Source organism: Pagrus pagrus (assembly GCF_965226575.1).
Source record: "Pagrus pagrus genome assembly, chromosome: 5".
Classification (NCBI taxonomy): domain Eukaryota; kingdom Metazoa; phylum Chordata; class Actinopteri; order Spariformes; family Sparidae; genus Pagrus; species Pagrus pagrus.
The window spans coordinates 8316774-8388276 of NC_140189.1; the positions used below are offsets into that span (position 1 = coordinate 8316774).

General features: G+C 42.2%; 5 protein-coding genes across 7 annotated transcripts; 4 read left to right on the forward strand and 1 right to left on the reverse strand.

Moving 5' to 3' along the window:
• Positions 1-4115: 4115 nt before the first annotated feature.
• rnf130 (ring finger protein 130) lies at positions 4116-32036 on the forward strand. Its single transcript, XM_084353566.1, has 9 exons — positions 4116-4359; positions 6063-6366; positions 15352-15543; positions 23230-23480; positions 24426-24497; positions 25407-25489; positions 25597-25693; positions 25983-26169; positions 28996-32036. The coding sequence occupies exons 2-9, from the start codon at positions 6093-6095 to the stop codon at positions 29106-29108; spliced, it is 1269 nt and encodes a 422-aa protein (XP_084209692.1). The 5' UTR covers positions 4116-4359; positions 6063-6092; the 3' UTR covers positions 29109-32036.
• Positions 32037-32940: 904 nt separating this feature from the next.
• Positions 32941-48552, forward strand: tbc1d9b (TBC1 domain family member 9b). Of its 2 annotated transcripts, XM_084352437.1 has the most exons (23): positions 32941-33202; positions 34749-34859; positions 34939-35057; positions 35137-35368; positions 35645-35903; positions 36279-36486; positions 36877-37074; positions 37320-37457; positions 38617-38767; positions 38848-39062; positions 39181-39298; positions 39474-39676; positions 40966-41048; positions 41352-41481; positions 41570-41668; positions 41758-41826; positions 42281-42521; positions 42914-42979; positions 43101-43169; positions 43587-43640; positions 45280-45324; positions 45878-45975; positions 46552-48552. In XM_084352437.1, exons 1-23 carry the CDS (start codon positions 33085-33087, stop codon positions 47155-47157), a joined length of 3630 nt encoding a protein of 1209 aa, XP_084208563.1. In that variant the 5' UTR covers positions 32941-33084; the 3' UTR covers positions 47158-48552. The 2 variants fall into 2 exon arrangements, with proteins under 2 accessions (XP_084208563.1, XP_084208564.1); XM_084352438.1 differs by lacking the exon at positions 43587-43640.
• Positions 48553-49263: 711 nt separating this feature from the next.
• Positions 49264-56232, forward strand: LOC311256885 (uncharacterized protein). 2 transcript variants are annotated; one of them, XM_084352288.1, is made up of 7 exons: positions 49264-49393; positions 52704-52763; positions 53800-53999; positions 54462-54504; positions 54635-54765; positions 55020-55083; positions 55421-56232. In XM_084352288.1, the coding sequence occupies exons 1-7, from the start codon at positions 49334-49336 to the stop codon at positions 55928-55930; spliced, it is 1068 nt and encodes a 355-aa protein (XP_084208414.1). In that variant the 5' UTR covers positions 49264-49333; the 3' UTR covers positions 55931-56232. The 2 variants fall into 2 exon arrangements, with proteins under 2 accessions (XP_084208414.1, XP_084208415.1); XM_084352289.1 differs by having other exon boundaries at positions 53869-53999.
• sqstm1 (sequestosome 1) lies at positions 56155-59931 on the reverse strand. Its single transcript, XM_084352287.1, has 8 exons — positions 59592-59931; positions 58518-58613; positions 57988-58268; positions 57719-57875; positions 57506-57574; positions 57199-57335; positions 56637-56898; positions 56155-56559 (listed from the first exon to the last, which is right to left on the reverse strand). The coding sequence occupies exons 1-8, from the start codon at positions 59758-59760 to the stop codon at positions 56396-56398; spliced, it is 1335 nt and encodes a 444-aa protein (XP_084208413.1). The 5' UTR covers positions 59761-59931; the 3' UTR covers positions 56155-56395.
• Positions 59932-62646: 2715 nt separating this feature from the next.
• On the forward strand, positions 62647-65929 carry rnf4 (ring finger protein 4). The gene is made up of 8 exons (XM_084352938.1): positions 62647-62854; positions 63594-63618; positions 64439-64652; positions 64733-64812; positions 64958-64970; positions 65061-65184; positions 65290-65341; positions 65438-65929. The coding sequence occupies exons 2-8, from the start codon at positions 63607-63609 to the stop codon at positions 65585-65587; spliced, it is 645 nt and encodes a 214-aa protein (XP_084209064.1). The 5' UTR covers positions 62647-62854; positions 63594-63606; the 3' UTR covers positions 65588-65929.
• The last annotated feature ends 5574 nt before the right edge of the window (positions 65930-71503 follow it).

The following is a 71503-nucleotide window of genomic DNA, read 5'->3' on the forward strand; positions in this document are numbered from 1 at the left end:
GTCTCGACTGCTAATGGAATCCAGATGTGTGTGTGTGTGTGTGTGTGTGTGTGTGTGTGTGTGTGTGTGCGCGCGCGACCGTTCTATGTCTATCTTTGCGAGGACCAGTGTTAGAGAGTTAAATGTGCATGTGTGGTGTTTGTGTGTTTAATGTGCATGTGTGGTGTTTGTGTGTTAAATGTGTATGTGTGGTGTTTGTGTGTTAAATGTGCGTGTGTGGTGTTTGTGTGTTTAATGTGCATGTGTGGTGTTTGTGTGTCAAATGTTCACAGTGTGGGTCACTGGCTGCGTCATGTCCTCACAAACAGAGACATACCAGCATCAGTGTGAGTGTGAGTGTGACTCAGTCTTCATGGAAATGTTAAAAATGTTTAGCTTCCTTCATTAAACAGGAAGTGTGTCTGACCCGCCTGTCCTGCCCCTGACCCGTCTCTGGACCTGTCCCTGACCAGTGTCTGGACCTGCCCCTGACCCGTCTCTGGACCTGCCCCTGACCAGTCTGTCCTGCCCCTGACCCGTCTCTGGACCTGTCCCTGACCAGTGTCTGGACCTGCCCCTGACCCGTCTCTGGACCTGCCCCTGACCAGTCTGTCCTGTCCCTGACCAGTCTCTGGACCTGTCCCTGACCAGTGTCTGGACCTGCCCCTGACCCGTCTCTGGACCTGCCCCTGACCAGTCTGTCCTGCACCTGACCCGTCTCTGGACCTGTCCCTGACCAGTGTCTGGACCTGCCCCTGACCAGTCTCTGGACCTGTCCCCAGACTGTGTTCAATCACAGCTTAGCAACAGTCCCTGCTGACAGACCTTCTTATGTTTGTTCTGCGCATGTTGAGGTGGCGTGTTGACAAAGATGGATCATAATGTCCATACGTCCACTACAGTGGAGCAAGACACAAAACAACCACAAAGAGACACAACACGACTACATAGAGACACAGCACGACCACAAAGAGACACAACACAGCTACACAGAGACACAACACAGCTACACACAGACACAACACAACCACAAAGAGACACAACATGACCACAATGAGGCACAACATGACCACAATGAGACACAACACAGCTACAGAGACACAAAACAACCACAAAGAGACACAGCACAGCTACACAGAGACACAACACAGCTACATAGAGACACAACACAGCTACACAGAGACACAACAAAACCACAAAGAGACACAACACGACCACAATGAGACACAACACAGCTACACAGACACAAACCAACCACAAAGAGACACAACACGACCACAAAGAGACACAACACAACCACACAGAGACACAACACAGCTACACAGAGACACAACACAGCTACATAGAGACACAACTGGACTACATAGAGACACAACACAGCTACACAGAGACACAACACAGCCACAAAGAGACACAATGCAGCTACACAGAGACATAACACAGCTACTGCACATAGAGACACAGCACAGCTACACAGAGACAGAACACCACCACAATGAGACACAACACAGCTATACAGAGACACAGTGCGACCACAAAGAGACACAACACAACCACAGATACACAACACGACCACAAAGAGACACAAAGAGAGTTTGTAGTATTTAGTTGTAACATTGTGTTTTTAGTATTTAGTTGTAACGTTGTGTTTGTAGTATTGTGTTTGTAGTATTTAGTTGTAACATTGTGTTTGTAGTATTGTTTGTAACATTGAGTTTGTAACATTGTGTTTGTAGTATTGTGTTTGTAACATTGTGTTTGTAGTATTGTGTTTGTAACATTGCGTTGTAGTATTGTGTTTGTAACATTGTGTTTGTAGTATTGTGTTCGTAGTATTTAGTTGTAACATTGTGTTTGTAGTATTGTGTTTGTAATATTGTGTTTGTAGTATTGTGTTTGTAGTATTTAGTTGTAACATTGTGTTTGTAGTATTGTGTTTGTAACATTGTTTTTATAGTATTGTGTTTGTTGTATTTAGTTGTAACATTGTGTTTGTATTATTGTGTTTGTAACATTGTGTTTGTAATATTGTGTTTGTAGTATTGTGTTTGTAGTATTTAGTTGTAACATTGTGTTTGTAGTATTGTGTTTGTAGTATTTAGTTGTAACATTGTGTTGTAGTATTGTGTTTGTAACATTGTGTTTGTAGTATTGTGTTTGTAACATTGTGTTTGTAGTTTTGTGTTTGTAGTATTTAGCTGTAACATTGTGTTTGTAGTATTGTGTTTGTAACATTGTGTTAGTAGTATTGTGTTTGTAGTATTGTGTTTGTAGTATTTAGTTGTAACATTGTGTTTGTAGTACTGTGTTTGTAACATTGTGTTTGTAATATTGTGTTTGTAGTATTGTTTTTGTAGTATTTAGTTGTAACATTGTGTTTGTACTATTGTGTTTGTAGTATTTAGTTGTAACATTGTGTTTGTAATATTGTGTTTGTAGTATTTAGTTGTAGTATATGAAAACATTCTTGTGTGTGTGTGTGCGTGTGTGTCTTCCTGTCTCTCCAGCAGCTGATAAGCAGGTTTCCTGTCTGTTGAACTCGGCTCTTATTGTTCTGCAGCAGCAGACTGCTGTTGCCATGACGACAGAGACATGCTCAAGTAACAACATGAAACTACACAATACAATTAAACATTAAACATCATCATCATCATCATCACCATCATCATCATCATCTTCACCATCATCATCATCATCATCATCTTCATCATCACCATCATCATCGTCATCATCATCATCACCTTCACATCATCATTATCTTCATCATCACCATCTTCATCTTCATCATCATCATCACCATCATCAATATCGTCATCATCATCATCACCATCATCATCATCATCAATGAAAGAAATGGACTGACAGACAAACTGAGGTCACAGCCTCACTGAAATATTTCACACTATTTCACACTTCTTAGAATTTCAGCAGTGGAATGAAGAAACTAAGTACATTTACTGAAGTACGGTTTTAACGACTGAGTCTGAGGACAGTATAATAGTCTGCAGGGACATTTTACTGACACCAGTACTTTGACTGTGAGTACTGCATTTATTGATATTAAATGAGTAATCATGGAGTGTGTCAGAACTGACGATGGTTCACAGTATCAATGAATGCTACAATAAGAACAGTAGAATATTACTCAGGAAACTGAAGCATAAAAAGATAAAAACTGTCCTCATATTCTGTGAACAGAAAGAGAAGACAAGTCCAGGCCGGTGTGTTCACTCAGAGACACTGAGACGACGAGTCAAACAGGCTGAATGACTTCCTGTGGTGCTGCGTTGTCTTTTTCTGAATGTGTTGGACCAGCTCACCATGGAGCGGGCTGGAGACATTGTCCAAGAAGACATGGAGCTGTTATAGCATAAAAAGCATATCAGAGTATTTTCAGTGTTGGTAGCCTACTTGATGAACTGATGAAGTACAGTCAACAACTCACACATGAGGGGAAGCTCCAGAAGTGATGCTAGCTCTGGACTTCTTCTATTGTTTAATAAAGTTCAGACAAATATTACTGATCATCATCATCAGCAGGTAGATTAGATTCATGTTATCACTGATAGTTGTTGATAAAACACAAACTATATTGTTCTACATATCTCAGGGATATACTTATTTATATTTATAATATATATATATCCCTCAAATCTGCACTCTGTAACGATCTTGCCTGCTTCCTGTGCAATTTAATGTCTTTATATACTGTTGAGTGTATTAGTGCACACTGTGTGTATTACATTCATGGGTGCAGTTGTATGTAGACAGTTTATAGAGTTTATATGGTCTTTATTTTTTTATTTGATCCTATTTTCATTCAGTAGCCTATTTTATTATTTTATGTTATTTATTATTTTATTGGGTATGCTTCTGCCCTGTTTCAGCCGCTGCTGTAACAGCTGACTTTCCCCAGTGAGGATCAATAAAATTAAATAAAGCATTCATTAATGATCAGACTATTAGTATTACTATCATGATTATTGATAGTCATTATCACACAGACAGGTTGACAGACAGACAAACGGCGGACGGTATCTCGGCAGCTCTCGCGACAGCTGATCCAAGTCTCAGGTATCCAAACATGAAGGTAACGCACACGCGCCCCGTCTGCCGCCCCCCCCTTGCCGAGGCTCTGCGCCTGCGCAATGCGCCCCAAACGGATAGACGGAGAGACGGGGCTGGAGCCTCCGCACCGTGCAACCGCCACCGGACCAAAAACGGATCAAAACAACGACCAACAGCAGGATCCACCGGCCGTAAACCCACCGAGCCCCGCCGGACATTCACCGGGAAATAGCGGGACTGAAGGCGGGAGGAGAGAGGAGGCAGGCGGGTGTCGGTAGACCGGGAGCCTGCCTGTCCGTCCGCCTGCAGACGGTAAGACAAAGCGGCGTGAAGCAGCGGCCAGCGGCGCTTTAAACGGCGTTTTAACACTGAGTCATGGTGCTGGATCCACTGCTGCGTCTTAAAATGAGCATTTATCAAACAGACTTCTGAATGTAAAGTGAGTTTAACCTCTGACGACATGGCGCTGTGAAGGTCCAGATGTTGGCCTGCTGATGATGCTCCATGTTCTGACAGGCAGCAGACACACTGACAACACTGTCCTCATGTCCTCACACTGTCCCTGACAGTCTCAACCCAGGGCTTAATTTACTGTCAGGGCGACAGGAGACACATGCTGGGACATAAAGAATATCAGTGGAGGACATATAGAGACGCAAACAACATCAATGGATTACATATAGAGACACAAACAACATCAGGGGAGGACATATAGAGACGTAAAGAACATCAGTGGAGGACATATAGAGACATAAAGAATATCAGTGGAGGACATAAAGAGACACAAACAACATCAGGGGAGGACATATAGAGATATAAAGAACATCAGTGGAGGACATATAGAGACATTAAGAACATCAGTGGAGGACATATATAGACACAAACAACATCAGGGGAGGACATAGAGACACAAAGAACATCAGTGGAGGACATATAGACTTAAAGAACATCAGTGGAGGACATATAGAGACACACACAACATCAGGGGAGGACAGAGAGACACAAAGAACATCCGTGGAGGACATATAGTGACTTAAAGAACATCAGTGGAGGACATATAAAGACACAAAGAACATCAGTGGAGGACAAATAGAGACACAAAGAATATCAGTAGAGTCCATATAGAGACATAAAGAACATCAGTGGAGTACATATTGAGACACAAAGAACATCAGTGGAGGACATATAGAGACAAAGAACATCAGTGGAGGACATATAGAGACGTAAAGAACATCAGTGGAGGACATATAGAGACATAAAGAACGGCAGTGGAGGACATATAGAGACGCAAAGAACATCTGTGGAGGACATATAGAGACACAAAGAACATCAGTGGAGGGCATATAGAGACAAAGAACATCAATGGAGGACATATAGAGACAAAGAACATCAGTGGAGGACATATAGAGACAAAGAACATCAGTGGAGGACATATAGAGACATAAAGAATGGCAGTTGAGGACATATAGAGACAAAGAACATCAGTGGAGGACATATAGAGACAAAGAACATCAGTGGAGGACATATAGAGACATAAAGAATGGCAGTTGAGGACATATAAAGACACAAAGAACATCAGTGGAGGACATATAGAGACACAAAGAACATCAGTGGAGGACATATAGAGACAAAGAACGGCAGTGGAGGACATAAAGAGACAAAGAGGTCTTTTAGAGACTGAACATTTAGAGGTAGGAGATAGGAAGACATTCCTCTTTGAGGAAATAAAGATATTAAAGACATTGGTGCCAGGGACTGATAATTGAAGGACATTAAAATGTTATTAACTGTTATGATAAAGTGTGCTCATCTTAGTAAAGTTCTGTAAACATCTTGTGGAAGGTGAGTCAGTCGAGTCACTTTAGTCTTGTTAACACTGAATAGTGTTCATAACCATCTTATAAGAACCTTGTAGGACATTATTATTAAATGTTACAGGGGACAGGATGCTGCTGTCCTCAGGATTACGCCATGTTCGACTCAGTCTAAAGGACTTTCTGTTTGTCTCCTGACAGTTTGAATGTAACGAGGAGTCAAAGGACAACATGATGTCCATGAAGTGGACCCGTCTCCCCGTCCCGTCAGTCCTGATCCTGGTTCTGGTCCAGGTCCTGGTCCTTGCACGTGCGGTGTCAGCGGCTCGCTCTGACAGGAATATGGTGTCGGAGGAGAACGTGGGTGCTACGGTGAACGCCACGGTGCTGGATGGACGAGGAAACACCATCCACGTGATGAGCAGCGATGATGGGACGTACGGACAGAACTCGCCGAAGGTCGACACCCGGGGAGTTGTCATCGCTCCAGCACCACATCATGGAGGTACTGACATCACAGCACACCAGATGACACAACACACCTGAGGACACACACCTAAGGTCACAACACACCTGAGGACACAGACCTGAAGTCACAACACACCTGAGGTCACAACACACCTGAGGTCACTACACACCTGAGGTCACAACAAAATTGAGATCACAACTGCCAGGCTGGTGCGATGTAATCGACATAATCGATTTCATAAACATGTCAATTTACGTAACTTGCGACAACACAGAGGATGTAAGCAGTACTACTGCCACGCCTGAGCACTTGAAGCAGAAGCATGCCAGGGCGATTTCTCAAGACGGCAGCAGGAGCAAGACGGAACTGTTAGGGGTGGCAGTGTAACTCCGTGGTCTGTGTGTGTGACGTGTTGGGAACCCCCACTGATCAGTTTGCCAAAAGACGAAGCTGCTATTTTGTTCTACTAATAGCATGCTGGTCCTACTAGTGATCATTTCTCCTCATTGACGGATTAAAAAAACAGTAAACAACCAGGATGAGCAGATTATTACTGTGTTTTAAACTGGGACACAAGACTGAACCAAAGTGAAACTTAACACTACACAGAGAAATGTCTGTTGTGTTCCCTCTGTAGTATTTATCCCTGCTGAATAACATGCCCTCCTGATCTAATCTAACCTCCAGCTAATGTGATTGTCCACTGCAGTGTGTAAAAAGTCCTGTTTACTTTTTGTCCCCACCCAAACATTATATATACAGCTCTGGAAAAAATTGAGACCACTGCAAATTTTTCTGAAATCAGCATCTCTACATGTATGACAGCCATTCCATTCCAGTGTCTGTTGAATTCCAACACAAGCACACCTCATTCTACTTAATGAGGTACTGATTAGGTGATCACCTGAACCAAATCTTATTTAACGAGGAAAAGTATAAAAACCACTGCTGTGGTCATCACTATCCTCTTGCAATAGGACCAGCTGGATGGCAAAAACAGTGCTAGTAGTACCTCAAAAGTAATTGGAATCAAAAAATAACTATTTACAATGCCAAAAGAGTTGAACAGAAAAGTTTTGAGTGAGGAAAAGAAGGGTTCAATTCTGGCTTGACTGGCAGAGGGATACAGTGAGCGTCAGGTTGCTTCCATCCTTAAAATTAAAAAGACTGCGGTTCATAAGAACAAGGTCAAGCAGCAGACATTGGGGACAACAAAGCTACAGACCGACAGGGCGAAAACGACTCTCCACTGACCGGGATGACCGTCAACTCATTCGAATGTCACTCAGCAACCGTAGGATGACATCAAGAGACCTACAAAAAGAATGGCAAATGGCAGCTGGGGTGAAGTGCATGGCGAGAACGGTTCAAAACAGGCTCCTAGGGGCAGGGCTCAAGTCATGTAAAGCTAGAAATAAGCCCTTCATCATTGAGAAGCAAAGAAGAGCCAGGCTGAGGTTTGCAGAAGACCATAAGGATTGGACCATAGAGGACTGGAGTAAGGTCATCTTCTCTGATGAGTCCAATTTTCAGCTTTTCCCAACACTTGGTCGTCTAATGGTTAGACAGAGACCTGGAGAGGCCTACAAGCCACAGTGTCTCAAACCCACTGTGAAATTTGGTGGAGGATCGGTGATGATCTGGGGTGCTTCAGCTTCAGCAAGGCTGGAGTCATGCAGATTTGTGTTTGCGAAGGATGCATGAATCAAGCCACATACAAGATTGTCCTGGATGAAAACTTGCTTCCCTCTGCTCTTACAATGTTCCCCCACTCTGAGGATTGTTTTTTCCAGCGGGAAAATCCTCCATGCCACACAGCTAAGTCAATCAAGATGCGGGACAATGCTCCATGCCACACAGCTAAGTCAATCAAGATGTGGATGAAGGACCACCAGATCAAGACCCTGCCATGGCCAGCCCAATCTCCAGACCCCCATTGAAAACCTCTGGAATGTGATCAAGAGGAAGATGGATGGTCACAAGCCATCAAACAAAGCTGAGCTGCTTGAATTTTTGCGCCAAGAGTGGCATAAAGTCACCCAACAGCTGAATGAACAACTGGTGGAGAGCATGCCAAGACGCATGAAAGCTGTGATTGACAATCAGGGTTATTCCACCAAATATTGATTTCTGAACTCTTCCTAAGTTAAAAAATTAATATTCTGTTGTTTATGAAGGAATATGAACTTGTTTTCTTTGTTTCATTTGGGGTCTGAAAACTGACCAGTGCAAGGCCCTTTTGTATTTGACTTTGGACTTTAGACTTTTATTCATCCCACATCGGGGAAATTCACTTGTGACAGTAGCAGGTAGACAGGCATACAATAAGTACAAGGGACATTAAACAAGTAGACTTAAAAATACTAAAAGGGATTTAGATAAGAGAAAGAAAATAAATGTAAAAAAAATAAAAATGGTATTATTGCACAGGATAATTGCGCAAGATGGCGGAGGTAGAAGTGGTAAGTAGTGCAAGATAAGTAGGTGCTTATGGTGCTACGTTAAGGGTATTGGTGTTGAACAGTCTGACAGCAGTTGGAACAAATGACCTGCGGTAGCGTGCGTTTTTACACTGTGGGTGAAGCAGTCCGTTGATGAAGGAGCTGCTTAAGGCCCCCACAGTCTCATGTAGGGGGTGAGAGGGGCTGTCCATAAATGATGTCAGCTTGGCTAACATCCTCCTCTTACCCACCTCCTCAATGGAGTCCAGAGGACAGTCCAAGACTGAGCCAGCCCTTTTGACCAGCTTATTGAGTCTCTTCCTGTCCCTCTCTGAGCTTCCACAACCCCAGCAGACCACAGCGTAGAAGATAGCCGATGCTACCACAGAGTCATAAAAAGTTTTTAACAGTGTCCTGCACACACCAAAGGACCTCAGTCTCCTCAGCAGATGGAGACGACTTTGGCCCTTCTTGTACAGGACATCTGTGCTGTGTGTCCAGTCCAGTTTGTTGTTTATGTGAACAACCAGGTATTTGTACTCCTCCACGATCTCAATGTCCAAACCCTGGATGTTCGCCGGTGCAAAGGAGGAAACCGCACAAACCGTGCGGTTGCTCGGATTCTTCTTCTTCTTCTTCTTCTTCTTCCTTCCATTCGACTGCATATTTGGCGGCCTGAACATACCCCAAAACTCACCAAACCAAACGCCGCTATCAGAATTCAACATGCTTGGGGGTGGGTGTGGCCAGGGGACTCCGTAGCGCCATCTAATGTCCGAAAATACCCATGAAAATAATTTTTGATCGTCATGACATTTACAGGACTCATAGGTCTCATCGATTTGGCCAGGAATTCGTTTTGTTGGTATTTTTGCCACAACAGGAAGTCGGCCATCTTGAATGGCGTGCGGCGATTTTAATTTTTCCGACACTGTTTAGAGCACTTTAGGATGTTCGCAGACTCACCAAATTTTACACTTAGGTTCAAACTCATGAGTACTTTCATTTGATGCCACAACTGCCTTCAGGTGTGGCACAACAGCTCAGTAGTGCCCCCCATTGGTTTTCCCATTTGGTAAGTACAGACAAACTCCTACAAACACCAAATTTTGCACATACGCACCAACATTGATATGTGATATGGGTCTGGACCTTTTAAGTTAAAAAATGGCTCCATAGCGCCCCCTGGAATATTTTAAACTTGAAGCCTCGCCTCCTACATGCACATACATGAACGAAATTCGGTATGCATATGTATCATGACCAAACGCACAAAACAAGAATCAACACCCAAACCCTCAGACCAACAGAAAGTCCGCCATTTTGATTTGAAGTTCAGTACTTTAACAAACTTGTCCTACAGATTTAACACCACAGACTTCACATTTTACAGGACTCATAGTTTTCAGCCGTTTAGACAGGAATTAATTTTGTTGAATTTCTCGCCCCAACAGGAAGTCGCGATCTTGGATTGTGTGCGCCCATTTTCATTTTTCCGACATACAATTTCACATCTACAACAAATTTGTCACACATGTAGAGGGTTTCGCCCTGAATACTTCTATGCATCAATACTGCATCATATCCATAGGGCCACCCACTGGACACAGGAAGTCACTGAAAATGTCACTGTTGTGTTTCGGGTCACATGTATCCCATTTAGGTAGGAACCTTTCGACAGGCAACAAGCGAGCACACATCTGGCTGCGCGCCCTCCCTTCGACGACGTGGGTCGAGGGCCCGTTCATCACTGCTTGCAGTTTTAATTTTATTTGGAATTTGGGAGAAATGTTTTCAGCAGTTTATAGAATAAAACACAACTGTTCATTTTACTCAAACACATACCTATAAATAGCAACATCAGAGAAACTGATAATTTTGCAGTGGTCTCTTAATTTTTTACAGAGTTGTATATTAGGATTACACAGATTACCAGTTAAGACTGGGCTATTTTTTATTGGGGAATAATGCCCTGCAGGGCATACTTTGTCATATTTGTTTGTTGATGATTGAAGATGATTGAATAAAATATTGAAATTTTTAAAAAGTTTTAAAAAAAATTTTTGGGTACAGTTGTTATATGAATTGAGAAATTTTAAAAAAATGATAGATTAATCCAAATGATAATCGATAGATTTATCGATTAACACACCTGAGGTCCCAACACAACACACCTGAGGTCACTACACACCTGAGGACACACACCTGAGGTCTGTTGGTCAGCAGCAGCGCTGTGTTCTGCTTGTCACATTCTTTTGATTGGCTCTGGTTGTGTTGATAATTATGTTTCTACCCAGAGAATTAAATTGTGTCTTTATGTATTTTATGTATGAGCCTCTACAGCAGGGTTGGGCAAACTTTTTGGCTCAGGGGCCACATTGACTTTTAAAATTTGACAGACGGGCCAGGCCAGCACCAGATGCATACATATCAAACATAAACATATAAAAGGCATTACAGTGTTAATACTTACATTCACTTTTAGTGGGAACAGCGTTGTTGATCACCCTTTTTTGCCAGTGCATCGAAGTCTGGTGTTAGTTTTGTTGTGGCAATTCTCAGAACAGATCTGAGGTGTTCATCACTCAACTGGGATCTGTGGGGTGCTTTGTTGGTGTTAATCACACTAAAAGTCTGTTAACACACATACGTAGAGCCAAACAACACCAGCATCCTCTGTGCCATCTTCTGGATGTTTGGAAATTTGGCTGCGCTTAATGAAGCATAAAACTCATCCAGTTTAAGAGAGTTGAACTTCTCCTTTAAGACGGTGTCACATTGGAGATCAATCAGTTCCAACTGCAACTCCTGTGGTGCTGTTTCAGGGTCTTGTGTGAAGGGACATGACACCAGCTGAAGTGACTTTTTCCAAAATCGGAGAACCGACAGCAGAATTCTCCATGCAGGTCGTCCAGTGATTTCCTGTATATTTTCACATGTCGAGGTGCCTCTTTCAGCGTAGCCAGTGTGGGGAAATGGGCGAATGACTTGTTTGACATTTGCTTTGAGAATAAAGCTAGCTTGGTTTTGAAGGCTCTGACGTTTGTGTACATTTCATGTACAAACTGGTCTTTCCCTTGTAGCTTCACGTTCAACTCATTCTTGTGTGTCAGTATGTCCACAGCAAAAGCTAAATCACAAAGCCAATCTGTGTCACTCAGCTCAGGAAAATCGTCAGCTTTCTCAAGTAGCTCCAAAAATGAGATAATTTCCTGTTTGAGCTCCCACACTTGTTGGCAAACTTAACCAGCGGACATTAGAGTGTTAAAGCAAGTCCTGGTGATCAGCGTCAGTTTCTTCAAGAAACTTAATAAACTGACGATGCTGAAGTCCCCTCAAATAGAGTTAACGAGTTTTACAACTGGCTTCACTACATGGTCAAGCTGCAATACGGATTTACACAGTGCTTCCTGGTGGATTATGCAGTGTAGGAAAATTACCTCCTGCTCAGGGTTGTCCTCTTTCACCCTCTCCTGGATTCTTTTGAGCAGCCCGACGTTTTTTCCAGTCAGATTTGGCGATCCATCTGTGGTAATGTTGGCGAGCGTACTCCAAGGTAGCTTGTGCCTCTTGATGACCCCTGACACGCTGTCATACAAGTCCTCTCCCCGCGTTTTCCTCTTTAGGGATTCCATGGCCAAAAACTCCTCCGTTATCTCAAAATTGTCATTAATCCCTCTGATAAAAATTAAAAGCTGAGCGGTGTCCTTTATGTCATTACTTTCGTCCAGTGCCAAGGAATATAATGTAAATGACACCGCTTTTTTGTTTAGCTTGCTAGCTAAGTCTTCGTCAATTAGCCCAACATTGCAAGTCACTGTCCTGCGTGATAAGCTAATTTTTTCAAATGTGTTCTTGCTCTCAGGACACAAGATACCTGCTGTTTCTACCATGCACTCTTTGAGAAACTCCCCTTCGGAGAAAGGCTTGCTGGTCTTTGCTAATTTGAATGCCAGCAAATAACTTGATTCTTGGATGGCAGTTTGTCAGATAAAAGTGTTTTGCTGAGCCTGCAAACTAACTGCCAACCTCTGAGCGGTAGCAGTCCATTCTTGCGTTGACTGGTTGTTAGCGTAATTAGCATGCTTGGTGGAAAAGTGACGGCTGATGTTGTATTCCTTTAAAACCGCAACGGTTTCTTGGCAAATAAGACATAAAGCCTTTGACTGGACTTCAGTGAAAAAGTATTTAGTTGTCCCTTCCTTATTAAACACTCGGCACTCACTGTTGACTTTTCTTTTCTTTGGCCTACTCATTGTTGCAGATGGGTTCAGAGCAGTAGCAGAGTAATAACAGAGAGTAGCCTGGGCTCCGCAAAATCAAGTCAATGTATCACTGCGCCTAATGCGCCACCTGGTGGAATGCCAGGCATTACAGGACAAGGTCAAATGAATGCAGTCATAATTATGATATGATTTGATTTGAGCAATTCTGTACCAATCTTCGGCGGGCCAGATTAAAAGGACCATGGGCCGGATGTGGCCCACGGGCTGTAGTTTGCCCACCCCTGCTCTACAGGGTGTTTTATTTTGAAACTTGACCTGCTGCTCTATGACCTTCCTGTGTCTGACCTCCGGCCTGGTTCTGCTCTGTGCAGCTTCAGTCAAAAATAAAGCATCCTGGTACTTTAAGCGCAGTAGAGCAGAGAGACCTTTGTGAATCACTGCGCTGTGTCTAAAACCACCACCATCAGCTCCTCCTGCTGCCTCATAGGCGGTGGTTGGGTAGGTGGGTGGGTGGTTGGTTGGTTTGTTTGTTTGTTGCTTGGTTTGATGATTGGTTGTTTTGTGGTTGGTTGTTTCGTTGCTTGTTGGCTGGTTAGTTCTTAAAACTTAAAATAGAAATAATTGTATTTATTGCAATTATTTCTGGGACATTATATTGTAGAACAGTAGTTACGGTGGCTGGCCTACAGTTAATGTTATTTTCCGGCTCTGACATAAATAAATAATTCACCTGTCACCCAACCAAACAAATTATTTTCACAGATTTACAATCCCACGCCCACATGAACACAACACTGCAGCTCAGTCATCCCTGGAGACGGTATTAACATTGGAATAATGGTGAGCAGTGTGTTGTACTGATGTATGAGCTTAGAGAAGCTGCTATTGTGGTCTTTTTACATGTTTCCATACGTGCAGCAACAAAACTGAAAACTGTAATTGTAAACTTGACAGGACAGATTCTGAAATATCTTAAGACAGCAGTGATGAATGGATGATAGTACACGGTGGGTGTGGCAGGTGTAGCGTACAGTGGGTGTAGCAGGTGTAGCATACAGTGGGTGTAGCAGGTGTAGCGTACAGTGGGTGTAGCATACAGTGGGTGTATCGGGTCTAGCGTACAGTGGGTGTAGCAGGTGTAGTGAACAGTGGGTGTAGCAGGTCTAGTGAATAGTAGGTAAAACAGGTGTAGTGTACAGTGGGTGTAGCAGGTGTAGTGTACAGTAGGTGTAGTAAGTGTAGCGTACAGTCGGTGTAGCAGGTGTAGTGTACAGTGGGTGTAGCAGGTCTAGTGTACAGTTGGTGTAGCGGGTCTAGTGTACAGTGGGTATAGCAGGTGTAGTGTGCAGTGGGTATAGCAGGTGTATTTTACAGTAGGTGTAGCAGGTGTAGCGTATAGCGGGTGTAGCAGATGTAGCTTACAGTGGGTATAGCAGGTGTAGTGTACAGTGGGTATAGCAGGTGTAGTCTACAGTGGGTGTAGCAGGTGTAGCGTACAGTGGGTGTAGCAGGTGTAGTGTACAGTGGGTGTAGCAGGTGTAGTACACAGTGAGTGTAGCTGGTCTAGTGTACAGTGGGTGTAGCTGGCATAGTGTACAGTGGGTGCAGTAGGTGTAGCAGGTGTAGCATATAGTGGGTATAGCAGGTGTAGTGTACAGTGGGTATAGCAGGTGTAGTGTACAGTGGGTGTAGCAGGTGTAGTGTACAGTGGGGGTAGCAGGTATAGTACACCGTGGGTGTAGCTGTGAGGCTCTGCAGAGGTTTCCTAACTGCGCTGAAGGTCGGAGCGTCTCTGCTCTGAGGTGATGTAGTGGATGATGCAGTGGGTATAGCGGGTGGAGCGTCTCTGCTCTGAGGTGTCAGATTACAGTCAGACGGTCCAAGGACACTGCAGCTGCTGGACAGAGCTCCAACTGTCGGCAGCAGCAGGAGCTACAGATCCACTGTAACTGTTACTTTAACTGTTTCTGTAACTGTAACTAACTGTTACTGTAACTAACTGTAACTGTTACTGTAACTGTAACTAACTGTTACTGTAACTAACTCTTACTGTAACTGTAAGCAGTCAGATTTTAACAGCGGTCGAGGAGATGAGGAGAAGAGAGGAGAGGAGGAGGTGGAGGAGAGGAGGGGAGAGGAGAGAAGAGGAGGAGATAGAGGAGAGAGGAGGGGAGAGAGGAGGTGAAGAGAGGAGAGAAGGAAGTGGAGAAGAGGAGAGGAGGTCTGGATCAGATCCTGGATCAGTTTCTGTCTGCTCTCTGCTGGTTGGAAGTTGATCTGTCATGAAATGAAAATGTCTGTTTGAAACTATGTGAAGAATGATGTCCAGTAACCATGGTAACATGTCTCCTCAGTGGTGGACCGGCAGGGCTGTGACCCCGGCACTCGTTTCCTGGTTCCTCATCGGAGCGTCCACTGGGTGGCGCTGCTGCAGAGAGGAAACTGCACCTTTAAAGAGAAGATCCTGAAGGCGGCGGCCTACAACGCCACGGCCGTCCTCATCTACAACAACTCCACCGACCAGACCGTCAAGATGGGACACGAAGGTCAGAGTCCGCATGCTTCACCATCCCACAAAACTTTCTGAGCTTCATGTTGGTGAATTTCTGTGTTTTAGGACTACAGACTACACCACACCTTAGTTACAATACAACATCATCAGGATTTCTGGTTTAGTTGAAGTGAGGAACATCCATCTTAAAACCCTACAAGAGCAGTTATCAGACATCAGGTCATGTGTCACGTCATGTCTTCTGTGTGATGTGGCCCAGTGGGAGCAGAGACAATAAAACTGGTCCCAGTATCGACCCCTGGGGGACTCCACAGTTTACTAAGGAGTGAGGGGATCGTAGTCACCATAGAGACAAACAAACAACTTGTCAAGTGAGAGCAAAACCTCCTCAGAATCTTCTCATCGACCAGCAAGACATGGTGAGAACGCTGAGGGTGGAATGGATCAGGAGAAACAGAGAGCTGAGGCTCACCATAAAGATCCATAAAGCCCAGGAGAGCTGCACATTCTGACGCATATCTATATATACACATACATATATCTATATAAACATACATACATATATCTACATAAACTTACATATCTATATACACATACACACATCTGTATAAACATACACACATATATCTTGTGAAGACCTGCCCGTCATGCCACACATAGACACCCACTCCTCTAGATAGATAGATAGATAGATAGATAGATAACTTTATTAATCCCCGAGGGCAAATTTGGTTATCATAGCAGCAGGTACATTCAAATACAAGTACAATCAAAATACAAGGGCAAATATAGAAACAATAAAATACTATATACAATAAAATGGTTAAGTAGCTATAAGAATAAAATAAAATACTGAGGTATAAAAGGTAAGAGGAACATAAGGTGCGGGAGGATAAGGTGCAGTATTTACAGTAATACCAATTCAAAGCGCATTATTTGAATGTTTTGGAGTGAGCGTTCAAAAGTCTACAATCCATTCACAAAACTGTAGTTCTGAGACTCACAAGACGCCCCTCTTCATCTCTAAAAATGGATCTTACCAAAATGGCGGAGGCGTTCGGAGTTGGCAGAGTCCGCCTGAGAGTTGCCGTTGGCAGAGTTGTTTCCTAACCTGCATAGTCGAAGTTAGCTACTGACCGCCCTGGGTGCACTGTATACAGAGCTCTGATCGCTGCATACTTCTGTGGATCACTGGCATTTCCTGGCCGGGATCACAGACAGGACCGTTGGTGTGGGAAATCCTGGCCCGGACTTCTTACATTGACCTAACTTGACTGACAAGGTAACACTGGTATGATGATCCAGGAGTAATTGGATTAAACTATTTTTCACTTGTGGGGAATTTTATTGTGTTTGGAAGTTATATTTTGATGTGGAACTGAACTGACCCAGAAACTGTGAATAATTGACTGCGTTAACGTGGATGGGATTTCTTCCAGAGTGTACGAGGAAAATGGACTTATTGTGGACTGTTTGCCTTGTGGAGCTGTTCTACACATTCACCCACTGCTGATTTGATGACTACTCCACGTTCAGTATATTTCTTGTTGCATTTAAAGAGAAGTGGTTGCGCGATTTGTTTAAAAGTGTCGGAATCGACCTGGTTTAATGGAGGCACAGGTGACAACAACACATTTCCTCAATACTGTACTGTACATTACATTAAAGTCCATCAAAAACAAGCAGCAATTAATGAAACTTCACCTCCGTGCAGTTTTCCCCAGACATACGCTCCTCTTCCACATGAAAACAGCATTTCAGTGAAATTATGTCAAATTCCGCGATATTCCACGTTAAAAAATAGATTCCATTTTAATCGGCCAATTCCGCGATTCCGTCCGTGATCGTGGAAATCATAGGGCCCTAACCTTGCAATGTTTTAACAGTGTTCATGAGAATTGTACTAAGTTTTCTATACAGGCACCCTTTGTAGGGTTTGACCACACTATTAAGCAGCAGCTTCAAGCCAAACCGCTACAGTCTGTTTAAACATACATATAAACATATATACATATATCTATATACACATATATATCTATATAAACATATATACACACATATATATATATAAACAAATATACATATATCTATATACAAATATATATTAACATACATCTATCTATATACAAGTATATGTATATAAACATATATACATATATCTATATACACATATATATTAACATACATCTATCTATATACACATATATCTACTATATGGGTCTAGTTATCAGTTAATGAGTTCATCATGACAAGAGACACACATTTCAAACATCAAACTAACTTTATAGACACTTCATTCAACTGTGAGTGAAAACATCTTCCTCTCAGAGTCACATGTTCACATTGATTCCACTCTCAGCTCTGTAAGCTACATATGCAGCTACTTACCTTAGCTTAGCATCAAGACTGGAAACGGGGACATGCTGTGATTGAGAGGAGGAGGAGGAGGATGTAGGTGTGTGTGTGAGGAGTGACTTCCTGGGGATCGATGTTGAGTTCTAAATATAGACACCAATGTGTCATTAATTGATGAGGTCACTGTGACCTCATACTGTGTGTGTGTGTGTGTGTGTGTGTGTGTGTGTGTGTGTGTGTGTTTAAGGTGCTGGTGCTGAATGTGAGATGAGAGCTGAAACAATAAATAATAATAATAATAATAATAACAATAATAATAGTCATGAACTTTATTCCTGTTTCATCATCATTGTCATCGTCTCATGGGTTCTCTAGTTCCTATACTGCAGTACTGACAGTATCAGAGTCAGCGTGGTGAAGTACTGCATACTTAATTCTACAGTGCAGTGTTATAATGTTATACTACAATACAGTGTAGTAGTGTTATACTACAGTACAGTGTAATACTCTTACACTACAGAACAGTATAATTCTGTTATACCACAGTACAATATAATTCTGTTATACTACAGTACAGCATAGTAGTGTTATACTCCAGTACATTGAAATACTGTTATACTCCAGTACAGTGTAGTAGTGTTATACTACACTACAGTGTAATACTGTTATACTACAGTACAGCATAGTAGTGTTATACTCCAGTACAGTGTAATACTGTTATAGTACAGTACAGTGTAGAAGTGCTGTATTCCAGTACAGTGTAATACTGGTATACTACAGTACATTGAGATACTGTTATACTCCAGTACAATGTAGTAGTGTTATACTCCAGTACAGCGTAGTAGTGTTATACTCCAGTACGGTGTAGTATTCTTATACTACAGTACAGCATAGTAGTGTTATAGTCCAGTACAGTGTAATACTGTTATACTACAGTACAGCATAGTAGTGTTATACTCCAGTACAGTGTAATACTGTTTATAGTACAGTACAGTGTAGAAGTGCTGTATTCCAGTACATTGTAATACTGTTATACTCCAGTACATTGAAATACTGTTATACTCCAGTACAGTGTAGAAGTGTTAAACTACAGTACAGTGTCGTACGGTTATACTACACTACAGTGTAATTCTGTTATACGGCAGTACAGTGTAGTAGTGTTATACTCCAGTACAGTGTAATACTGTTATACTACAGTACATTGAAATACTTTTATACTCCAGAACAGTGTAATACTGTTATACTACAGTACATTGAGATACTGTTATACTCCAGTACAGTGTAGTAGTGTTATACTACAGTACACTGTAGTAGTGTTATACTCCAGTACAGTGTAATACTGTTATACTACAGAACAGCGTAGTACTGTTATACTACAGTACATTGAAATACTGTTATACTCCAGTAAAGTGTAATACTGTTATACTACAGTACATTGAAATACCGTTAAACTGCAGAATTGTAGAATTAGACACCAATGTGTAACACTGTTACAGTACAGTACAGTGTAATTCTGTTAAACTACAGTACAGTGTAATACTGTTATACTACAGTACAGCATAGTAGTGTTATACTCCTGTACAGTGTAATACTGTTATACTACAGTACAGCATAGTAGTATTATACTCCAGTACAGTGTAATACTGTTATACTACAGTACAGCATAGTAGTGTTACACTCCAGTACAATGTAATACTGTTCAAGGTTCAAGGTTCAAGGTTTTTATTCATGTCCCTGTAGGGCAATTATTGTTGCGGCAAGTAGAAAACAACACAGATACAAGACACACAATTAAAAGTCTGGGGGAGGGGTGGTAAAATACAGTGTGTTGAAAAAACAACAGTGGCTCGACTAAAAAAAAGAGCCCATAAATGACAGGGAAAGTGCAATCAGTGCGTATCCTCCGTCTCTGCCATCATTATCAACATCACATAGGAACAAGACTGTTATAGTACAGTACAGTGTATAAGTGCTGTATTCCAATACATTGTAATACTGTTATACTACAGTACATTGAAATACTGTTATACTCCAGTACAGTGTAATACTGTTATAGTACAGTACAGTGTAGAAGTGCTGTATTCTAGTACATTGTAATACTGTTATACTACACTACAGTGTAATACTTTTATACTGCAGTACAGTGTAGTAGTGTTATACTCCAGTACAGTGTAATACTGTTATACTACACTACAGCGTAATACTTTTATACTGCAGTACAGCATAGTAGTGTTATACTTCAGTACAGTGTAATACTGTTATACTACACTACAGCATAATACTTTTATACTGCAGTACAGCATAGTAGTGTTATACTCCAGTACAGTGTAATACTGTTATACTACAGTACAGCATAGTAGTGTTATACTCCAGTACAGTGTAGTACTGTTATACTACACTACAGTGTAATACTTTTATACTGCAGTACAGTGTAGTAGTGTTATACTCCAGTACAGTGTAATACTGTTATACTACAGTAAATTGAAATACTTTTATACTCCAGTACAGTGTAATACTGTTATACTACACTACAGCGTAATACTTTTATACTGCAGTACAGCATAGTAGTGTTATACTCCAGTACAGTGTAATACTGTTATACTACAGTACAGCATAGTAGTGTTATACTCCCGTACAGTGTAATACTGTTATAGTACAGTACAGTGTAGAAGTGCTGTATTCCAGTACATTGTAATACTGTTATACTACTAATACTAATAATAGTCATGAACTTTATTCCTGTTTCATCATCATTGTCATTACGGACATAGACTGATGCCTCATGGGTACTCTAGTTCCTATACTGCAGTACTGACAGTATCAGAGTCAGCGTGGTGAAGTACTGCATACTTAATTCTACAGTGCAGTGTTATAATGTTACACTACAGTACACTGTAATTCTGTTATACCACAGTACAATATAATTCTGTTATACTACAGTACAGCATAGTAGTGTTATACTCCAGTACATTGTAATACTGTTATACTCCAGTACATTGAAATACTGTTATACTCCAGTACAGTGTAGTAGTGTTATACTACACTACAGTGTAATACTGTTATACTACAGTACAGCATAGTAGTGTTATACTCCAGTACAGTGTAATACTGTTATACTACAGTACAGCATAGTAGTGTTATACTCCAGTACAGTGTAGTAATGTTATACTACAGTACAGTGTAGTACTGTTATACTACACTACAGTGTAATACTTTTATACTGCAGTACAGTGTAGTAGTGTTATACTCCAGTACAGTGTAATACTGTTATGCTACAGTACATTGAAATACTTTTATACTCCAGTACAGTGTAATACTGTTATACTACACTACAGCGTAATACTTTTATACTGCAGTACAGCATAGTAGTGTTATACTCCAGTACAGTGTAATACTGTTATACTACAGTACAGCATAGTAGTGTTATACTCCAGTACAGTGTAATACTGTTATAGTACAGTACAGTGTAGAAGTGCTGTATTCCAGTACATTGTAATACTGTTATACTACAGTACATTGAAATACTGTTATACTCCAGTACAGTGTAATACTGTTATAGTACAGTACAGTGTAGAAGTGCTGTATTCCAGTACATTGTAATACTGTTATACTACAGTCCATTGAAATACTGTTATACTCCAGTACAGTGTAATACTGTTATACTACAGTACAGTGTAATACTGTTATACTGCAGTCAGCGCCGTCGTATAGGGGGGAAAGGTGATGACAATTCTAAGGGCCCACAGCCCGCTGGGGCCCACACACAGCCCCCAGTAGCCTCTATGACAAAATTATTATGCATACACTGAACTAATATATATTCATACGAATTAATCCGAATTAAAACAAAGCCACAAGTCATACAATATTCTAATTTTAATTTCAATAACCCCCTTGGCCCCTTCTTAAAAAATGGTTTGGTCCACCTCATCGGAATTAAGTGAGCGCGAGCTAACTCCAGCAGGGTTAGGATGGCCCCCAAAAAGCACAAGTCCGGACACCAGAAAAGAGTTGAGAAGGAGGCCAGGAGTAGGAGCAGCAGAGCAGGGCCCAGGACATCAAAAGCTTTTTTTCTAAGAATGGTGAGAGTAAAACTACCGAGGGCGGCTGAAACAATTAGCCTACTTGTTCATTCATTTAACGTCTGTAACGTTACCTTTGACGGGGCGCAGGCTGGAGCCTGCGTTAGCTGTCATCTGGCCGCGCTACACTCTGGACAAGTCGGCAGTTACTTTAAAAAAAAAAAAAAAAAAAGTCGCCAGTTCATTGTAGAGCAACGGTTCCTAGAGTAGCTATAACTGAACGTTACTAATTTAGGGGCTACTACAGTGACTGTGTGTTTCACACATATCACTGTCGGACAGTGCTCCAGTATGCGCCCACTCAGAGGCTGCATTGAATTGTATTATGACGCATTCAAGTTCTACTCAGTAATTATGAGCATCAGACGAAGGTCAGTTATGTTATCATGATGTGTTCAATGTGGTCTTGTAAAATGTGTTATTAGTGGGACATTTGAATAGCCTAAATACAAAAAAGTTAAATGTTCAAAGATTTGTTGTTGTTGTTGTTTGATTTTGTCCAAGAATAGGTTAGTTCTGCATCAGTTTTTCCATGAAACATAATATTTACAACAACGCATTCCATGTGCTCTTTATTTTACTTGCACATTTAAGTTAAATGCTACATATTTACCTAAAGCTCCACCCTGTGGACTATCTTGAGCCAGGACACTTTGTTTTTTTGCATATCAGTGCTTGATTGTTAAATACAATAAAATACCCATTACCTATTTATTGAGTGGTTAATTGAAAATGTATTTGCAATCAGAGGTGTAATAACGTGTTGCAAATCAGTGAAACGAGAATAAGACAACTAATAATACATAATTTACATAATAATACTCTGACTTGTTGAGTCCTTAATCGTAAAAAAGGAAAAAAATTGGGTGTATTACACCAGGCACCGTCAAGAACACTGAAAAACAAGAAAATTGAAGGTGGCAATGAATGGGGTAGAGGGGCCCACACCGATATTCTTTCAGGGGGCCCAGAATTCCTAGCAACTGCCCTGACTGCAGTACAGCGTAATACTGTTATACTGCAGTACAGTGTAATACTGTTTTACTACAGTACAGTGTAATACTGTTACACTACAGTACAGTCTAGTAGTGTTATACTACAGTGTAATACTGTTACACTACAGTACAGTCAAGTAGTGTTACACTACAGTACAGCGTAGCAGTCTTGGTCTTGGCTGTCGCTCTGGTCCTTGTACTGATCCTGGTCTCGGTCTTTGTCTTGGCTTTGGTTCTGGTCTTTGCTATGGTTCTGGTCCTGGATTTCAGTCCGGTCTCTGTCTGCAGGTACTGGTGACACGGTGGCGGTGATGATCACAGAGGCGTATGGTAAAGAGATCCTTGCTCACCTGGAGAGAAACTTGACAGTCTTGGTGTCTGTGGTTGTGGGTCAACGTGGTCCCACCAAGAACATCAACCGAGGCTCGCTGGTCTTCGTCTCCATTTCCTTCATCGTCCTGATGATCATCTCGTCGGCCTGGCTCATCTTCTACTTCATCCAGAAGATCCGCTACACCAGCGCCCGCGACCGCAGTCAGGTAACATGCTAACACACACTAACCAGCTAACACACAGCTAACATGCCAGTACACTGACAGACTGACTCATCGTTGTCATAGTCAATGACCTCTTCCTCGTCCTCATCTTGTTGTTCAGATGAATCATTAATATTTAATGAGGTGAATCTCTGCTGAAAGTTTAATGGAGAGTGGGTGGTCACCCCCCCTCTTCCACCCTCAGTGTAATATAACTCTCCTCTCAGGACTCTGTCTCCCCTCCTCCCCCTCGCCATCTGCTGCAGATCAACCTTCAGTTCATCTCCTGCAGTCAAACTTCAGTTTGTCACAGAATCAGCAGGAAACACAGAACAGCAGAGGATGATGGGAAATCTGATTATAAAGCACCGACCATCACTGACCTGCCTTATACACACAGTAGTAGTACTCAGAGTACTGTAAACTCTTGGTGCTAAACGAGGCTAGCAGGTCCCCCCTGCTTCAAGTCTTTGTGCTAAGCTAGTCTAACATTTTCCCCCTGCTTCAAGTCTTTGTGCTAAGATAGATTTACTTGTTCTTCCAAGTTAACAAGTATGTGTCTATGTCTCTTTGTGTCTCTTTTTCTTTGTGTCAATGTTTCTTTGTGTTTGTGACTCTTTGTGTCTCTGTTTCTTTGTCTGTCTCTTCGTGCCTATGTCTCTTTGTGTCTCATTTTTTGTGTATCTGTCTCTTTGTGTCTCTGTCTCTTTGTCTCTGTCTCTTTGCCTCTGTCTCTTTGTGTCTCTGTCTCTTTGTGTTGCTTTCTCTTTGTGTCTTTCTCTCTTTATATCTGTTTCTCTTTGTGTGTCTTTCTCCTCAGTATTCTGCAGTACACTGGAACATTATATTAATGTTTCCTGGTCTCTTATTCACAATTAAGACATATCTGTTCAGTTGTCCATTTACTTTTGGGTATGTAATAATCTGTCCTCGCTTTCTGTCTCTCAGCGTCGTCTTGGTGATGCAGCAAAGAAAGCCATTGGGAAGTTGACAACGAGGACGGTGAAGAAAGGAGACAAGGTAACATCTTTCTTAATCCTCTTCCTCATTTCTGTTTCCTGCTTTTCACAATGACCCTCACTGAATCAACCTTTAACAAGAGTTCATCAGACTGAATCAACCTTTAACAAGAGTTCATCAGACTGAATCAACCTTTAACACACATTCATCACACTGAATCAACCTATAACACGAGTTAATCACACTGAATCGACCTATAACACAAGTTATTCACACTGAAACTACATATAACACGAGTTAATCACACTGAATCAACCTATAACACGAGTTAATCACACTGAATCAACCTATAACACAAGTTAATCACATTGAATCAACCTATAACACGAGTTAATCACACTGAATTAGCCTGTAACAGGACTGGACAGGACTGAGATACTTGGTGGGCAGTAGGACCCAGAGGTTTCAGTCTTTTTTTTGTTGACCTTCAGGCTGCAGATGAAACAGTGATGGATGTCCACTCACAGAGCGGTCAGAGGTCACCGCACACAAACATCAGATCGCTGCGAAGAAACAGCTGAGAGGAATATCAAAAGATTTACTGCAAATGATCTATCGACTAGGACCAGTTAGGACACTGACCAGTTATTGATCAGACCAGTTAATGATCGGACCAGTTACTGAACAGACCAGTTATTGATCAGACCGATTACTGATCAGACCAGTTAGACTAAATAATCAGTTAGTGAGGAAACGGATTCACAATAGTTTTTCTGTTTCAAACAACACAGCTGCAAAATGACCATAGAGACTCAAAACGTTGGCGTCTTTTTCTTGCCCCCATGTGTACAGGTGTTTAATGTGTTTACAGGTGTTTACAGGTATTTAATGTGCTTACAGGTGTTAACATGTGATCACATGTGTTTACAGGTGTTCACATGTCCTTACAAGTGTTTCCATGTGTTTCAGGAAACTGATCCAGACTTTAACCACTGTGCGGTGTGTATTGAAGCGTACCAGTTGAACGATGTGGTGCGCATCCTGCCCTGCAAGTGAGTCTAAAAGCATCAGCAGCGTCCAGTCTCCCTGTACGGTATTAATACCACTGTGCCAGTATGAGCAGTCGGACCAGTTTGACACTGTCTCTGTCTCTCTGCAGACATGTCTTCCATAAAGTGTGTGTGGACCCCTGGCTGAACGAGCACTGCACTTGTCCCATGTGTAAACTCAACATCCTCAAAGCTCTCGGCATCATGGTGAGTCATCGATGACATCAACAACAGCAACACACCAGCTGTTTCTATGACAACCAACCTGTCTCTAGTCTCTGTCCTCCTTCTGTCTGTCTCCTTTGTGTCTCCTTCATGTCTCCCTCATGTCTCCTTCATGTCTCCTTTATGTCTCCTCTGTGTCTCCTTCATGTCTTCATCATGTCTCCGTTATGTCTCCTCTGTGTCTCCCTCATGTCTCCATGTCCCCTCATTGTCCCCTTTATGTCTCATCTGTGTTTCCTTCATTTTTCCTTCATGTCTCCTCTGTCTCCAGACCAGTCTTCCCTGCGTGGACAGTGTAGTGTTGGACGTGGAGCGTCTGGGCGTCAGTCAGGCATCAGGCAGCCAGAGGGGGCCGCTGGGTGACAGCAACCAGCCGTCCATCAGCCTGGAGCCACTCAGCCCCCCCCACCCTGAGGCCACGCCAAGAACACCTGCTGACATCACCATCGCCGTGACCAGTAAGAATGCAGCACCACACCATACCTGCCATGATACGACACCTCACCCAGCAAGAGTGTCAAAGAGCAACTTTATAATGTCAAGAGCAACTTTATAATGTCTTAGAGCAACTATATAATGTCAAAGAGAAACTTTATAATGTCTTAGAGCAACTACATTATGTCAAAGAGCAACTTTATAATGTCAAAGAGCAACTATATAATGTGAAAGAGCAATTTTATAATGTCATAGAGCAACTTCATTATGTCAAAGAGCAACTTTATGTCTTAGAACAACTACATTATGTCAAAGAGCAACTTTATAATGTCAGAGCACCTTTTAATGTAATAGAGCAACTTTAGCTGGCATAGAGCAACATTATAATGTCATAGAGCAACTTTATAATGTCAAAGAGCAACTTCATAATATCTTAGAGCAACTTTATAATGTCAAAGAGCAACTTTATTATGTCATAGAGCAACTTTATAATGTCAAAGCGCACCTTTATAATGTCAAAGAGCAACTTCATAATGTCAAAGAGCAACTTCATTATGTCAAAGAGCAACTTTATGTCTTAGAACAACTACATTATGTCAAAGAGCAACTTTATAATGTCAGAGCACCTTTTAATGTAATAGAGCAACTTTAGCTGGCATAGAGCAACATTATAATGTCATAGAGCAACTTTATAATGTCAAAGAGCAACATCATAATATCTTAGAGCAACTTTATAATGTCAAAGAGCAACTTTATAATGTCATAGAGCAACTTTATAATATCAAAGCGCACCTTTATAATGTCAAAGAGCAACTTCATAATGTCAAAGAGCAACTTTATAATGTCATAGCAAATACATTATCTCAAAGAGCAACTTAATAATGTCAAAAGCAACTTTATAATGTCTTAGAGTAACTACATTATCTCAAAGAGCAACTTTATAATGTTAAAGAGCAACTTTATAATGTCCTAGAGCAACTGAATAATGTCAAAGAGCAACTTCATAATTTCAAAGAGCAACTTTATAATGTCTTAGAGCAACTACATTATCTCAAAGAGCAACTTTATAATGTCAAAGAGCAACTACATTATGTCATAGAGCAACTTTATAATGTCTTAGAACAACTACATTATGTCATAGAGCAACTTTATGATGTCATAGAGCAACTTTTTAATGTAATAGAGCAACTATAGCTGGCATAGAGCAACTTTATAATGTCAAAGGGCAACTTCATAATGTCTTAGAGCAACTACATTGTGTCTCAGAGCAACTTTATAATGTCTCAGAGCAACTTTTTAATGTCAAAGAGCAACTGTGTCATAGAGCAACTTTACAATGTCAAAGAGCATCTTCATAATGTCAAAGAGCAACTTTATGTCAAAGAGCAACTACATTATCTCAAAGAGCAACTTTATGTCATAGAGCAACTACATTATGTCAAAAGCAACATTATAATGTCAAAAAGCAACTTCATAATGTCAAAGAGCAACTTTATAATGTCTCACAGCAACTACATTATCTCAAAGAGCAACTTTATAATGTCAAAGAGCAACTTCATAATGTCTTAGAGCAGCTACATTATGTCACAAAGCAACTTTATAATGTCATTGAGCAACTTTATAAAGTCATAGGGCAACTTTATCGGTTATAGAGCAACGTTAGCTGTGAAAGAGCAACTTAAGAGGTCATAGGGCAACGTAAGCTGTGATAGAGCTACTTTATAATGTCAAAAAGCAACTTTATAGTCATAGAACAACTTTATCTATCATAGAGCAACTTTAAAATGTCAAAGAGCAACTTTTATAACGTCACAGAGCATCTGTATCTGTCATAGAGCAACTCAATAATGTAAAGCAACTTTAAAGAGCAACTTTATAACGTAATAGATTTGCTCTATCTGTAATAGAGCAATTTTATAATGTCATAGAGCAACGTTTTAATGTCATAGAGCAACTTTAGCTGGCATAGAGCAATTTTATAATGTCATAGGGTAACTTGCTGTAATAGAGCAACAGGGTCACAGATTGATCTCATCACGTGACATGTTAAGGGCCCAGATAAACCGTGACTTAACTCCTGGCTACTCCTCTGTCAGTTGTCAGACATCTTGTGACAGCCGTTTGTTGTCAAAAAGCAACTTGGTCGTGATGCTGATGTCAACTTTTCATTTCACAACATGCAACTTAACATGACAGGAACTTCACTGTTGGCAACATCATCATAAGTAAGGCCAGTTAAGACTGTTAAAATACTTGTCCTCATCATGAGACAACATTACGTAGTCCAAAGACAAACATATTATCATGTAACATTTTCATATGTAATGATAATTTTCTGGATGATTTTGATCCATCTTTTCATCCATCCAACAATCCTCTGTCTATATAAATGAAGCTGCTTTGATTTCAGGCTCTTAATTTAAACTTTCAGTTGAAATTTAAGATGTAATTCAACAGATGTGACTTTAATTAATAATAAAAATAAAAAGGGATTTTTTTTAACTTTGCAAAATAAAATCAAGGTTAAAGATGATAATAATAATAATCTTGTCTTCAGTGTCTGTTTGGTTTCCTGCAGTGTCTCAAATCATCCACCAGATGGTGTCAGTGACATGACAAACACCTGACGATGTCATCAGATTAAACACACTAATTCATGATGTCACTGAACACAAAGTTCAAGTTATTAAACATAAATCACTTCCTGTTCACTGCTGGCTGTAAATAAACAACTGAACATTAAGAATAGTGTTTCAATATTCAGTTCTTTATGTCTAATGAGGTGCATGTTGTGGTGATATATGATGATGATAATTATTGATAAACTGATGTGTTTTTTGTCTTGTCAGGCGGCGGTCACTTCTTCAACAGGAACTCGATGTCTCCTCGCAGTGTCGCCTGTGAAATGGAGCTGCCGGACATCCAGGCCTCGCTCGACCTCTATGACGACAACAAGTCCTGAGACCCATCGGCATGGTTACGACCCCCACCCCACCCCCACCACCCACCACCACCACCACCACCACCACTACCACCACCACTACCACCACCATCATCACCACTTCCACCTGCAGATGGACAGATGACCTTTTATGGACACAGGAAGTGTTGACAAAGTGTTTTCTGTTGGGAGGGGGGTCTGACAACAAAAACATGGAAGAACTTTTAAACCCAATTATTCCATCAGACTGTCTTCAGACTGGACATGAACTCTGGATCCTCGTCTAGATCCTGGACTCATTTGGATCCTGGTCTCAGCTTAGATCCATTTTTATTTTAACCAGAAGATGAAAAACTTTGGAAGACTTGGAGCTTGCAGTCAGGTCAAATACTCAGAAATGTGTTTTAAAGCAAATAATCCAGAGAACTGAGCTCCAGATCAAAGTCCAGCACAGGAACCAGTTTTTGTTATTGTTGAGCGCCTGGAAACGTTCTGGTGTCCCAAAAAGCACGCTTGTTTTCCTTGACAGGGATCCTGGGAGAATTCCTGAGTTCCTAAAAAGATTATTTGTTCCCTGGAAGACGTCCTGAATTCCTTCAGATCTTAAGTTCTTGAAAAAAAATTCTGAGTTTCCGGAAAAGTTTCAGGGCATCTTACAAGGATTCTGGAACAGTTCCAGAGTTTCTAAAATCTTCCTCTAAAACGTTCCTAGATTCTTAAAGAGGTTCTTTGGTTCTGAAAATGCTCCTTGGTGCCTGAAAAGGACCCTTAAAAGTTCCATAAAGTTCCCAGGCTCCTGGAAGACTTCCAAAGATCCAAAAGAGTTTTATGGGTTTCATGAACACCTTCCCATTGGATGGATTTTCTTCTTGGAAGTTCCTTACCCCCTTAAAGGTCCTTGGAATCCTGAGAGGGGTTCCTGTAAATGTTCCTCAGGTCCTAAAAAGGTTCTGAGGTATCAAAAAAGTTCTTGGGTTATCAAAGACCTTCCTTATCCTAAAAAAGGTTCCAGGAAAAGTTCCTGAGTGCCTGAAAGGTTTCTGTAAAGGTTGTAGAGGTCTTAAAAGGTTCCCTTATTCCTGGAAAATGTGTCTGAAAGACTATCTGACCTGAATCTAAATGGACCTGAAAGCTTCAGGACCTAAATCAGAACAAACCCGGAGAACCTGAAGCCAGAAAAAGTTCCTGTCAGTGTTTTCTGTTCTGCATTCAGTCAGTCCTATCTCTGTAACCTGACTCCTGATTGGCTGGTTGAAGATTACTTCATGATCAGAGTCTAATGGACTCTAGTCAGAGTTCGGAGTCTGTCTGAAGACCTGGACCTGGATCAGAACTCCTTGACTATAACATTTTCAACTTCCTGTCCATCATATGACGGAAACCAGGACCAAAGGAAGACCTGGACCCGAATCCTGTAGAGACTTTGGAGGAAACGATCATGTGAACAGTGTTAACTCCCCTGTAGCAAAAAACAAAAACTGTTTCTGTGTAGAACAAAGAGATGGTAGATTTAAAGGAACAGTCCAACAGTTCAGTAAACCTCCGGTTCTCTGTGTTCAGTGACATGTGGAGTCTCTCGGGGACATGTCCTAGGGACACATCCTGGGGACACGTCCTGGGTCCTCTCATGTTCTTATTTAAAGGGTCACTTCAACATGTATTCAACATTTTTGTTCTCCACAGTCAGACGAGAAGACAGGTAGCCTAACTTAGCACGGATACTGGAGGCAGGGGAAAAGAGAAAACTACCCTCCAGCAACACCAGTCTGTCTGATCTTTATCTCGTTAGCTAACGAGCTCGTCAGCAGTCTGACGGTAGAGCCAGGTCTGTGAGCCAATCACAAGAGTCACCTGAAGTGAGGTGAGTCACTTCCTGCCACAAACAACTTTCATCATGTTTTACTTCTTTTTTTCAGAAGTCGAATTTTCATCCCAATGAAGCTGAAATAAAAAAAAAAAAGATTCATATAAACCCAGACTGACTGTTGTGTGACTGTGAGCTGATTGGTTGATGGAGATACACAGCAGGGGGAGCAAATTCTCCATTGAAGCATACAAGAAGAAGAAGACTAAACAAAGAGCTCCAGTCGACGGTCAAACAACATTTCTGTTAGTTTACTATGTTAATATGATGAAGGTTACAGTCTCCTCATCATCGCTCCACACTCATGTTTTCAGCTTATCACTGGAGGTGTTGAGTCACATGATTCATGACATCAGTTATGACACCTCACACAGGAAAGTTACAGTTTCAATCTGCAGTTTAACACATTTCTGTTCAAGTGTTCAGAACAGGTGGACAGAGACTTCTGCTGTCAGTCAAATAAAACCTATTAAAAATGTTTGGAACTACAGAAAGTATTTTAACGTTAGTGAGGTGTGAAAACATCTTGATTTTGTTTCTTCCTTTAAGAGAACATCTCCATCAGTCGCTGCAGAAACAAACCAATGTGTAGAAAGTTCATGATTTACATCCAAACACCGAGTGAAGAGTTCAGTGTGGACGTTAGCGGACATAAACGCTCGGCTTTTTCATCAAACAGCATCAAGTTCTGACTGTGTGGGTGTCTTCCTGCAGCTGACTACTGCTCACGTTTCCCCTGGAGAATAGGAGGGTCTCCTGAAGTGACGGACTGCTCCTTTAACGTGTATTAAACAGCTTCCGATTACTCAGCGTGTAATAATCAGCTCAAGTGACGGGGCTCAATATATAAACAGCATTATACAATCTATAACCTGACCGATTGATCAATATTATCTCTGAAGTGACCTGAACACGTCTGTCCTTGTCTGTCTGTCTGTCTTTGTCTCTGTGTCACATGGTACTGATGATGATGATGATGATGATGATGATGATGATGATGATGATGATGAAGGAGGATGTGTGTGATGCTTCAGTTCACTGTGTCTCTTACTGCCTCAGCATTAAAGTGTCATTATTGCCTTTAACATGCACCAGTCTCACTTTATTCACACACACACACACACATGTTCCTTCATCAGCTCAGCTGTGTTCAGCCATAAATAATAACACATACAGTTTGTACACAACACTTTCATACATGGACTTTGTGATTGGAAGACATTCAGAAACAAACAGAAGGAAAACAGGATTATTGACAACAGAAGTCACAGAGGTGACATGTTAAATAATGTATGATAATTGTATCAATGGAGGTGAAATGTGCACAGTGAACAACATTCCATCATTCAAATTTTATTTATAAAGAGCGGCCCAATGAGAGCACTTGACTCGTTTGTACAGGAGCCATGTGTCCACAGGTAAACACACACCTGTCCTCACTGAGCTGCTGGATTACATCAAGTGTCTGAGGCGATCAGGATATTAGGAACCCCTCGGTCAGTACGACAACATCGATAACTGAAGTTAAAATATAAAAGTGAATGAATTCGATGAGTTAACGAACACTTGAGAGGAACAACAGGTGAGTCAGTGCACAGGTGGACGAACAATGTGTGTGTTCATGTCATACAAACACTAACAACAACACAACACTGGAACTAATATAAAACAATGATGTAGTGTAAATGATAATAAAGCACAATCATATAAAATTATTACAGAACAATAACTCAGATTAAAGAAGTGATCATTAGTGAAGAGAATAAAACGTTTAATATTTAAACAGATTTCATATTTAAATGATTTCAGTCTGAAGATCCTGAAACAAAATCTGTTTATGTGTTTTATATTGTCAACACTGAAGCTTCCTCTCTATAATTGAATAAATATAATAAACTTTATTTCCACATTAAAACATTTAACACTTCTTCTGCTGGTCTGTGACGTAACGACGCAGCATGCGCAGAGGGCGTGTCCTGACGCGTCAGACCCGGAAGTGATGTGCAGTCAGCAGACCGAGTGAAAACAACAACAGCAGCTCCGTGTTTGTCTGAATTAGACGGAGCCGCCCGGTGATACTCGGTCCTTCTCCCGGTGTTTCGCCGGCACAGGGTGAGCAGGGAGCGGGCAGACATGTGGATCAACCCGGAGGAGGTACTGCTGGCCGGGGCGCTGTGGGTCTCCGAGCGGGCCAACCCGTTCTTCATCCTGCAGAGGAGGAGAGGACACGGCCGCGGGGGAGGACTGTCCGGTGAGTGCAGGCTGTCTGATGTCCGGGTCTGGTTCAATCCTGGTCCAGTCCAGTCTGAGTCTATGTGAGGTAACGGCAGTCCACTAGAGTCCGGTTTATCCCTGGTCTGGTTTAGTCCTGGTCCGGTTTAGTCCTGGTCCGGTTTAGCCCTGGTCTGGCTAAGTCCTGGTCCGGTTTAGTCCTGGTCTGGTTTAGCCCTGGTCTAGTTTATTCCCGGTCAGGTTTAGTCCTGGTCCGGTTTATCCTTGGTCCGGTTTATCCCTTGTCCGGTTTAGTCCTTGTCCGGTTTAGTCCTGGTCTGGTTTAGCCCCGGTCTTGTTTAGTCCTAGTCCGGTTAGGCCCTGGTCTATTTTAGCCCTGGTCCGGTTAGGCCCAGGTCCGGTTTGGCCCTGTTCAGGTTTAGCCCTGGGCCGGTTTGGTCCTGGTCCAGTTAATCCTGGTCCTGGTTTAGTCTGAGTCTATGTGAGACAACATCAGTCCACTACTGTCCGGTTCAGTCCTCTTCAGTCTGCCCGGATGGGTTAGGGTTAGGGTTATTAATCATTTTCTTGATTTAATCAACATGTTTGATAACAAGATAATTATAATATTAATAATCTGGATGGATCTGGATCAGAAGAACATTCTGGTATCAGAAACCGTCCAAAGCCGTACAGATTTGTCAATTAATCGATCAATTGATCGACAGATCAGAAGCTATCTTGATCATGGATTGATAACTGAAGATGTGTTGATTTGCTATTTTATTTTGAATTATTATTAATTATTATTTCTGAATATTTTTGTATTTTAATGTTTGAAGACTTTACGCCGACAATTAATCAATAAACCAGCACAAATAAGCAAATTATCAATAATGGGATCAGTTACGAGTTGCAGGTAGAAATTAACAATTAAAATGTACAAACTGGTTTACAGACCACCATTAATAGTACTCTATTACTTCTACAATTACCACATTACAATTGATTATGGTGTCAGTTTGTCTGAATGTGGCGGTGAGTTTTCTTTTTATTTTATAATCCCAGATGGAAAACTTCATTTGCAGTCAAGGGCACAAGATAAAAATATGCAAATACAAAAGCACAAAAATGTTTCCTGTACATTGAATATAAATAGGACAACAAAACAATCTCTCACATTCTGTATTACATGTGCAGATTAAGCAAGTTATTGCACAGGGAACAAAGGAGTTGTTACTCCTATTGTACTTGAACCGGGGAAATCTAAATCACCGGCCTGAGGGAAGAGTTTCAAACTCAGAATAAAGGTTCTGGTGTGTGCAGTCTAATGTAGACCCTGGACTTGCGGAGAACAGAGAGTTTCACTTTGATGAGGATTCAGTTGGACTGAAAAACCCTCAACCCTAACAACTGATGTCTGCAGGCCTCCTGGTTCACCTGCCTGTCTGTCTTCAGGTCTCCTGGTTCACCTGTCTGTCTGTCTGTCTGTCTGTCTGCAGGTCTCCTGGTTTACCTGTCTGTCTGTCTGTCTGTCTGCAGGTCTCCTGGTTTACCTGTCTGTCTGTCTTTCTGTCTGTCTGCAGGTCTCCTGGTTGGGACTCTGGATGTGGTTCTGGACTCCAGTGCTCGAGTGGCTCCTTACAGGATCCTGCTGCAGACGGCGGACTCTCAGATCTACTGGAACATTGCTTGTGGTGAGACAGCTGGACTAAGAGCACTGGGATTGGCTGAATGTTTGCTTGTTGTTTGTTGACCCTCAGATCTGTCTTGCAGGCTCATCCAGGAAGGAGATCACGGAGCACTGGGATTGGCTGGAGTCCAACCTGCTGCAGACCATCTCCATCTTTGACAATGATGAAGACGTCACCACCTTCGTCAAAGGAAAGATTTCTGTATGTCACTTCCTGTATGACCGACCAGTTGTCTTGTCTTGTGTGTGATCCTGTCAGTGAGTGATGTCACTTCCTGCAGGGCATCATTGCAGAGGAGAACCGGCTGAAGCAGGGGGAGGAGCAGGAGGAGGATTGTGGGAAGTTTCGGGAGGCGGAGCTGAAGATGAGGAGGCTGTTTGGGATGCCAGATGAAGAGAAGCTGGTGAATTATTATTCCTGCAGCTACTGGAAGGGCCGAGTCCCGCGGCAGGGCTGGCTCTACCTGTCCGTCAACCACCTGTGCTTCTACTCCTTCCTGCTGGGCAAGGAGGGTACGACAATCACAGACAAGTGTCTAATGATGTCATATACAGTCTGTGAGCTTTAAGAGTAACTTAACATCCTGTTTTAGTTTGAACACACACTGAAGGAGCTTCTTCTGTAGTTAACATAAACAGTGACTTTACATGTAATTTACTCTCCTCGTTAACTAGTTTATGGTTTATTACTCTTCACGCTTTAAAACAAATTGATTTTGAAACAAGACAGTACAATCAGCCCATTCTGTTATGTTTATATTTACATTCATATATGTATTCAACCTTCAGTGACCCTGGTGGTGCAGTGGACGGAGGTGACCCAGCTGGAGAAGAACGCCACCCTGGTGTTTCCAGAGAGCGTTCGTGTCAGCACGCGTCACACGGAACATTTCTTCTCCATGTTCCTTAACATCAACGACACCTTCAAGCTGATGGAGCAACTCGCCAACATCGCCATGCGCCAGTTACTTGACAATGAGGCGTTTGCTGCCGATCGCTCGCTGCCCAAACCCTGCAAAACACTCAAGAACGTCTCTGCACTCAAGAGGTCTCACTCTGTTCAGTAACCATGTGCCTGATATGAAGTTGACAGGGTTTCATCTGATCAGACTGAGTGTTGAACAAATAAGAAACTCTTGATGATCTTGTTTGTAACACCAAATCACTACAAATCTAAATGTAGTGTGATACCAAGTGGGCATACAGTGCATACATGTGCAAAAGAGAGTGCAGTGTTCTCATACATATATACATACATACATACATACATACATACATACATTAAGTATTAAGTAAGTAATACGCGTAAACAACTGTGATGCACCTGAGCCATCAAACTAAATGTCGCTGTGTCTCAGCCTGGACCACTATGCCACTGACCTTTGATCTGATCAGCTGTTTCCTTACCATGTCGTTGCTGCAGGGATTTTGACGCACGGGCAAAGAACGAGCGATACCGGACCATGTTCCGGCTGACACAGGATGAGCGTCTGGACGGACACACAGACTGCACGCTGTGGACACCGTTTGCTAAGATGCATGTGGTTGGGCAGCTGTTCATCTCCAACAATTACATCTGTTTTAACAGCAGAGAAGAAGACCTGTGTCAGCTCATCATCCCACTCAGAGAGGTAAACAAGCTGTTAAAGAATACTGGTCAGTTTTCAGAGTCTACAGTGGGCAGTTCAGGGGGCCCTCTGCAACCCACACCATCACCATGAGCATTTACCATCAGAGAGGCACTGTAGATGGAACCTTAACCCTAATTATTTCTGCTAAATGCAATGCGAATATTGGACCAGCCCCTGTATGGCTCTTAGCCTTGTATTTATGTCTTTTAAAAGTCATGTTGTTTGTTGATGATTTGTCTTGATGTGATGTATGCTGAACCCAAAACAATGTTCTATGTTGTGTAAAGCATGTAAACCAAGCTAATACATGACATGTTAGGATTGTATTTCTTACACAGTTCTTACACTGTATTACGCAGTGATTTTTACCCAGCATCCCCTGCTCCTCAGGTGTCAATTGTGGAAAAGGCGGACAGCAGCAGTGTCCTGCCGTGTCCTGTCTCCATCAGCACCAAGAACAAGATGAACTTCCTGTTCGCCAACCTCAAAGACAGAGACTTCCTGGTCCAACGCATTTCAGACTTCCTGCAACGAACGCCTGACAGCTCATGGGGCGACACCAGCCCACTGTCTCCAATTGGTCACTCGGTGCGTCATTCAGATACAGGTTCTGATCTGCTTGGATCAGAAGATGTTACTGAAGTCTAAAAGTGTGTAGTAATACTGCTATCATGTTTCTCAGAGGTGTAACAGTTGTAAGGTGAGCTCACAATGTTGAGGCCAGCTCAGCTGCTGAATGCATGCTGGGTCAGGCAGTTTTAAATGACAGGAAGAGGAATCCTGCAGAGGTAAACTTTAATTTCTATTGTTGAAATGTGTGTTTGTGTCCTCAGGCATCCTCCAGTGCCTCATCTGCAGGGTCAGAGTCCGTCCACAGGGGTCGTCAGTACCACCCAGGTCTACCAACAGCTAGCCAGGGTCTGCTGCAGCTCTACCACTGCAACGCACCAGAAGACCTGGGACCCAAAGCTGTGAGTTATAGAGAACTGTTTACATTTCTGATAAGTGCTGGCATCATCAGATACTGAGGAGTACCTCCAGATACCTAGGAGTACCATTAGATTCCGAGGAGGACCGTCAGATTCCAAGCATTACTGTTAGACTCTGAGGAATACTGGTAGATTCCAAGGAGTACCGTTAGATTTCCATGAGCTCCGTTAGATTCTGAGTACCGCTAGATTCCAAGGAATACCTTTAGAATACGATGAGCACCTTCTGGTAACGAGGAGTACCTTTAAATACCGAAGATTACCACTAGATTCTGCGGAATAAAACTACATTCCGAAGAGTACTGCTAGATTCCAAGGAGTACCGCTAGATTCCGAGGAGCACCTCTAGATTCCAAGGAGCACCTCTAGATTCCAAGGAGTACCGCTAGATTCCAAGTAGTACCTTCTGATTACGAAGCGTACCTTTTTAAATACAGAGGTGTACCACTAGATTCCGAGGAGTAAAACTAGTTCTGAGGAGTACCGCTAGATTCCAAGGAGAACCACTAGATTCCAAGGAGAACCACTAGATTCCAAGCAGTACCGTTTAGCTTCCAAGTAGTACTGCTAGATTCTGAGGAGTACTTTCTGATTACGAGGAGTACCGTGAGATTTTGAGTACTGCTAAATTCAAAGTAGCACCATTAGATACCGAGGGGCACCATTAGATTTTGCGGCGTAAAACTAGATTCCGAGGAGTACCGTTAGACTCCGAGGAGTACCGCTAGATTCCTAGTACCTTCAGATTACGAAGTGTACCTTTAAATACAGAGGCGTACCACTAGATTCTGAGTAGTACTCCTAGATTCCAAGGACTACCGCTAGATTCAAAGTAGTACCTCAGATTCTGAGGAGTACCTTCTGATTATGAGGAGTACCGTTAGATTCCAAGGAGTACCGTGAGATTTTGAGTACTGCTAAATTCAAAGTAGTACCATTAGATACCGAGGAGTACCATTAGATTCTGAGGAGTATTGTCCCAGCATACACTGATTGACAAAGCATCGATCCATGCTGAAATGTTGATGTGTGAGATAAAGCTACAGTTCAATGCTGTGTCAGAATGTGTAAGTAAATCCTCCCTCACCGCCCTCCTCCTCTCCCTCCATCCTGCCTCACCTTCTCACTCCCCCTTCTGCAGATGAAAGAGAAGATGAAAGAGGAGGCTTGGAACATCCATTTCTCAGAGTTCGGTCGAGGTGTCTGCATGTACCGAACCTCCAGAACTAGAGAACTCATCCTTAATGGGATCCCAGAGCGCCTGAGAGGAGAGCTGTGGCTGCTGTTCTCAGGTAACTGTTCATTCATTCATACCACAGGTAATCTGAATTTTGATGTATTCACCTGTTCATCTGTCCATCTATCTGTATAGGAGCGCAGAACGAAATGGCGACGCACCCTGGTTACTATGGCGACCTGGTGGAGCAAGCAATGGGGATGTGTTCATTGGCCACTGAGGAAATTGAGCGCGACCTTCACCGCTCGATGCCTGAGCATCGAGCATTCCAGAACGAAACAGGCATCGCTGCGCTGCGCCGTGTCCTCACCAGCTACGCCCACCGCAACCCTGGCATCGGATACTGTCAGGTAAATATAACTTACTTAACATTAAATAAATGTAATGCATAGTAATACTTAATAATATAAAATAATAATAGCGTATTAATACAAACTGACACATATTCTGCCGTTCTCCCCTTTCCAGGCAATGAACATTGTCACCTCCGTCCTGTTGCTCTACTGTCCAGAGGAGGAAGCCTTCTGGCTGTTGGTGGCACTTTGTGAGCGGATGTTGCCTGACTACTACAACACCCGAGTTGTAGGTCTGTAACTACACCGTGGTCTGTTATTTTCTGTACATGTTCTCACATAAATGAATATCTGGTTTACCGGAGAGTTAAAGCTGTAGAACGAGAAGCCAAGTGATAAGTGTAGACTGCTGTAGATGCAGCCACTGAGGGGCACTCTCCCAGTCTGATGTAGTTTTTGTCCCTGCAGGTGCTCTGGTGGATCAGGGGGTGTTTGAGGACCTGACCCGAGCCTTCCTCCCCCTGCTGTATGAACACATGCAGGAGCTGGGAGTTATCTCCACCATCAGCCTCTCCTGGTTCCTCACACTCTTCCTGTCTGTGATGCCCTTCGACAGTGCCGTCCTATTGGTTGATTGCTTCTTCTACGAGGGCATCAAGGTCATCTTCCAGGTCAGAGTCACTGCGCCTTACCGACTGTTAACTGACTGTTCTTGTGTACATCCATGGTTAGGGTTGGGTATCGGTTGGGTTTTTTCCAATACCGGTTACTACTCGGTATTTTTTAAATGGTTCCGGTACTTAAAAACCTAAAAATGCAGACACTTCGTCAAAAAAACAATGCCCTTTTGTTTCCAGAGCCAAATTAAAAACAATTAACTTAAAACATTATAAATACAACATAAAAATAAACTATTATTAAATAAAAGTCACACGATTTACATAATATCAGATACAACAATACTGTATCGAAAAATGTAATAATGAGAGATTAATGAGGAGCTCCATCTTAAAACTTCATTGGCATTATTTTATTATTATTTATTACTACTTTATATTACGGCATTACTTAGGCTACCCGAAGAAGAAAGGCTGCTGTCATTGTCATCTGTGATGTCCATCACACTGGCAGCAGGACTGGGGCTTTCTTCACGAAGTCTGGGTCCGGGAGGCACAACACTGGCGGGAGCAGCGGCGGCCGTGGATGTGCTTGGCACTGGGTCGCGGAGTTTGTCAAACACGGTGCACAGTTCGGCTTTTAAGTACATGTTGTATGTCGCCAGGTGTTTCATCAAATTTGATGTGTTACTGCCCCTTGCACGCAATTGTTTTGCGGCATTTATTACAGATCGCGGAGTCTCCATCCTTAGGTGTGTAATGAAGCCAGACTTTTGACCGTCTTCCTTTCGGCATCTTGTTGATCCTCTCACCTTCTCATCAGCGGCACCGAGCAGCGTCACTGACGTCGCAACACGTGCGACGTCGGTGCTCTCAAGTGCGGCACCAAAATGAGGCACCGAAAGTTTTGTTTTTATTCGGTCCAGTTACTACCGTTTACGTCAGAACCGGTTCCATACTCATACTGGGTTTCGGTACCCAACCCTATCCATGGTACCATACAATACGGATGGAGAAATAAGAAGCACAGTTTGAACTGTTTGAAGGAGATCACACTGCAAGTAGAAAATGGAATGAGAACAATAGAAACAATGGAATAGGGTATATGATAGTAGTGTATGTTAATATAAATTCCCATTGCCAGTGGAAATGTCCATTGTTCAGTGTTAGAATCCAGAGCTAGTGTACCCTTTACAGTCTACAAATGTTATTTAGTGTCCACTGTTAGAAAAGCTGTATTAGAAAATGTCAGTGGGCATCACACAGCACAATCAGCAGTCTTCATCTCTGACCTCCTAACACCTGTAACTTGACTACTTCCTGTTGGAAAAATCTATCTGCAGGTGGCGCTGGCAGTGCTTCACGACAACATGGACGCTCTCCTGTCCTGCAGTGATGAGGGGGAAGCAATGACAATCCTGGGCAGGTAGGAGTCCAGACTGGGGAAGTAGAGGTCCCGACTGGCCAGGTAGAGGTCCAGATTGGGCAGGTAAGAGTCCAGACTGGGCAGGTAGAGATCCAGACTGGTCAGGGTAGAGTCCAGACTGGCCAGGTAGAGGTCCAGACTGGGCAGGTAGGACTCCAGAGTGGCCAGGTAGAGGTCTGGCCTGGGGGTGTAGGAGTCCAGACTGGCCAGGTAGAGGTCTGGACTGGGGAGGTAGAGGTCCAGACTGGTCAGTTAGAGGTCCAGACTGGTGTGTGTGTGTGTGTGTGTGTGTGTGTGTGTCAGGTACCTGGATAATGTTGTGAATAAACAGACAGTGGCTCCACCCATCCCTCACCTCCACGCCCTGCTAACGAGTGGGGATGACCCTCCACCAGAGATCGACATCTTCGACCTCATCAAGTCGTCCTATGAGGTCAGATGACTCAGTGACACAGTCTAATTCCTGCTGCTATTCCTGGATCTGTTTTTGAGGTAATCTCAATCTCTCCTTCTCTGAGCAGAAGTTCGGCACCTTGCGCGCTGACGTCATCGAGCAGATGAGGTTCAAGCAGAGGTTAAAGGTCATCCAGTCGCTGGAGGACACAGCCAAGAGGAGTGTGGTGGGTGTTATTAGGGTACTCCTGCCTAATGCTAATATGCCAATGTAGACATGAAGCAGTGTTAAAGGTGTGTGTGTGTGTGCGCGCAGGTGAGAGCAATGATGACGGAGTCGGCCTTCAGTATCGAGGAGCTGGAGGAGCTGTACTGTCTCTTTAAGGTCAGAACAAACTGGTTTTAAAAAAGTTCAGATATATAACAACTCATGACCAAAACGTATTTCTGAGACGTCAAACGTTTCATTACATTTGCTACGATCAAATGAATCATGATTATAATATTATAATCTGATGAGAATAATCAGGAGTCACAGGAGGGACTCGTTTACAGCTGCAGGTGAGGTTGTGTTGAACTTCAACTTTAAAGTCCACATTTCACTAAAGTGTTGCTACACTAAACTCAACTGTGATAGGCTCTTGAGCAGCCAATCAGACTGAACATTCACTGCTACGTTCACAGTTCACTGCTAACCTGAGTCTGATGTTGGCACACCTGACTCTGTGCAGTTTGGGTTGGAGGTTTTGATTTGTGTAGGTGCTGTGAGCTGTGACATGCTGACAATAAATCAAAAAAGGGTGTACTGACAGTGTGACCTCTCTTCGTCTTTGCTTCAGTCCAAACACATGACAAGCTGTTACTGGGGCTCCAGCAGCTCTGCAGCTGAGCGTCATGATCCCAGCCTGCCGTACCTGGAGCAGTACCGCATCGACCCTGTTCAGTTCACCCAGCTGTTCACCGCGCTCGCTCCCTGGGTCTGTGGAGGCCACACTACGACACTGTCAGCCCGCCTCTTCAGACTCCTGGACCAGAACCAGGACGGACTCGTCAATTTCAAAGAGTTCATCACTGGACTCAGTGAGTGCAGACACAGGAGCTCTGAGTTAAAGGTTCAGTGTGTAGGATTTAAATATAATATAATATTCAGGAGAATGTTTTCATTAATGTGTAATCAGTGTTACCTCAGAATGAGTCTTTGATATCTACAGTCCACAATGTTTCTACAGGAGCCCAGAGCAGACAAACCAAACACTGACTCTACAGAGGGACGTTCATGTTTTTAGTGTTTTTAGTGTCATCTTAGGGTAGGGTGAGATGAGGGATATTTAGTTGGTTGCAATCTGCAACATCACAGATAGATGTGACTAAATCTACACACTGGACCTTTAAACTGCCAGATATTCAGACATTTATCTCAGATGTTGGTCTGTGTTGGTTTCCTCTCAGTTTGTTGTGTTGTGTGTCTATAGGTGGGATGTATCATGGAGACATGACGGAGAAACTTAAACTGCTGTACAAGCTCCACCTCCCACCAGGTAACAGTCACGTTGGTATTTCTGTGAAACGTACTGACCCAACTGAGCTGCAGTTTGTGTATTCATGTATTCATCTGTTTATTTATTTATGTGTTTGTTTGTTTGTTTGTTTGTGTTGCAGCTCTGTGTCCTGAGGAGGCAGAGTCTGCTCTGGAGGCAGCCCATTTCTTCACTGAGGACGTACCAAGAGGTAATCACTGATAAATACTGTAAACTCCTGACTTACTGCAGTATTTCTACTGCAAGTTATACCTGCTGACAGGTGAGCTCTGTGTTTAGAGTTTGTTTTGCACTTCAGGGCACAATAACTGGGTTTTCTGTGGATAACATGATGAACAGACTCTGTAACAGCAGATAGTAAAAAAAAATAAAGTGACTCCAGATAATTAACAGAGAAAATGTCTTATTTAAAACTGTCAGCAGCGACTCAGTAGGTTTATGGAAACATCCTGTCCATGTGAAATATCACGAATCTGTTTGATTTGCATGAAAAACCTCATTAACAGATTTTCAATGATTTCTTTCTCACTCACACGCACCTGATCTCTTCTTGTTCTTGTTCTTGTTCTTGTTCTTGTTCTTCTTCTTCTGTGACGTTTCCTTCCAGAATCTTCCTTCCTGTCTGATCTGGATATTTCAGGGCAGCAGGAAGTGACACCAGGTTTGTGTCTTTGTGGTTTGAGGAAACCTGCTGTTGCCCTGCACTCTAACACCTAAGCTGTCAGACATGTTGTTGCTCTGGCCCCGCCCACAGCCAGTGATGTCACAGCAGCTGTGTCTCACCTGGACCATGCTGCAGCAGCTGCTCAGAACCTCTTTGTTCAGTTTGTGTGTGAAGCCTCAATCACTCACTGCAGCATCACATACTGTAACAACTCCCGCAGATAACAGGTTCAGAGGCAGGTTGGAGTTCGACAGTGAGCACCTGGTGGCTGGGACCACACCTTTGGGGTGTCTGACTTGCGGGTCCACCACCTGTAAGGCTGGATGAAGGGCAGCAGGCAGGCCAATGAAAACTGGTTGTAAGTGGAACATAGCATCTCTGGTAGGAAAGAAGCCAGAGTTAATGCAGGCCGCCTCCAGAGTCTGTCACCTGCAGGACCAGGTAGACATCTCAGAACTCTGCTATCCAGCTGTTCTGAGATGTCTACCTGGTCCTAGACTCTCTGAGTGAAAGGCTCCTGGTGAGTCTCAGGGTACTAATGAACCTGCAGGATGACTGCTGCTGTGTTGGAGAAGATGAGAAGGTCAGTGAGAGCAACGTTCTTCTTTTTAGACACTCTCTGGAGTCCTGGTCCTGGAGGGCTGTCTTCAGCTCACACCTTCTCCAACCTGGGGAAGTTTAGGGACATGAAACCTGAGTGTTCATCAATGCCTGACCAATCAGCTACCAGAGGACCTGCTGGATTCCTCTCAGGCTGGTTTTAACAAGAAAGGCTGAAATGAAAGAGAGGCTGAGATGGAGCCGGCTACATCTGGCTCCAGGTGTTTAACCTGTATTGTGACATCACAATGGGGGCGTGGCCAGGAGTGCAACATGCTGAAGATCTGAACAGGAAAAGTCCTGATGTCACTTTAATGCTGTGTTCAGAGCAAACACGACACAAATTATTCGCTCAACTATATTACATACACAGTCAATGCTAAGACGCAATTAGACGTGAAAATTCGCATCAAGCGAGAAATCGCATGAGGTGAAAATATTGAACACAAGCAACATGATGTTGTGTAGCAAAAGCCTGTTGGGGTGGACACTGACATGACATTCACGTCTCTGATGTCAGGACATCCATTAAGAATGTATAAACCTGCAATCAAACTCACAGGTCAGGGTTTGTTCTGGACACAGAATAACAATTTAACACTTTTCTACAAAGTCAACTTCATGTTTTTAACAAACTCTGTCACTGTTATCTGATCAATATTTGATGATGATTATGAAGATGGTGAAGATGATGGTGATGGTGATCGTGATGATGGTGATGATGATGATGGTGGTGGTGATGATGATGGTGATGATGATGGTGATGATGGTGGTGATGATGATGATGGTGATGATGATGTTGATGGTGATCGTGATGATGATGATGATGGTGATGATGATGGTGATGGTGATGATGGTGATAATGATGATGGTGCTGATGATAACGATGGTGATGATGATGGTGATGATGGTGCTGATGGTGAGGATGGTGAGGATGATGATGGTGATGATGATGGTGATGAACATGATGATGTGATGATGATGATAATAATGATGATGATGAAGATGATAGAGATGATTTCCTGTCTGTGTGCAGGTGACGAGGGGAAGGATGGAGGTGGAGACAGCGAGGAGAAGAAAGGTAAACGTGTACAGGAGATGGTTTGCTTTTATTAAACACTTCAAGGAGCAAACAAAATCACTTTTTCACTTGATAACCACAAATAAGATAAGCGGAAGAAGATGAATGAATGAATGAACCACAAATAACAACAACATCAGTATCAACACCAACACCAACACCAACACCAACACAAAGAGTGTTTCCCCCCCCAACAGCCCATACAGGTGTGAAAGTGTCCATCATGAGATAATATGCTCCAAAAACTGTCAGTGAGCTCCAAAAACCATGAACGACCACCATAAACTGTCAGCAACTCCAAAAACCATTAGCAAGCTCCAAAAACCACGATGGACCCCCAACAACTGTCAGTGACCTCCACAAAGCAAGAACTACCTCCACAAACCACGAACGACCTCCACAAACCATTACTGTGCAAACAAATTATCTAGCTTTGTATATCTATGTATCAGACTGTAGTTACTGTTTATCTTCAGTGTGGCTCTGGCCTCTCAGCTCTGGCCCCTCAGCTGTGACCTCTCACCTGTGACCGCTCACCTGTGTGTTGTTTCAGACGAGAAGGTGAAGGACTACAGGTACTACCTGAGGATGTGGGCCAAAGAGAAGGAACCCAAGACAGAGACCATCAAAGACCTGCCCAGGATGAACCAGGTGAGGACGAGACCAGGTCCAGATTGACCTGTCTGTCTCTCTTACCTGTCTGTCTCTGACCTGTCTGTCTCTCTGTAGGAGCAGTTCATTGACCTGTCTGTCTCTGACCTGTCTGTCTCTCTGTAGGAGCAGTTCATTGACCTGTCTGTCTCTCTGTAGGAGCAGTTCATTGACCTGTCTGTCTCTGACCTGTCTGTCTCTCTGTAGGAGCAGTTCATTGACCTGTCTGTCTCTGACATGTCTGTCTCTCTGTAGGAGCAGTTAATTGACCTGCCTGTCTCTCTGTAGGAGCAGTTAATTGACATGTCTGTCTCTGACCTGTCTGTCTCTCTGTAGGAGCAGTTAATTGACATGTCTGTCTCTGACCTGTCTGTCTCTCTGTAGGAGCAGTTAATTGACCTGTCAGTCTCTGACCTGTCTGTCTCTCTGTAGGAGCAGTTAATTGACATGTCTGTCTCTGACCTGTCTGTCTCTCTGTAGGAGCAGTTAATTGACCTGTCAGTCTCTGACCTGTCTGTCTCTCTGTAGGAGCAGTTCATTGACCTGTCTGTCTCTGACCTGTCTGTCTCTCTGTAGGAGCAGTTCATTGACTTGTGTAAGACTCTGTACAACATGTTCAGTGAGGAGCCTCTTGAGCAGCAGCTCTATCACTCCATCGCCACCGTCGCCAGCCTGCTACTGAGAATTGGAGAGGTTGGTAAGAAGTTTAACAACGGGAGTAAGAAGAGCGATTCTGCTGCCGCTCAGGCCCCGCCCCCTGACCCTCAGAGGGAGGAGGGGTTTGGTGAGGGCGGGTCGGATGAGTCTCAGGTATGTCAGGCGCTCGCTGACGCTCAGCTGGAGCCGGCAGGTCCTCAGACGTCTGACGAGGAAACTAAAGACGACACGTCGGTGTCGTCATACTCTGTTGTGAGCTCCGGATCGCTGCAGTGTGAGGACATCGCCGACGACACCGTGCTGATCGGTGGTGGTGAGCAGAGGCGCGGCAGTGTGCTGGATGTTGATTGGTCGATCACCTTCGAGCAGGTGCTGGCATCGCTCCTGACAGAGCCGCCGCTCGTCGACTACTTCGAGAGGAAGAGGGACATCCAGATCAAGATGGCCGTCTGTAAGGCCCAGCGGGCGGTGGAGCGTCAGACAAGCTCCGCCTCCGACCATGAACTCTCTCAGCATTCCGTCTGACTCACCTCCACCTGTCCACCTGACTCACCTCCACCTGACTCACCTCCACCTGTCCACCTGACTCACCTCCACCTTTTCTACCTGACTCACCACCACCTGTCTACCTGACTCACCTCCACCTTTTCTACCTGACTCACCTCCACCTGTCCACTTGACACACCTCCACCTGTCTACCTGACTCACCTCCACCTGACTCACCTCCACCTGTCCATCTGACTCACTGCCACCTTTCTACCTGACTCGCCTCCACCTGTCTACCTGACTCACCTCCACCTATCTGACTGACTCACCTCCACCTGTCTGTCTGACTCCCCTTCACCTGTCCACCTGACTCACCTCCACATTTTCTACCTGACTCACCTCTACCTGACTCACCTCCACCTGACTCACCTCCACCTTTTCTACCTGACTCACCTCCACCTTACTCTCCTCCACCTGTCCACCTGACTCACCTCCACCTGTCGACTTGACTCACCTCCACCTGTCCACCTTGTATACAGGTATATGAGATGCTGCTGAGAGATATCAGGGTCACGTTTATAATCTATAAATTACAAACTATCAGATCGGCTCATGACACTGACTGCAGCATTTCAGGAAGAATCAGAGACATTTCTGATAATGATCAGATGGATCAATAGGTGGATCAGTAGGTGGATCAATAGGTGGATCAATATGTGTATTAGCTGGTTTCTCTGCAGGTTCGATGTATGATCTGCAGGATCACCTAGACTGAGATCAAACAAACGAGCAAGTTAAGCAGGTAAACAGTTTCTGACTGAACTACGGAAGCCACAAAGACCCAACAAGTGTTTTTATTATTTTTACATGTCAAGTTAAAAAACAAAATTATCTTCATGAAATCAATGATTTCTGTGTTTGATTGAGTCCTAAAGATCATTTTCTTTAAGTAAGTGAAAGAATCTGAGAATTCAGAAAACGTCAACATGTTTTCTGTCTTTAAGAAAAAAGACTGAAGCAGAAACCTGTGAGCAGGTGACCCTGTGGGCAGGTGACCTGTGGGCAGGTGACCCTGTGAGCAGGTTAAGAAAATAAAAGTGTATGGACTGAGACTGAAGCGTTCTCTGTAGAAGATAAAAGTAAACTTGTTTTACAGCTCAGATATATTAACTGTATATTAATCATGTGTTACCTGAGTAAACCGTTTCACTCAGGTGAGTTCACACCTGAATACTTTTATTTTGACGTCACTGAAGCCTTGTGTGTGCCTGTTTCTGATGACATCACTCCTGTTTACTTCCTGTTGAAACGGTGATGTCAGAGCTCTCTCTGTTGTCTTCACTGTGTTAATTCACCAGTCTGCTTTTAAAATCCATTTTATTGATCAGTTATTGATCTGTACTCTGTTGTCTAATAAATACTGAAGAAAAAATACACATTTCTTCTTCTGTGGTGTTTATTGAGTTATGAATATGAATGAAAGTCAAACTTTACTTCCTGTTTCAGATATTTAACTCATACTCTTAAATTAATTATGTTATATATTTTTTTATTAAATTCTGATATTAAACATTATATATATTATATTATTATATTCTAACACCATAGATAGGTATTTTAGATGGTATGGAACTTTAAATCCCATCATGCATCAGCCTTGGTTGTTCCTTCCCATTTATTATTATATTATTTTACAGGTCTCATAGTTTTGTACAAAGGAAACGATGAAAACATTTAATCAGGTATATTTCAGGAAAACAAGAAATCTCAACTTTCATTTTGTATTTTTATCCAAACTTTGACATGTTTCATCTGTTTTGTGTCTGGTAACATTTATTATATATTTAACTGTCCTAATAAGTCAAAGAAACGTGGCTGATGATCAACAGCTCTCTGCCTCAGTTATGATATCTGAGCTGAGGTTACTTCAAACTTTCTCTTTTCTTTAATTCAACTAAACGTTGAAATATTGTTATTAAAACATCTGATTACGTCACCGTTTTTTAATACATTTTATTTTAATGTAATTATTCATATGAACCCGCAGAGAAAACATATTTAATGTTTCATAAACACAATCAGTGCCGTTTGTCCTCCGGCCCGCAGGAGGCGCTCTCCTCCCATACAACTGTGACGTCACGGCCGTTCAAACAGACCCGACCGGGAAAGTGGATCGAAGGATCAGAAGCTGAGCCGGAGCCGTTTGAGAGCCGTCATGGTTCAGGAGTTTCACGTCGTCAGGTGCTTCTCCTGTCAGACCTTCCAGGTCCAACAGGTAACAAAAAACCCGGAAATAAACTCAATTATAGGCTAAAGGCTAACAGCCAGGCTAAAGGCTAACAGCCAGGCTTACCGCCGGGCTAACACCCTAACTTCTGAGCTATCTCTGACCCTTAGCATCTTTGAGATATCTGAGGTGAACCAGGAATTGCTTCTATTTTTTACTCTAAGTTTCTTAAAAGGGGCATGCTTGTCCGTGACAGAGTTAAAGGCTCTAATGAAGTGATCTAGAGCAATATGAGGGATAGAAGCAGAGCACGACATGTCATTGAGATATGCAAGAAGGCTTGATCTACAAAATGTTTAAAATTTCTTTTAACAATTATTCGAGCTTGAGATTTCAGTAGTCTAGTGTCCCTAATGCATGGGACAGTGGTCACTGAATTCAAGAGGAAGAACACCACTAGCTTTAAGCTTATGAGGCCTATTAATTAAAATAAGGTCTAAAAGAGAACCACGCTCAGGATTATTTATGTTAGGCCTTGTTGGGGCAGTGATTTACTGTGTTAAATTCAAATTGTTACATAGATTTTTCACAGCATTTGACACATCTGTTGAAAAGTTTACATTCAGATCGCCTAATAACAGAATTTCTGACTTCATGGGCAGATATTAATTTAAGTAATCTTTCAATAGCACCAGACTTTGCAGAAGGTGGACAATAGGCCCCAATAAGAAATACATTTTCACAATTTGCAGTGTTCCCTAAACAGACATTTAGCGCTAAATATTCAAAACATTTAGGCCTAGATATAGACTTGACAACAGAGACAGAAAGGCATTTTTTCATATAAATCAAAATCCCTCCCCCTTTTGTGAAACCTTCCCTGTCAGTCTGGAAAACATTATAGCCATCAATTGCAATATCTTCATCCTCAATAATATTAGACAACCAAGTTTAAGAGAAAACAAAGATATCAGCGTTTGTTTGTTGAGCCCAAACCTTAACATAATCTAATTTTGATACCAGACTATGGACATTCATGTGAATAACCCCCAGACCTTTTTGTTTGATAAAGTCCGCTTGAGACTCCAGAGCTACCGGGACAGACCTGTGATCTGAACCTGGTCTTAGATTACAGTAAGCTTTTGAACAGAGATTAGTTAATGCTATAAGATTGTTACTATATACACCCTTATCACAACTTTGAGGATGAGAGGAACCAACAGATATGATGGGACCAACAGTTAATGAAGGTGTTAAAACTGAGTCAGGGGTTGCAGACTTAATTAATTTATTAGTATTACTGTATAAGATCTGTGTATTATATTCATAAGGTCGACGAGAAACCAAAACTGGAATATTGTAGATAGATGAAGCATCGCCAACAGAAACAGGACTGACAGACAATTTAACATGGGTGAGAGAGTAAGTGGAGGAGACAGATCCAACACCAGCTTGACCCGCACTGTCAGGGACAAGGTTGTGGGATGCCAGGTTAGCACACTGGGAAAAATATCATTTTAGACTGAACGCAGTGAATTTGATGAAATTGTGAATCAGCCTGTTGGTGCCCCTCCTATTAAAATGTAACCCATCACTTTTAAACGGGTCCTGTTCAGCCAAAAATTAGGGATGTCCTGAGCCGATCTGCGGGATCGGGATCGAGCCGAAATGGGCATTGTTTCACTGGTCGGGATCGGCAATTTTGAACGCGGACTCAAGCCCGATTATTTTTACGTCAGCTGTAAACGGAGCACAATTTGTGGAAGAACGCAGACGCGCGCGTAACATTAGTCTGGCAACCCTGTGGATAAAATGTCTGCAGTGTGGAAATATTTTAAATTAGAAAGCGAAAGCGGTCCAACGGCGACATGTAACATCTGCAATAAGACCGTTTCCCGAGCTGGTTACAAAAGAGCTGCATTTAATACTACACATTTGATACGGCGCGTAAAAAACAAACACTCAAAGGACCACAACGAGTTCACTCAAGCAATACAGGCAAAGGCATTGAAGCAACAAACACTCGCGGATACGTTCAAAAGGAAAGAGAAATATCTTCGAGACAGCGACATGGACACAGATATCACAGAGAAGGTAACTGGATAACCAGCCCATCTCCGTGGTCGAGGATCAGGGTTTAGTTACTGACTTTGTTTACTTGGTTGTTTTATTTAAAAAAACAAATGAAAACCAATGTTGCAATAGTATGCAGAATAAGAAAGAGCCATATGAAAATATTTACATTGTTTCAACAAAATAAAAAAACCTATTAAGGATGCACGTATATGCTGAAAATATTAGTTAGGGCTAAGTATCGGATCGGGACTCAGCAGATACTAAATATTAAATGACTCGGATCGGGATCAGGGTAAAAAAAAAACCTGATCGGGACATCCCTACCAAAAATAGTCAAAGTTGTTTATGAAGCCTAGTCCAGTGGCAGTTGTGAAGTTCTGCATGTATGCAGGCTAAAAAAGCGACTAAAACGCTCTGAGCTTTTGTCATGTTATGTTATATGTCACGTTATATGTTATGTTATATGGCATGTCATGTTTTATGTCATGTCATGTTATATGTCATGTCATGTCATGTTATATATCATGTCATGTTATATGTCATGTTATGCTATATGTCATGTTATGTCACGTTATATGTTATGTTATATGTCATGTCATGTTATATGTCATGTTATGCTATATGTCATGTCATATGTCATGTCATGTTATATGTCATGTTATGCTATGCTATATGTCATGTTATATGTTATGTCATGTTATATGTCATGTCATGTTATATGTCATGTTATGCTATATGTCATGTTATATGTCATGTTATATATCATGTTGTTATATGTCATGTTATATGTCATGTTATGTTATATGTCATGTCATGTTATATGTCATGTTATGTTATATGTCATGTTATATGTCATGTTATGTTATGTCATGTTATATGTCACGTCATGTTATATATCATGTCATGTTATATATCATGTTATGTTATGTTATATGTCATGTCATGTTATATATCATGTTATGTTATGTTATATGTCATGTTATATGTCATGTTATGCTATATGTCATGTTATATGTCATGTTATATGTCATGTTATGTAAGTTATCAGTAAAAAAGGACAAAATTCTCCAAAACAGTCAGAAGTTTAAGCAGGAAAGGACGTACTTCCCCTGTCTCTTCAAATTAAAAGTCCTGAGCTTTGTGTTTTTGTCCTCTGTTTGTTGCGTTGTCTGATTCTTTATGTTGATATTAATTGCTTGTTGTTATAATCTTTAATATTATTTACCTGTTGTTATTAACGAGACCACATGACGGTGTGTTTGCCCTGTGCTGTGTCTTTCAGGTGAAGAAGGTGAACAGGTGGAGCTGTAAACTGTGTGGAGAGAAACAGTCACTGCTTAAGGTCAGAATTTAACTTGAACTCTGTAAAGTTTCATGACCTAAAGTTTCTGCTGTTTTCATGAACAATAAGAGCAGAAATCAATAATCAATTAATCAATTAGTCGGTCCAGAGAAAATGAATCATAGCCTTGATAATCACTAAACCGTTTCAGTCATTCTTAAAGCAGACACATTAACATAAACATCTGGTTCAGCTTCTTAAATGTGAAGTTTTGAAAAGAACAAATTTAAAGACTCCGTTTCTGTTTTTACACAATCTTGTAGAAAATAATAATTAGTTGCAATTCAACATTATGAATTTTCCAGTTTCTCAGCTTGTCAGACTCGAGGTTGAACTGAAATAGTCAAAGGTCACTGTGACCTCACAAAACACATCTTTGGCCATTTCTCAAGAATACAAATAATTATTAGGGATGTAACAATATACTGAATCTTGCGATATCGTGACAAAAAATAGCTGCGATATCATGTGACGACATCCACCAATCTATCACGTGGTTATTTTGCTGGTAATGTTCCTGGATCTCACAAGACAAATCAGTATGAATGTATTCTCGTGTGTCCTTGTCATTGTATTGTTCTGTTTGAACAGCAGAGGGCGCAGTCATACTGCACAAACAAAGACAGACTCCGTCTCATAAGACCCGCCCAACTCTGCTCTGATTGGTTTTCTTTGTTGGTTCAATTCTCAGTGCTTGACTTAACTGTTACACAGATGCTCCAGTGATGTCTGTCTTGTATATGAATATTAGATGCTGTAGACATTATTAAATTATTACATATCATATGAAATATAGTTATTTTATTTCATTATTCAAGTCAGTCGTTTCTTTTTCTTTGTTTAGATATTGTGAGGATATCGTACTGTGAATTTTTGGTATCCTCAATAATTAAGTGATGACATTTTTTTAACCAAAAGGTCAAAGGTCACGTTCACTTTGACATCATAAAGTTTTAGACAGCAGGTTTATTATTACAGAGACAACTGTTCAGTAATAATCAATACTTTTATTAACAACATATATGACTCTGTTCAGATTGGACGACAGGTAACAACAGGGGGTCAGAGGCTCTGTAATGGGACTGTGTGTGTGATTGGTCGACAGGAGTTTGGGCGGGGCTCTGGGGCTGACTGCAGGCGCCACGTACAGAAACTCAACGCCATGAGAGGAACCATGATGGAGGAGCAGGAGCAGCACACCTGGTCGCTATGGGAACCAACCCATCCCACAGTACAGTGAGAACACCTCACCTCAGCTGTTTATCCAGCTCACCTGTTTATCTAGCTGTTCTCACCTGTTTATCCAATTGTTCTCACCTGTTTATCCAGTTGTTCTCACCTTTTTATCCAGCTGTTCTCACCTCTTTATCCAGCTGTTCTCACCTGTATATCCTCCTGTTCTCACCTCTTACTCCAGCTGTTCTCACCTCATTATTTTGCTGTTGTCACCTCTTACTCCAGCTGTTCTCACCTCTTACTCCAGCTGTTCTTACCTGTTTATCCAGTTGTTCTCATCTGTTTATCCAGCTGTTCTCACCTGTATATCCTCCTGTTCTCACCTCTTACTCCAGCTGTTCTCACCTGTTTATCCAGCTGTTCTCACCTCTTACTCCAGCTGTTCTTACCTGTTTATCCAGCTGTTCTCACCTGTTTATCTTGCTGTTCTCACCTGTTTATGGCTCTGATGTTTGTTAACAGGATGCAGGTGGAGGCAGATGGTGAGGATGAACCCGAGGAAAAGGTGAGCACGCTCACACTCAGGTGTTGTTCTTCTAGTTGTCTTAATTTAATTTTTCTGTTTTAATGATGGATGTTAACTTATTAATTAACTTATTCATACTTAGAGCTCTGTTTCCCTCTGACTGTCTCAGGTGACACACACTCAGGTGAGCAGCTGGAGCAAATACCTGGACACACCTGAGGGGGTGGCGCCAAAGGAGGACGAGGAGGAGAATGTTTTCATGGACAGACAGCAGCTCCATGGCAACAACACGATTGACAGGTGTGACTGTAGAGAGTGTTTATCCAGTCAGTAGAGAGTTCTGTAAAACACACCTGTAGAGACGGACAGGTGACTTTACAGTGTGTTCAGTGTATTAACCGTCTGTACTCAAGTTAACGATGAGTCATGAAAAATGTTTTTTTTCCAGGAAGAGAAGAAAGAGATTGAAACATGAACACAAACACATCTTAACAGTTCAGCTTAACTTTTTAAAAATGTCAAATGTTTAATTTAAAGTCTTTGTGTTCTGACAGGAAAAGGAAGAGAAGAGACGTGTGGACAGATGGACGCCAACAGGACAGACGGACACCTGAACAGGTAACATGCTGGCATTCCAACAACACTTGTAAAAGCTGACAGCTCAGTGACTCGGCTGTGTTAACAGGTCGCACATCGTCTTGCAGACTTTAACCAGACTTAACTTTTCATCAGTGAATCAATATGATTATTGTAAATTAATCAATTATAATGTCTGTTTGAGAGTGAGCTGAGGTTTCAGTCAGTGTCCATGGTCTTCATCCTGTGGTCAACAGTACAGTCAGGTACAGGTGTGTTCATTGTGATGATGTCACAGTACAGTCAGGTACAGGTGTGCTCATTGTGATGACGTCACAGTTAACATTCATTTTAACTTCCTGACTTCTTCTGTCTGCAGTCAAACTGTTTCAGTCTGATGAGACCAGTAAGACCCTCGGACACAACCACTCATCCCAGTCTGAACCGCACCAGTGTTCCCAGTCTGAACCGCACCAGTCATCCCAGTCTGAACCAGACCAGTCCTCCCAGTCTGAACTGCACCAGTGTTCCCAGTCTGAACAGTACCAGTCATCCCAGTCTGAACTGCACCAGTGCTCCCAGTCTGAACCGCACCAGTGTTCCCAGTCTGAACCAGACCAGTGCTCCCAGTCTGAACCGGACCAATCCTCCCATAAAGAGAAGTATTACTCCCAGTGTGAGTACTGGTCTGGCGAGCAGGTGGGCTCCTTTCCTCAATCATGACTATCAGGTGAATGAGGAGGGGGAGGGGCCTCCAGTAATTGGGTGGAGTCAGCCAGTGGATGCCTCTCTGTCCAGGCCCCGCCCCCTGCTTCCTGTTTCCTCCATATTTCAGAGCGGAGACGAGTTCATCTTTGACGACGACTTCCTGACAGCTGAGAGGAAGTAAACTGACTAATCAATTGGTCAGTTGATCGATCAATTCAGCTCTGAATGATATATTGATCCATTCACTGTGAATCAGAGGGAAGGAAACAAAGCAACCTGACTGTAAACATGAACATATTCATGAATGTACACAACACTGAACATACAGAACAAACTGTTACTGTAGTTTTATTTTCTTCTTCTTTGTGTACTTCTACACCAAAATAAGACGACAAGTTCAACAGGTTCACTTCTTCATGTTTTATTGTTCAGAGTAGCAGAAACAGAAACAATAATAAAGACAATAAAGACAGTAATCAATGAGTGAAAGTATTGATTAATGAGACAAAATATTGATTATAGCAGTGATCAGATTATCAAGTCATATTAGTGGAATCAACAGGGACATCTGATTGCAGGATAAATGATGGTAAGATTTCATAGGTTTAGTAGATATGATGACATCAGCAGTGACATCATGATGACATCAGGGCTGGTGTGGGCGGGGCTGTTTGGCATACTGGATGGCGTCCAGTGCGGCGCCGATGTCAAAGTCTTTGGCCTGAAGGAGACGAGTCAACCAGCCTCCTTCATCAGTAAAACCCATCGACAGCATGAGAGACAGAGACTCCACCAGGCGAGGGTCTGCCTCTGTGGGGGGGGTCAGAGGTCAGCAGTGACATCACACACCACAATCAACCAATCAGAGGGTAAGGAGCTGGTCTTACCTTGGGGCAGGTGAGGGTACAGAGCTGCCTCCCTCAGACCTGTTGGACCCTTTTGTCCTGAGGGAGGACTCTGCTGTCCCGAGGGAGGACCCTGCTGTCCCGAGGGCGGACCCTGCTGTCCTGAGGGAGGACCCTGCTGTCCTGAGGGAGGACTCTGGTCCTGGTTCTCGTCCCCGGGCTGGAGGGACTGCAGCTCTCCAGTGGATGGGTCGACCTCTCGTGGGCTCAGGTGAGTCCACTCCTCATCGGAGTCTTTGCACACCTGAGGAGCACAGACTGGGTCAGGTTCACTGGTTCCACTGGTCTGCCAAGGGCCAGGGTTAGATTTATACCAGCACACAGAAGTCCCTGTGAACTCACACCTGTGTTTCCATGGTGAGATCACATCAGATTTCAGCAGGTAAACCCTAATCATCAGGATGATGACGTCATGAATGTCGGCTGCCGTCACATTCATGTTTATGTTCATGTTCATGTTGAAACACTCTCACCTGAACACATCACAGGTGTGAGCTGCTCTAAATATCTCCACTGTTTCTTCCTCTCATGATGATAAACTGACCTTTGACCCCTCGCTGGCTCCGCCCTCACTGCTTGCTCCACCTGTCTCCATGTCCTCTTCCACCCCCCCACTCTGAGAGGGAGGGGTCACCTTGGTCCTGTGGCCCTCGTGCTCCACATCAATGTCCACGTCAATACCTGCACACAGACGTGACATCACTTCCTGTTCACCTAACCTGTCTAACAGCAAACACAAATTCCTGCAGCGGCACGTTTACTTTGAAAAGATACCATCACTTCCTGTTAATCAGCTCATTTCAAACTGCCAATCAGAAACCTGCACTGATCTCAGGTGTGACATCACTCACCCAGTGGGCTCAACATGGCCGCCACACCCTCACCGATGTTCTTCAGGAAGTCCACGTTTGCCTGAGAGGCTGCAGACAGAGGTCAAAGGTCACTGACGATGTCAGTAACGAGGAGAGGTCTTCAGAACTTTCACTGATCAGTTTTTGATTATTAATTACTGTCACGAAACACTTGAGAAGAAAATTTCAATAAAAACAGTTTCTGACACTGACCAGAGGGGGCGCTGCCATCAGCAGCAGGTCTGGAGGGTCCGGCCTGGTCCGGGTCCTGGTCCTGGTCCTGGTCCTGGTTCTGGTTCTGAGCAGGGTTCAGGTTCTGGTTCCACATGCAGTGTCTCATCCTCTTCATCCATTTCCCACGAGGAAACCACTGCAGCCGACAGTAAAGAACAGTTCACCACTACAGTCAGTGACACAGCAGGGCTCAAAACAACCAGTGCCACAGACTGTGACATCACCGGTGGGCGTGGTCAGCCTCTCACCTGCAGCGGGTGCCAGATGGGCAGCAGAGCGTGCTCAGTGTGCGTCCCTCGAGCCTGGCAGGCAGAGCACAGGTCGTAGTTGGGACAAACTGAACACTTGAAGCGAGTTCCCACCACGGCGCCATCACAGCCATCACAGGTGACGTTGGGGTGCAGGGCCGGGGTTGGGGCCATATGAGGGGGCGGGACCTGAGGAGCTCCAGGTGGTGGAGGAGGATGGAGGCCGAAGGTGAACGGAGGGAAGGCATGAAGAGGAAAGTCCCGACGGTGCTCCTTCTTTTCTGAAAGGGTTCCATGAAACTTTATTTAAACAGTTTGAAGCAAGTGTGAATGTTTACAGGTGACAGGTGTTCAGACCTCCTCACGTCTCACTAGTTCTATCAGCAGTTACGCACTCATAATCTGTAATCTTTCAAAACAAAAGCTTGTCTCTAAATAAAACTAAATGTTTCCTCCTCTGTTTATTATTTTCTTTATCAGTAATGAAGGTGAGGCTCAGGTGGGGTTCAGGTGAGTTTGTGTGTTTGCACCTTTGATGAAGACGCGGAAGGTGTCGTCCTTCATGCAGGCCAGACCCATCATCAGTTCATCATCAGAGGAAAATGCCACCAGGTCGCCATCTTCATCTGATACATACACAAAGTCATCATCATCATCATCATCATCATGTTTTATAAGATGTTTAATGATCACAAGACAGAAAGTTTCACTTATGATTGTTTTTGGTCATTTTTGTGTCGGTAAAAAAATAACGAGCCCACCTGAGCCCAGAGGACCTGCCCACAGCAGGTGTCAGTCAGTTCACCTGAGCCCACTTTGACATGACGTCAGGTGTTTGTCTGTCCACAGTGATCTGATCACAGGTCGTTTACAGAAGGCCCAAATAATTACAGTTTATAAAGTGTCTCCTAACTCAACAACTCACTAAACTGAGACATTTGTTAAGGGAGTCTGGGGACTTTCTCCACGGGGACAGAGAAGTAGCCTATATTAGTTACTGTTCAGTGTATTTGTAAAATTTTATATTTTTAGCATCAATAAAATGTTTCTTCTTTCATAAATTGAGTGTAAATGGTGAAATCAGTGTAAACAGTGTGTTCAAACAGCTGCTGCTAACTGGCAGGTTCAGAGACCTAACATGTCATTTACATGACAGTGAAGCACACCTGTGCTCACAGGACCCGCCCACAGCAGCACCGGCAGGTGTCAGTCTGCACACCTGAACTTACATTTCAAAGATTTTTGGTCATTTTGGCCTCGTACAACACCGGAAGTTTCACTGTGCAGAACCCCACCAGGAAAACGCACGATTTTAACTTTATGTTGAGGGAGATTTCATATGTTTATAGATTTATAATAATTTTATGTTTTACCTTAAAAAAACGTTGAAGCCGTTGTTAAGCTGTTGTTCTTCAGGTTATTAACTGGTGATTTATGTTTATATATATATATATATATATATATATATATATATATATATATATATATATATATATATATATATGTGTGTGTGTGTGTGTGTGTGTGTTTATATATAGTGTGTATATGTTTGTTTATATATATAAATATGTATATAGTATAGTAAATAGTTTGTATATAATTACCTCTGTAGTACATGTTGAAGCCGCTGTTCTTCAGGTTAGTAAACACTGCGGCTGTTTTCCTGCTCAGGTACTCGAAGCTGCTGGAAACATCTTGGTCCACCGCGAATCTCCGGACCTCCTTGACCGCCTCGTCTTTCCCCAGCAGGTAGGCTTTAACCGTCACCGACATCTCGCTCCAGACAGTGGGCACACTGCGGACTCTGAACAGGAACAAAGTGAACCAGACTCCGGGCAGAAACACAAACTTTTAGAGGCTTAGAGACTCTGAAACAAAGTGCGAAACTTTGTGACGCAGCTTTAAATCCTCTCTGTCTGCTTCATGTTTACTTCCGGACATTACGTCACCGCCGTCAGGACAAGTAAATATTGACGCAGCGACCGATTGGTCCGCTGTCGGAGTCCCACCCAGATGACCAATGAGAGGCCGAGGAATGACTCTGCACTTTCCAATGAAGGAATTTCCCCTGTGAGTCACCAGCCAACCAGGTTCAACTGGAATAAAGTTCATATTAAAGAAAAACTCGCTGTGTCATCGTCATGAAGCCTCAACTCTAAATATATAACATGTTATACATGACGTCATTCAGACAGACTGCATCAAAAGTTTACAATCAAACAAAAACAAATATTTAAGTTTTAGCAGCTTAAACATGAATGAATTAATTTAATTTAATTTAGCTCTAAATTTGATAGTAAACAGATGAGAAATATAACCGACTGTTTCTATGTTGACGTGATTAATATTTCTATTGAGTGTATAAATTAGTTAAATATCAGATTATAATGTGTAAAGATTTTAAACATGTCGGCTCAAATGATTTATTTTAAATAATAAAATATAATAAACTGTGTTTATGTCTCAGTAAACTCATCGATTTACTCAATCAATCAATTATATATAATAAATCATTAAACATAAAAATAGAAGTAGTTCAAAACAAACAACAGAATATTTTAAGATGATTTGTTTTGTAAACACGTTTATAATATTCTGTGATTGTGTGTTTGTGTCTGTGTCTGTGTGTGTGTGTGTGTGCGTCTGTGTCTGTGTTTTTGTGTGTGTGTGTGTATGTGTTTCCAGAAGTTGCTCAGGTGTGACATCAGTCTGTTGTTGTAGACATTTGCAGCAGCCAATCAGCAGCAGCGACTGTGTCAAGTGACGGTGAGTCACATTGACTCAGAGTCACGAGATGAAACTCACTTATCTGATGATAAAACTACAGAATATCCCACAATGCACCTCTCTGTTAACACTAAAGAGACACTGTGAAAACATGTAATCTGACTTGGCCCTGTTTGTTCTGAACCAACTCAGTCAACATGTAACTAAATACTTGTACTCTATTACTGTACTGCAGTAGAGAGTGTGGACACATTAAAACCAGCGACAGGTCCAGTACCACTTCAATCATCTCGTTACATCAGATGTTCTGTTGGGTGTGTTGATGCCACCTGACACCTGAACACCATCCACTCAACACCAAGTTCACCCGTCACGGCACCAGAACTCACATGGACACAAAACAAGACAGTGAGTCCTGCCACACTGCAAACACTGCTCAGTAATCACCTGAGGAAGGTAACAAAGAGCTCCAGGTGTCGACCCGACCTCCTGCTCTAGGCTCGACCCGACCTCCTGCTCCAGGTGTCAACCCGACTGTGACGCCAGTTTCACACCTGGAGCTCTGTGTGTATATACACAGTATATACACACAGAGTACATATACACACAGTATATACTGTGTATATATACACACTATATATACACAGTATACACACAGTATATATACACACAGTACATATACACACAGTATATACATAGAATACACACAGTATATATATATCTATACATAGTATATATATACACAGTATACACACAGTATATATACACAGTATACACACAGTACATATACACACAGTATATACACAATATATATACACAGTACATATACACAGTATATATACACACAGTATATACACAGTATGTATACACAGTATATACACACACAGGACATATACACACAGTATATATGTATATGTATACACTGTACACAATGTTTTTGATTGATGACGACTGAATCAATACGACGGAGTATTAGGGCCACATTGAGGGGGGGGGGAAAATCACAAACTTCGAGAATAAAGTCGTAATTTATGAGAATAAAGTCGTAATTTACGAGAATAAAGTCATAATATTACGAGAATAAAGTCGGAATTTATGAGAATAAAGTCATAATATTCTAACCTGTTGTTTTAGAGGAAGACAGTTGGTAAAATGAGGGCCCTGGAGGATTTTGTGGAGTTGTACTTTAGGATAGGTTTCACAAACAAGGAGATACTTAATCTTTTGGCACATCAGCATCATATCATCATAAGTATAAGGACTTTAAAAAGACTATGCAAGAAAATGCATCTTTTCCGGAGACATATCTTTTAATAACTTCACAAGTAAGTAAACAGTCAGAATAAAATCTCTTCATGCAAAGATCTGCAAGTGACCTCAAGAAATCCAATGTCTTTGGCTTACTTTTGTAATCCATGACAACTTGATCACAAATGATCAACACATATGTTCTGTAAACAATAATAACCTTGCTTTGATCACAACAGATCAATACATTTTCTGTAAACAATAAAAACTTTGGTTTGATGCAAACACATCAATACATTTTTCTGTAAACAATAAGCAACCTGTCAAGATCAACATACTTCTGTAAACAATCTGATCACCTGTTTGTCACAACCATTCAATCGACCTACTTCAGTTTTAAGTACTTCGACTTTTTTCTCATAAATTACGACTTTTTTCTCATAAATTACGACTTTATTCTCGTAATATTATGACTTTATTCTCGTAATATTATGACTTTATTCTCCTAAATTACGACTTTATTCTCCTAAATTACGACTTTATTCTCGAAGTTTGTGATTCCCCCCCCCCCTCAACGTGGCCCTAATACTCCGTCGTAGAATCAATAACTGAAGATAATCATTAATGTTATAATGCAGCAGATCTGATTAGATTTAAAGACTGTAGTTCACAACATGTGCCAGCAGGAGGCGGAAATGATGCTGAACTCTGGTCACCAACTTCCGTTCGAGAAGAAGAAGAAGCTCCTGAAACAGGCGGTAGAAGCTAACATTAGCATCAGCTGTTTTGGAGTAAACGGACCAGTTATTGTGATGTTTAAATATCTGGACTTTAATGCAGACACTGAACTACCCCGCTACTAACTGCTAACAGGAGAGAAAACACACAGACGGTGAGTGAAGACTGCTAACTGATGCTAACAGCTGACACTGTTGTTACCGGTGTTGTGTTAAAACTCTGATTCGCCGTCAAAACTTTGAAACCTCGGCTGAAGTTACCCCGAACCTCCAACCAGTCCCCTCCAACCAGAACTGATCCAACTTTATTTATTTTATAAGACAACGTTAACCGTCAGAGAGCCGCGCGACAGGAAACATACTATGAAGGGGAACACATTTTAACACAACACCTGCTACAGCCGCCTACTAGCTAACTGAATGCTAACGGCTGTGAAAACAAAGCTAACGTCAGTGTTAAATGCTAAGTGTCAACTTTTATTACAAGTGAATCTTTAACTAGCTAATGGTTTAGCTTGATTAGCATCATGCAAACAGTGTGTTGATGCGAACAGAACCATCAATGTGTGTTGATGCGAACAGAACCATCAGATGTGTTGATGCTAACAGAACCATCAGATGTGTTGATGCTAACAGAGCCATTAGATGTGTTGATGCTAACAGAACCATCAGTGTGTGTTGATGCTAACAGAGCCATTAGATGTGTTGATGCTAACAGAACCATCAGTGTGTGTTGATGCTAACGGAACCATCAGACGTGTTGAGGCTAACAGAACCATCAGACGTGTTGAGGCTAACAGAACCATCAGTGTGTGTTGATGCTAACAGAGCCATCAGATGGGTTGATGTTTCTCATTAACTGTGTGTGCGTGTGTGTGTGTGTTTCCTCTGCAGTGTCTTCAGTGATATGAGCAGCTCTGTAAGTTTTCTTCTTCTTTTCTTTAACAGACGGCTGTTTGCAGGATGTTTTCTGCTGATATAGGACTTTAGTCAGGATCTGACCTGAGATCAGTCCTCAAATATCTCACAGTTTCTTCTTCAAATGTTTTGACAGAACAATGACATTCTGATGACATCATGTTTCATCAATATGGGTGAAGCGATTTTCTGAATCCACGATTCAAACCGGTTTAAACTGCACTGACGGCTCTGCCTTTGTTAGACGATCACATGGTGATCAGTAAAGATCAACAGATTGTTGGTTTTAAGTCCTTTAAGAAGATAGAAGTATTTGACTTAATCCTGGTGACTTTTGACAAGTTCAAATAATATTCACCAAAAGAAAAGATTCCAGAGTTCAGTGATTGAGCAATAAACAACAAAAGACAGGAATTCAGGTCGGTTTCTAGAATCTGTCCAGAGTGAACCCTCTTCACAAACAAATCAATAAAGGATCTCTGAAAAAGAAAATAAACCAACATGTTTCCTCCCGTCAGCTGATCATCTTCATCACACAGGAGAAGAGTCTGGAAGTGATGCTGCAGGCTAAAGGCAAGCTAGCTGCAGGCTAACACTAAGCTAGCTGTGATTAATCTGAAGTGTTGTTGTGATTCTGGAATTTCAAACTTTGACACAATAGCAGACAGATATTGATGCAGCGAATGTCAAATGAAATATTGATTAATGAGCAGAGGGCTCAAACTGATTGAATTAATTTCACTTCAAATATTATAGGAGCTCTATGAAGCCCTGCCCACTGCTGTGATGTAATAAGTGTGTGTTGTGATGTGTGTGTTCAGGCTCAGAGGAAGAGGAGGACCACAGGAAGTCCTCTGGTTTCCAGACCCAACTCCAAGACCAGCAGAAGAGTTAACGCTAGGAGGACAGCTAACGCTAACAGAGCAGCTACTGCTAGCAGAGTGGCTAACAGGACAGCTAACATTAGCAGGACGTCTGATGGTGACTCTGCCCCCCCCACAGAGACCATTGATGTGATGGACAACACTGAGGACAGTCAGTACTGATCAGTGCGCTCTGTTATTGATTAGCATCTTCACACCTGATCAGTGATCAATAATGATGTGTGTGTTCAGGTGTGGAGGAGGTGGTGGATCTGACCTGTGAGGGCTCAGAAGCTGCTGTGGTCGACCTGACCAATAACGACTCAGTGCTGGTAAACACACACACACACACACACACACACACACACACACACACACACACTGACCAGCTGTTGCATTGTGTGTTCAAACTAAGTATTCTTTTTCTGTTGTTTTTTTCTTGTGTCGTCTTCTTCTTCTGCTGCTGTGACGATCCAGCTGGTGGATGAAGGTAAAACTTTATTGTGTCACAGTTTCAGTTGACAGTCAACATGTTTAAATAAAGGAACAGTCCAACGTGTGTGTGGGTGTCCTCCATCAGGTCCTCAGAACAGGAGAGTCACCACAGGTGAGAGTTATATCGTCAGCAGTGATGAAGACGATGACACGCCCCCTGTCCTCAATGGTGCAATCATGTCGTCTCTACACGCCAACAGCTCCTCCAGGTAATAGACTGATCCACCTGAACCCTGCTTACATGATCTTTAACTCCTCTCAAGGTGATAGACTGATCCCTGCTCACATTAGAAACCAGTCTCTCTTTGTTTCAGGTCGACACCGGGGACGATCAGCTGTCCCGTCTGTCTGGACTCGTACTCTGAGGTGAGACTCAAACACACCTGTCACACACCTGTCTCACACCTGTACAGCAGGTAGAATCCTGTGGTTCTGATTGGGTGCCTGTTCTTTGCTTCACAGATCGTAGAGAGCGGCCGATTGGTCGTATCCACTAAATGTGGTCACGTGTTCTGCAGCCAGTGTCTGAGAGACGCTCTGACATCATCACACACCTGTCCTACCTGCAGGAAGAGACTGACCCACCGCCAGTACCACCCCCTCTATGTCTGATGTCACTCTGACATCATCACACACGTCTGATGTCACTCTGACATCATCACACACGTCAGTGACATCATCAGATCAGGAGGTTCTTTGCTGCTGAATTTATTTTTACTCAGAAACTAAAGACTTGTGTCAGAGCTGTTTAATTAAAGAGTCATCACTGATTGATTATTGATGGATGTATATTGATTATATTGGATATATTTGATATTGTTTTTTCTTCAGTTCTCAGCTCAGAGTTCTGCTTTCCTTCGTGTCGGATCGTTTCTTCTGAGATGGACTTTATTTTTTAGTGTGGCTGATTAAATGTGTTGAAGTAGAAATAAATTCTATTGAATTCTGTCAGAAGTTGTTTTGTTTTGATTTTGTTTTCCAACGTCGTCAAAGTGAGTCAGAGAACTGGGGTCACACAGGTAACCTGGGGGATGACTTCATAATGGTGTGTGTGTGTGTGTGTGTGTGTGTGTGTGTGTGTGTGTGTGTGTGACTGAGTGAGTGAGTGAGTGAGTGAGTGAGTGAGTGTGTGAGTGAGCAGGTGAGAATGGAAATGAGGAGGATCAAGGCGAGAATAGCCACAGGCCCTGAAAGCATCAGTTCCAGAGCATTAAAGGACTGTGCAGACCAGCTCTGTGAGGTGGTCACGCACATCTTCAACCTGAGCCTTGCTCTGGAGAGAGTCCCTGTCCTGTGGAAGACTTCCTGTGTGGTGCCAGTTCCAAAGTCTGCGCACCCCAAGGAGCCTGGCCACTTCTGCCCTGTCGCCTTCTCACCTGATGAAGACCATGGAGAAGATTTTTCTCAGGCACATCCGTCCCCAGGTGAGCACGACACTGGACCCCCTTCAGTTTGCTTACCGTCCCGGAATTGGGGTGGATGACGCAGTCGTCTACATACTGCACAGAACAATTACAAACCTGGAGACACTGGACGCACTGTGAGGGTCATGTTTTTTGATTTCTCCAGTGCTTTTAACACAATACAGCCGGCACTTCTGAAGGGGGAAACTGGAAGGGGCGGGAGTTGACCAACACCTGGCTGCATGGACCACAGACTTTCTCACCAACAGACCACAGTATGTGAGACTCAAGGACTGTGTCTCAGACGTGGTTCTATGCAGTATGGGGGCCCCTCAAGGTACGGTGCTCTCTCCCTTCCTTTTCACCCTCTACACATCGGACTTCACGCACAACACCTTGAACTGTCACCTCCAAAAGTTCTCCGATGATACAGCCATTGTTGGATATGTGTCTGAGGGGAACGAACAGGAATATAGGGGGGTCATCAACGACTTTGTTAACTGGTGTGAATGCAACCACCTGCATATAAACACCAGTAAAACAAAGGAGATGGTGATCAACTTCCAGAGGAAGACACCGCAGATCACACCAGTGAACATCCAGGGTTTGGACATAGAGATGGTGGCAAAATACAAACACCTGGGTGTTCACCTAAACAATAAACTGGACTGGACTGATAACACGGATGCCTTGTACAAGAAGGGCCAAAGTCGCCTCCATCTGCTGAGGAGACTGAGGTCCTTTGGGGTGCAGAGGACATTACCTCAAACATTTTATGACACTGGTGGCATCGGCGCTCCTTTATGCAGTGGTCTGCTGGGGAGGTAGCAGCACGGACAGGGACAGGAAGAGACTAAACAAACTGGTCAGGAGGTCCAGCTCTGTCCTGGACTGTCCTCTGGACTCCATAGAGGTGGTGGGTGAGAGGAGGATGTTAGCCAAGCTGACATCAATCATGGACAACACCTCTCACCCCCTGCACCAGACTGTGGAAACCTTGAGCAGCTCTTTCAGCAGCAGACTCTGACACCCACTGTGTAAGAAGGAGCACTACCACAGATCACTTATCCCCACAGCCATCAGACTGTTCAACTCAAGCACTACATGAACAGTCACTTTCCATCCACTTGTTTGCTTTTGTAAATATCTTATCATTTTTTGTAAATATCTTTTGTTTTTCTATTTATTTTCTATTTAATATTTAATATTTCTATGCATATTTTTCTGATTCTACTTGTACTGTTGCACCTCGAGCTGTTGTAACGTGAATTTCCCTGTTGTGGGATGAATAAAGACAATCTTAATTGTAATCTGAGTGTGTGAATGTGAGTGTGAGTGAGTGTGTGTCTGAGAGTGTGAGAGAGTGTGTGTGTGAGCAGAGAGAGAGAGAGCAGTAACATCCTGAGTGTGTTAAACTCTCTGGTGTCGGATTACAAACACAAAGAGGCTGTGAAGCCCCGCCCACCTCCTGTCTACCTGCACAGGTGGACTGTCGGTGTTAGTGTCACCGAGGAAACAGCAGCGATGAATAAAATCAAGAAGTGGCTCAACAAACCCAAGGAGGTAAAAACTATCGTTTTTAATTTAATAATTGTTTTTATTTTTCACCTTTTTTCCCACCTCATTCAACTGATTTTGTTCTGTTATTGATCAGTTAAAACTGAATCATGTTGAGCTAATGATAATAACAATAATGATAATAATGATAATAATGATAACAATAATAATAATAATAATGATAATGATGATAATAATAACAATAATGATAATAATTATATCCTGTAGACAGAATTAACTGAGACAGATGTTTGTTTAGTTTGACATAATTAAACTAAATAAACTTATTAAATGAATTAAAATAATATTTATAATATTACAGATTACAGATTCAAAACACTGCAGCTGTTTTGATTTAAAACATTTTTATTGTATTTGTGCTTGTTTTGTTTTTTTTTATTATTATTTTTTATTTTATTTTTTTTACTGACGGAAACGTGACTGAGGTCTAGTTTGTGGTCTCACATCACATGGACTCTTCTGGACTTTCTGGTCTCACATCACATGGACTCTTCTGGACTTTCTGGTCTCACATCACATGGACTCTTCTGGACTTTGTGGTCTCACGTGGACTGAGTTCTCACAGTGTCGGGTTTAAACTGCCCGAGGACTCTTGAGCTACAGGAGCTGAGGAGGGACACAAAGCGTCTTCACTGTAACTTCAGACTTTCTAGTTCAGTACACAGAATAATGGAGTCATTCACGTGTCGAACACGTCTGCACATTTACTGCATGTTACTACGATTCTGAGGTACTTGTATTTCCCTGTGATTCTGTGTACTTCTAATGCAGTACACTTATGAGACAGCTGCAGTTACTTCAGATTTAGATTAATATAAATATTTAAAAACAGAAAATGTAATTAGCTGTGTCCACTTTATTAGGGACACCTGTCTGACTGCTGCAGGTGTGTCGGCTCGGCCTATAGGAGCTCTGCTGGACTGTGAGGTCATTAGCGGTCACGTTCATGTTGGTGGAAGCAGCTCAGGTGTGATTCTCGAGGCGCCTCACGATTCGATTACGATTCAGAGGGCTGCGATGCGAGGATAAAACAACTATCAATGCATCTTGATGCATCTTTTTTTTCTATACAGGATTTCTGTTTTTCTTACTGTGTGACTACTAAAGCAAAGTATTTGTAATGATCCATACTGATTCAACTTCCAATATCTTTTAATACTAAAATAAATGTGGAGATGTGGCAAGTCAACTGAAAGGTTACATTTGCCAGAAAATATCCCAAAGAACCAACAGGAAAAGAAAAGTGTGCCTGTAGCAGCATACATGTAGTAAATGAATACAGCTTCAGCATATTCTGAATCACTGACATAAAAAAAATCGACTTCTAACCAACATCCTCCTGTTATGTGCAATGAGCAAACAACTAACAACATAAAAAGTTTATTAAATAAATAATAAAGAGTCCAAGACTTCTCACTTGACCAAAAAACAAACAGAACATTTTGCTGTATACCACAATCACAAACAGCTTACATACAAAAAAGATCTCAGGCACTTAACCATCTGCAGAAAGGAAAGTCAAAATGTTGTCACATTTTCTAAATGGCTGCACTGATACACTCTGTGAAGGACAGTAAACCTACTTAAGACTCGAGGTTTACCTGCCACATTGAAATCATACCATTGCATTCTGTAATAGCTCAGATAAAGAAACAAACAACAGCTGTGACAACATCTGTCAAAGAAACAAACAACAGCTGTGACAACATCTGTCAAAGAAACAAACAGCTGTGACAACATCTGTCAAAGAAACAACAGATGTGACAACATCTATCAAAGAAACAAACAGCTGTGACAATATCTGTCAAAGAAACAAACAACAGCTGTGACAACATCTGTCAAAGAAACAAACAGCTGTGACAACATCTGTCAAAGAAACAACAGATGTGACAACATCTGTCAAAGAAACAAACAGCTGTGACAACATCTGTCAAAGAAACAAACAACAGATGTGACAACATCTGTCAAAGAAACAAACAGCTGTGACAACATCTGTCAAAGAAACAACCAACAGCTGTGACAACATCTGCCAAAGAAACAACCAACAGCTGTGACAACATCTGCCAAAGAAACAACCAACAGCTGTGACAACATCTGTCAAAGAAACAAACAGCTGTGACAACATCTGTCAAAGAAACAAACAGCTGTGACAACATCTGTCGAAGAAACAAACAACAGCTGTGACAACATCTGTCAAAGAAACAAACAACAGCTGTGACAACATCTGTCAAAGAAACAAACAGCTGTGACAACATCTGTCAGAGAAACAACCAACAGCTGTGAAAAAATCTGTCAAAGAAACAAACAGCTGTGACAACATCTGTCAGAGAAACAACCAACAGCTGTGACAACATCTGTCAAAGAAACAAACAGCTGTGACAACATCTGTCAGAGAAACAACCAACAGCTGTGACAACAACTGTCAAAGAAACAAACAACAGCCGTGACAACAACTGTCAAAGAAACAACAAACAGCTGTGACAACATCTGTCAAAGAAACAACAAACAGCTGTGACAACATCTGTCAAAGAAACAACAGATGTGAGAACATCTGTCAAAGAAACAAACAGCTGTGACAACATCTGTCAAAGAAACAAACAACAGATGTGACAACATCTGTCAAAGAAACAAACAGCTGTGACAACATCTGTCAAAGAAACAACCAACAGCTGTGACAACATCTGCCAAAGAAACAAACAACAGCCGTGACAACAACTGTCAAAGAAACAACAAACAGCTGTGACAACATCTGTCAAAGAAACAACAAACAGCTGTGACAACATCTGTCAAAGAAACAACAGATGTGACAACATCTGTCAAAGAAACAAACAGCTGTGACAACATCTGTCAAAGAAACAAACAACAGATGTGACAACATCTGTCAAAGAAACAAACAGCTGTGACAACATCTGTCAAAGAAACAAACAGCTGTGACAACATCTGTCAGAGAAACAACCAACAGCTGTGACAACAACTGTCAAAGAAACAACAAACAGCTGTGACAACAACTGTCAAAGAAACAACAAACAGCTGTGACAACATCTGTCAAAGAAACAACCAACAGCTGTGACAACATCTGTCAAAGAAACAAACAACAGCTGTGACAACATCTGTCAAAGAAACAACCAACAGCTGTGACAACATCTGCCAAAGAAACAAACTTCACAGGTGGATGTTAAACCCACTTATTCATGATAAGGTGTGACGATCACTGGATGATCAATCATTTAGTGATACTTTATTAATCAGCTTGAAGAATTTAATTGTAAAATGTTGTTTTAATATTTCTGATAATCTGACCAGTTTGAGCTGTTTTTAGGAATAACATCTTTTTCAACAGCACATTGAAATAATTCCTGAATTTTAAAGGTCTTTAAGGTTTAAACTGAGCAGATGAACTTTTTGAATGTTAATTGCTCCCTTAATATCCCATCAAAATTATTTAAAGGTGACTTCATTGAGATAAAAACTTGAAGGATTCAATGTCACTGAAGAGTTGATCTCAAAAACAGACTGAGAACAACAGACATGTTGTCCACAAACTTTT

Bases quoted from the DNA above. Each gene is read 5' to 3' on its own strand.
- rnf4 (XM_084352938.1), top strand. The intron at 65,185-65,289 runs GTAATAGACTGA...TCTTTGTTTCAG, and splicing joins CACGCCAACAGCTCCTCCAG to GTCGACACCGGGGACGATCA. The intron at 65,342-65,437 runs GTGAGACTCAAA...TTTGCTTCACAG, and splicing joins GTCTGGACTCGTACTCTGAG to ATCGTAGAGAGCGGCCGATT.
- LOC311256885 (XM_084352288.1), top strand. From the start codon at position 49,334: ATGGTTCAGGAGTTTCACGTCGTCAGGTGCTTCTCCTGTCAGACCTTC. The intron at 54,766-55,019 runs GTGTGACTGTAG...GTGTTCTGACAG, and splicing joins GGCAACAACACGATTGACAG to GAAAAGGAAGAGAAGAGACG. The intron at 55,084-55,420 runs GTAACATGCTGG...TTCTGTCTGCAG, and splicing joins ACAGACGGACACCTGAACAG to TCAAACTGTTTCAGTCTGAT.
- sqstm1 (XM_084352287.1), bottom strand. From the start codon at position 59,760: ATGTCGGTGACGGTTAAAGCCTACCTGCTGGGGAAAGACGAGGCGGTC. The intron at 57,575-57,718 runs GTCAGTGTCAGA...CTCTGTCTGCAG, and splicing joins TGATGGCAGCGCCCCCTCTG to CCTCTCAGGCAAACGTGGAC. The intron at 56,899-57,198 runs GTCAGTTTATCA...TGTGCTCCTCAG, and splicing joins GAGCCAGCGAGGGGTCAAAG to GTGTGCAAAGACTCCGATGA.
- rnf130 (XM_084353566.1), top strand. From the start codon at position 6,093: ATGATGTCCATGAAGTGGACCCGTCTCCCCGTCCCGTCAGTCCTGATC. The intron at 25,490-25,596 runs GTGAGTCTAAAA...GTCTCTCTGCAG, and splicing joins GTGCGCATCCTGCCCTGCAA to ACATGTCTTCCATAAAGTGT. The intron at 26,170-28,995 runs GTAAGAATGCAG...TTGTCTTGTCAG, and splicing joins CATCACCATCGCCGTGACCA to GCGGCGGTCACTTCTTCAAC.
- tbc1d9b (XM_084352437.1), top strand. From the start codon at position 33,085: ATGTGGATCAACCCGGAGGAGGTACTGCTGGCCGGGGCGCTGTGGGTC. The intron at 39,299-39,473 runs GTCTGTAACTAC...TTGTCCCTGCAG, and splicing joins CTACAACACCCGAGTTGTAG to GTGCTCTGGTGGATCAGGGG. The intron at 39,677-40,965 runs GTCAGAGTCACT...ATCTATCTGCAG, and splicing joins GCATCAAGGTCATCTTCCAG to GTGGCGCTGGCAGTGCTTCA.